Source organism: Anomaloglossus baeobatrachus, chromosome 2, assembly GCF_048569485.1.
Source record: "Anomaloglossus baeobatrachus isolate aAnoBae1 chromosome 2, aAnoBae1.hap1, whole genome shotgun sequence".
In the NCBI taxonomy this organism is placed as follows: Eukaryota; Metazoa; Chordata; class Amphibia; order Anura; family Aromobatidae; genus Anomaloglossus; species Anomaloglossus baeobatrachus.
Window position 1 is genome coordinate 359,908,529 of NC_134354.1, and position 72,089 is coordinate 359,980,617.

Below are 72,089 nucleotides of genomic sequence, written 5' to 3' on the forward strand. Positions count from 1 at the left end.
AAACGTCCGGTGTCCGACGTGTATATTGCTGGTTAGATTTACGATCTCCTTTAATCTAAGCTGCTCCTGCCATGCTTCCCAAATGGGAATAGTTATATGCAAGGAAAAAGAGATGCCTGTCTAATGGAGCGCTATATCTGATTAAAGGAAACCAAGGGATGTTTTTTTAGAAATATTTTAAAAAACAATCCTTTTATTAACAGTCCCTTATAATCACAACGCGTTTCAACAACAATGTTGTCTTCCTCAGATGAATAAGGAGACTTTTAAAGTGAACACATAACAACAGAACAAAGCTTCTACAGCATGGAACTAAAAATATGAATAAACCCCATTGTTGAAGGGGGCATACTGCTTCCAATGCAAAGTTAATTTTCCTCTTAGAAATTCTCTATTTTAATTTATGTTAAATAGGTGGTCATCAGATTGCCTTACTGTGAGTAGGAAATTCAATAATTATATTACATATGTCACCTACAAATATCGAGCGTGAAACACTGAATTTCCCCAATTAGCACCCACAGCCACCGGCGTCTACCTGGTCCATGCTTGTCTCTCCTCGCTCCCGACTTCCATGCTGGCAGGCAATTCTCTCATTATATCTAAGTATTTAAGGAACACTTGCCAGTATACTAAACACTTTCCCCTGAGGAAGCCACACTTTTGCCAGTGGCGATACGCGTGGGGTCACTACCTCACCCCTCTTATTTTCACCTAACCCCGTGTATGATTCTGCTTGTAAGCCTTGACAGGTGGCGGCTGAACCTTCATCTATGCACTAGGTGCTTTACCTGTCTCATGCATTCTCTGTGATACACAGGTTCAGTAGTTGTGAGATCAGCCTCATCCACTTTCGTATTTTTCTTTCACTGATTAGAATTGTCCTGTTTATAGACATTTTTTCTAACCCTGGTAGAAGTTTTACTTCTGGCTATTGGTTTGCACCTTAATCTAGTGCATCATACTGTGCATACGGGGTTTAGGTATGCAGAGGGTGTGAGGTTTTGGAGTCATATACCATTGACATACAACGTGTTTTTTGTAAAGCTTTCTGCTTTTTAAATTGTTTTTAATATGTGTATTTTTCTTGTTTTCCTTGATTATCAATACATTTTGTAAATTATCTACAGATTTGGTGATCCCACTTTTTGCACATTGTCTTCCTCTTTTTTGATTCAATTAGCACCCACTGGCTCATTCACAAATGGTTGCCCACAGGTTCATTCAAAGTTTTTTGTTGTCATTTTCAAAGTTTGTAATCCACTCCAGGGAGGGACAAAGCACGGAGACAGAACAGTGGGGACACAGAGGGATAGAGCGGGGGATACACAGAGAGCGGGGGAGACCGGGAGGGCGAAGGAGACCGGGAGGGCGAAGGAGACCGGGAGGGCGAAGGAGACCGGGAGGGCGAAGGAGACCAGGAGGGCGAAGGAGACCGAAGGAGACCGGGAGAGCGAAGGAGACACGGAGGGCGTGAGAGACACAGAGGGCGTGAGAGACACAGAGGGCGTGAGAGACACAGAGGGCGTGAGAGACACAGAGGGCGTGAGAGACACAGAGGGCGTGAGAGACACAGAGGGCGTGAGAGACACAGAGGGCGTGAGAGACACAGAGGGCGTGAGAGACACAGAGGGCGTGAGAGACACAGAGGGCGTGGGAGACACAGAGGGCGTGGGAGACACGGAGGGCGTGAGAGACACAGAGGGCGTGGGAGACACGGAGGGCGTGGGAGACACGGAGGGCGTGGGAGACACGGAGGGCGTGGGAGACACGGAGGGCAGGGGAGACACGGAGGGCAGGGGAGACACGGAGGGCGTGAGAGACACGGAGGGCGTGAGAGACACGGAGGGCGTGAGAGACACAGAGGGCAGGGGCGACACAGAGGGCAGGGGCGACACAGAGGGCAGGCGGGACACAGAGGGCAGGGGGGACAGAAAGGGCAGGCGGGACAGAGAGGGAAGGGGAGACACACAGAGCTCCAATATTTCAAAAATGTTACCACAAATTCAGAAAATCACAAAAAAAATAAATAAATGAAAAACAATTAAAAAGTGTGACAAAGAACAAAGCACAAATGTGTTGTGTAAAACATGGCCATTTTCGCTGCAATATAATAAGGTGTATGATTTTACCGTGATCATGGTAAAAAAAACAAAACACAAAACGACCATTTAGTATACTGTAAAAGCCCTTAAAAAGAGCAGATACATCCCAAAAAGGGTAACAATGGCAGGAAAAAGGGGGGATTTTAGGACAGGCGATCATTGATTAATTTTTAGGTAAAGTCAGTGTTTGATAAGAAAGCCATGGAACCCATAGGGTGGAGGGGCGACATGACTAGAGGGAAGGGAAGGAGTGATGGGGTTAATGGAAACAGGAATGGTTTGTTTATAAGGCAGAATAGAGGGATTGGTGGGTAGGAGGAGTTCCCTGGAGGAAGAGGTGGGACAGTTGAGGGGTGTAAGTAAAGGACTTTGACTTACCCCCTCTCTCTTGACTTCCGGATATGGAACGATCTGACTGGAGAGGTTCCTATAAGGTGTCAGGACGTCACCTTCTATTTCTCCATGGAGGAGTGGGAGTATTTAGAAGGACACAAAGATCTGTACAAGGACGTCATAATGGAGGTTCCCCAGCCCCTCACATCACCAGACTTCCGGATATGGAACGATCCGGACGTGCGACAGGATGGCTGCTACCCGGGACCAGCGAATTCATCATGGCAGTGCACGGGCCCCTGGCAGCGCGGTCCCACGCCTTGGCTGCTGGGGGTTAACCTGTTGGCACTTTCCCCTCGCTCCCCTGTCAGCTGCGGGCGGCGTCCCCCCTCCCTCATATCTCAGGTACTTGCCGTGTGCGGGGGGAGCGAGGAGGAGATGTGAGAGCCCCTTCGGGGACCCTCCGCGGTAGGACGTGGGCAGGGCAGTACTCAGCTGCTGCTCCGGCCGCGGGAGGAATCTCCGTCCGGGCCGCGGCAGCCGGGAGGGGGGCGTGGCTTGTCTGCGGCCTATTTCCGGTCCGAGCCGCGGCCTGGATTGCTGGATGCGGCGGCTCCCGGACGGGGAGAGTGCCCGGCGGTGACAGAGGCCAGCTTTACCCCTCGCGGACGGTGGGGGGGGCCGCGGAGCTGCAGCCAGTGGTGGGTCCGGCACCAGGGCAGGCGGGCCTGGGGCGACGGGTGCCCAGGAGGCGTCGGTGAGTGGGGGTGACGGCAGGGGCCCTGCGGTTTCTGCTTGGTCACCCAGATCAGGTTGCAGCTCCCGGCCGCGGCGGTCTCCCCCAGGAGGGGGAGGGCCCAGCGGACAGAGGCTTTCATGGGGCCCAGGAGGGCTGGATGCGGCGGCTCCTGGCCAGGAGAGCGCCCGGCGAGGACGGAGGCCAGCGTTACCCCCCTTCCCCCGTGGGTGGAGGGGGGGTGGCCGGGGGGCTGCAGCCAGCAAGGGGTCCGGCACCAGGGCAGGCGAGCCTGGTGCGACGGATGCCCGGGAGGCGTCGGTACGTGGGGGTGACGGCGGGGACCCTGCGGTCCCCGCCTGGTCACCCAGAGCAGGCGTGCAGCTCCCGGCAGCGGCGGTCTCCCCCAGGGGGGCGAGGACCCGGCGGACGGATGCCTTCTGGGCCCAGGTGGGCAGGAGGCTGGCGGCTCTGGATGGGAGTCTGCTGGCAGCAGGTCGGGCCACAGGTACCCCCTGTCCTTGCAGGCAGCAGGGGGGGTCGGGCCAGAAGATGAGGCCCGCGGTGGCAGCCCGTGGGTCAGGATGGTTTCCGGGGTTGTCGCCGCGGGACAGAAGATGGAGCTTGGAGGATGGTGCCCACGCGGCGTACCAGGAGGACGGCCGTGGTGGTGGCAGCGCTTCGGCGGCGTCTGCATTACATGAGCCAGAGGCGGTCGGCTCCAGCGAGGAGGAGGAGGAAGCAGCGACGGAAGAATCAGACGTCTGGATGGCGTGACTTTTATTCCGGGATACGCCGGGTCGCGGTCGGGTGAGACGGCCGTGGATTCGGCAGGGTTGGGGCGCAGTTGGTGGGGGGGGCGGCTGCGGACACGGCAGCGCCAAGTGGGTTTGTGTTTTGACAAGGTATGGGGTTTACTGCAGTGGTGTATACGGTTGTGGAGAGTGCGCATGCACCGCCGGCGGCATGGACGGGAACGGTGGGTAATAGGCGCAGGTGCGGCAGGCAGAGTGAGGGCGCATGAGGCGGCAGGGGAGCATTTTCGGGCAGAGGCGGCAAGGGCTGTGACAGAGTGAGTGGTGAGGAGCGAAGAGGGGGATGAGGTGGTGCATTGGGCTGACAGTGGTCAAGTGTGAGAGTTATGGGTGCTTCAAAGGCCCGCTGGGGGGGGGCTCACTTGCTGGAGGATGTGAGGGATAAGATTTGAATGGGGGAACGTGTAGCAATAGTTTCGCTGCTCCCCCTGGAACAGTTTCACCTGGATTAGGTTAAGCCAAGTGATTCCAGGAAGGATAAGTAGAGGGAGGGGAGCGCCGGTGGAGGCTCACCCCTCGTACATTTGCAACGTGGCTGCGGGCATTTGCGTTTTTGGCAAGGGTATCGGGGGAAGGAATTGGGTAATTGGTTCGGCATGGTTCGGTTATATGGATCCATTTGGGGTGGCTTGTTTAGGTCATATGGCGGTTTAGTCTGGCTTCAGTACGCCGTGTAATTTCAGCAAGGGAAGGTGTTGCGTGCCAGTATGCGGTAGGAGCATACGGGCACATCCTTATGGCTGCAGTGGATGGCGGCTCCTAGTCAGCCCCCCCCCTTTTGGGGGGTAGTTGGCTGTTCGGGGCGTGGAACCCCGGCGACACGGTCGATGAGGGTTTTTTGGGGGGAATAGAATGATGGGTGGTGCAGATTTGGCGCGGACGGTTGTCTTAAGCATACGTGTTGGGTTGTGGTAAGGAACATAGTAATTCTGCGTCTTTCTATTTATATTGGTGGATCTTTGCCTCCTTATTGGAAGTTTGTGCTGGGCGAGGGGACACCTGGTGGTTGTCAGTGGAAAGAGGGGTCAGGACGTGGCTTTGGGCAGGATGGGTGGGCCATTCGGGGCCCTCCTTGTCATGATTGGGTTTCTCTGTTGGTGGGTAGTGCCGGAAATGAGCTGTATATAGATGTATATATTTCGGCTTGTTCAAAACGTATCTTATCTGGAGGAGTCATCGGTGTATGCCTGCTTGGCTCCAGAATTGTCGGCGGTTTATTATGTGTCGTTGGACAGAGGGTGGGATTTGGTAAAGGCGGTGAGCCGTGGAGCATTGATGGCAAAGGTGGATTTGGAGGCGGCATTTAGGTTGTTACTGGTCCACCCTGCTAGCTAGCAGTTCTGGTGCTGCGGTGGGGAGGGGAGTTATTATTATGCTGATCGGTGGGGGCTAATGGGTTTTGTCCCATTTTATGTTCCGTTGGGGGCGGTTATTTCTTTGTGGAGTGGTTTGTGCGTGGTGTGTCCCAGCTTACACCTCTTATTCATTATAGGTTCATTCTCTTTACATCGGGTTGGCGGGTTGATGATTCGTTGAGGTTGTTTGTTTCATTGCAGATGGTGGTGGATACTCTTTTGGGCCTGTTGGCGCAGGCGAAGACTGAGGGTCCAACGCCAGTGATACAGTTTGTGGGGGATAAAGTTTGATGTTATGGTCAGAGAGGTAGGATTCGTGGGTAATGGTGTGGTCCTATGGGCTGCGATAGAGGCAGTTAGGTCAGCTAAGACGGTGCGGTTTCAGGCGGTGCAGTCTTTGCAGGGGCGGTCGAACCACGGGTGCAGAGTTACGCCGCTGGGGGGCGTGTCTGCTGGACGGCTGGCGATGGCTGCGCCAAGGGTGCAGCCATCGGATCATTTGTGTGTGGTCACGAAGGAGATCAATGACGATCTGATGGTGTAGGAGGTTTTTTCTTACGGCGATTTAGTGGCCGCGGATTGTGGCTGGGTAAGGTAGTGCCTGATGGAACGTAGCTGCGGTACTCGGATGCAGCGGGTCCAGTTGGTTTTCTGGTTGGGCATTGTGGGGTAGCGCTTCCAATCGGTGGTAGTAGTCGGGTTGGGGAGGTTGGCAGTTTTTCCAAGAGGAAGGTGTGCTGTCATTCTGACTATCAGTTGGTGGAGAATTCGATTAATAGTTGGTTTGCTAATCCTGGGGCCAAGGGTGGCGTACTTGCGACAGTTGGTTTCGCAATTGTATGCGTTTAAAAAAGAAAAAAAAAAAAAAAAAAATGGTATGCGTGGCGCAACCAGTACTGGGGTTCGCCAAGGGAATAGCAGCTGCTTTGTTTCCTTCCAGTTCTGCAGGTCTCGGGAGTTGAGGCCGCGTAACAGACGAGGTGGGCACGGTGTGTCCTGAGGGCTTGTGGAGTCTGGTGTGGCTGTGTTGGGGAGCGGCTCGGTGCCCAGTGACTGAGGTTATTTGGGGCTGATATCCAGAAGTGTGGGTGGCGCGGATAACGTTGTTTGGGACAATGTGTGAGGAAGGCCCGGTGGAGTATTTGGTGGGGGTGTTGGCAGTGGTGATTAACGGTTTTCAGGCTGCTAGGCCGGCGTCAGCAGTGGAGCAGAGGGTGGCGGCTGTGGCTGTCTTGTTGAGGATTAGATGTGGAGAGATGTTTTCGCAGGATCTTAGTGCGCGGCAGGCCTTGAAGGGTTTGGTCGTAAGGGTGTGAGGCAGCGGGATACAAGGGTTCGTCTCCGTTGTTTTGTGGAAGCGTTTGGTGAGTGATTTGTGGTGGCTATGTTCATCTGAGCACGAGCAGGTTTTGTTTCCCTTGTCCAAAACGGTTTGTGTTAGCCTTTTGGGAGGCTTTGAGATTGTGGGGTTGGTCAGCCCATCTACGGTTAGGAGCGGAGGTTGGATGTTGGAGGATGTGTCCGAGGTGGTGCAGTGGGTTGAGCGCCGGCTTTGTCGCTCACCGAATCAGATTAGGCGGGTGGTGAAGGTTGGTGTTGTTATACGCGGTCCCGGGTGCGGAATTTATGTTGTGAGGACGCCCAGGATCATTATTGTGTCGCGTTTGTTAAGGTACCATTTTGTGGCAGCGCTGCAGACTGGATTGCAGGTGGCGGGGGTGGGCGCCCGGAATACTACGGGTCGTCTTCCTTCTGGATTGGGCTTCCACGGAGGCCCCTCGGTGGGCTCAGAAAAGGGGTGGTGAGAAGTATTGGGAGGTGGGAGTCCTCTTGTTTCGGTGTTACGTTGGCCTCAGTTGTTATCGGGTTAAGGCCAATGGGGGCGTTTGAGTCTTTTGGGAGTGGAATGGGTTGGCGTAACAGGTTGGGGTTATCTGTGGGTTTATAACCTCTGGGTTTTGTGGTGAGGGTGTGCCTCATTTGGATATTTGGGCATTCGTTGGTTCTCGGGGCCTCGACGGTCTGAGGCTCGCCCAAATTTTGCCAGTGGGGTCTGGACGGGTCGATGGTACTGGTCCAGTGAGTGGGAGGCAGCGATTAGGTATCTCGAGAAGTTATTTATGAATGTTTTAAAAAAAAAAAAAAAAAAAAAAAATTTGTTGGTTTGTTGCATTGTGGAAGACATACCCGGGCTTAATCGTGGGGTAGTTTTTGATAGTGTGACCGGTTTGGAATGGCGTGTGGCTTGTGCGGTAGGCAGTATCAATCGAGCCTTTATTGGGGGGCGGCGCCTAAAGTTGGTGGCGCTGAACTGGTGGTTTTGGTGATGCGATGGGGGTGCATCTTAACGTTCTTGGTGCTGTTTGTGGACGCTGGGATTGCGTGGAGGTGTGGTACAAGCTTTTGGTGTGTGGCGGGTCCAGGCCACGTAAGGAGTCACGTGCCCTGTCCTGTGGCGGGGGGTAGGTCTGGTCCAGAGGCGGTTGAAGGCAATGGTAACTGGACAGAGAGACACCATCTTGGTATGGTGGCTCCAGGTTCCGGGATGTTGCAGGCACGGGGTTCTGCAAAGTTGGAGGGTTAATCCGTAGGTGATTAATACCTCATCTCTGGGTCGGTGTGTTGCGGCCAGGGATACTGGGGTGAGAAGTGGTTCCTGGACTGGGCCTACTCAGGGTTGTATATTTACTGTATTGGTTACTGTGTTACCTATTGTTATTTGTTGGGGTCGCCCGTTGGACGGCGCCCCCTTGTGTTAGTATGTAAATAATAGGTAATAAAGGCTGCTGTGGCCAATTTTAAACCAAGTCACATGCAGTTCGTGTATTATTTACAGATGGTATTGGTGGGTAACACACATACAGCACGACTGGAGAATCCTTCCTCAATGGTCAAGAAAGCCATGGAACCCATAGGGTGGAGGGGCGACATGACTAGAGGGAAGGGAAGGAGTGATGGGGTTAATGGAAACAGGAATGGTTTGTTTATAAGGCAGAATAGAGGGATTGGTGGGTAGGAGGAGTTCCCTGGAGGAAGAGGTGGGACAGTTGAGGGGTGTAAGTAAAGGACTTTGACTTACCCCCTCTCTCTTGACTTCCGGATATGGAACGATCCCCGCCCACCCTCCCTTGTGTTTAATACCGAGGGGAATTTTGTCTGGGTTGTTTCTTTGTCACAGCAGCGGGGGGTAGGTCTGGTCCAGAGGCGGTTGAAGGCAATGGTAACTGGACAGAGAGACACCATCTTGGTATGGTGGCTCCAGGTTCCGGGATGTTGCAGGCACGGGGTTCTGCAAAGTTGGAGGGTTAATCCGTAGGTGATTAATACCTCATCTCTGGGTCGGTGTGTTGCGGCCAGGGATACTGGGGTGAGAAGTGGTTCCTGGACTGGGCCTACTCAGGGTTGTATATTTACTGTATTGGTTACTGTGTTACCTATTGTTATTTGTTGGGGTCGCCCGTTGGACGGCGCCCCCTTGTGTTAGTATGTAAATAATAGGTAATAAAGGCTGCTGTGGCCAATTTTAAACCAAGTCACATGCAGTTCGTGTATTATTTACAGATGGTATTGGTGGGTAACACACATACAGCACGACTGGAGAATCCTTCCTCAATGGTCATGAACACCGAAGTTTATAGTTCAGGTCCACTGATCTCTACTCATATTACATGGCATCACTGCTGTCTGCACATCACAAGCAGTGAGTTAGCATAGGTATAATTAGTACAGGTATGATTTAGTATGGTACAGGTATGAAAGCCATTCTGTAATGCATCATTAGCAGCAGATGAGGTAAACTAAGAGATTATGCAGCAGCTCAGATGTGTATTATGAGGTTCTGCAGCAGCTGTGATGTCTATTATAACATTCTGCCGCAGCTGAGGTGTATTATGAAGTTCTGCAGCAGCTGAGGTGTATTATGAAGTTCTGCAGCAGCTGAGATGTGTTTAATGAGGTTCATCAGCAGCTCATTCGTGTATAAGGTTCTGCAGCTGAGGTCTATATGATGACGTTCTGCAGCAGCTGAGGTGTGTATTACAAGGTTCTGCAGCAGCCAATATGTGTATTATGAGGTTCTTCAGCAGATGCGGTGTGTAATGAGGTTCTGCAGCAACTGAGATATGTATGATGAGGTTCTGCAGCAGCTGAGGTATGAATTAAAAGGTTATGCTGCACCTAAGTAGTGTATGAAAAGGTTATGTAGCAGCTGAGGTATGTATTATGAGGTTCAGCAGCAGCTGAGATGTGTATTATCTGGTTCTAAAGCAGCTGAGATGCATATTATGAGGTTCTTCAGCATCTGAGGCGTGTATTATGAGATTCTGCAGCAGCTGACGTGTGCATTATAACGTACTGCAGCGGAGGTGTACTATGAGGTTTTTCAGTAGATGAGATGTGTTTAACAAGGTTCATCAGCATCTCATTTGTGTTTACGGGTCTGCAACAGTTGATGTCTGTATGACGAAGTTCTTCAGCAGCTGACGTCTGTATGAGGTTTCGCAGCAGCTGAGGTGTATATTATAAGGTTATGCATCAGCTGGGTTGTGAAGAATGAGGTTCTGCAGCAGCTGTTTGGCCAGCATAAGGTTCTGCCGCAGCTGAGATGTGTTTTAATGAGGTTCATCAGCAGCTCATTCGTGTATAAGGTTCTGCAGCTGAGGTCTGTATGATGAGGTTCTGCAGCAGCTGAGGTGTGTATTATAAGGTCCCGCAGCAGCTGACATGTGATTAAGGTTCTGCAGCAGCTGACGTGTATACTATAAGGTTATAAGCTGGGTTGTGAAGAATGAGGTTCTGCAGCAGCTGTTTGTGTTGCAGCATGAAGTTCTGCAGCAGATGATGTGTCTATGATGAGGTTCTGCAGCAGCTGAGATGTCTATTATGAGGTTCTGCAGCATCTGACATGCATATTAGAAGATTCTGCAGCAACTGAAGCGTGTCTAATGAGGTTCTGCAGCAGCTGAGGTGTGCATTATAAGGCTTTGCAGCAGTTGAGGTGCATTATGAGGTTCTGTAGCAGAAGAGATATGTTTAACGAGGTTCATCAGCATTTCAGTTGTGTTTAAGGTTCTGCAGCAGTTGATGTCTGTATGACAAAGTTCTACAGCAGCTGACGTGTGTATGAAGTTCCGCAGCAGCTGACGTCTGTATGAGGTTCCGCAGCAGCTGACGTCTGTATGAGGTTTTGCAGCAGCTAAGGTGTATATTATAAAGTAATCCATCAGCTGGGTTGTGTAGGATAAGGTTCTGCAGCAGCTGAGGTGTATATTATAAGGTTATGCATCAGCAGGGTTGTGAAGAATGAGGTTCTGTGCAGCTGTTTGGCCAGCATAAGGTTCTGCAGCAGATGATGTGTCTACGTAGAGGTTCTGCAGCAGCTGAGATGTTTAATGAGGTTCCGCAGCAGCTGACATCTGTATGAGGTTTTGCAGCAGCTGACGTGTATGAGATTCTGCAGCAGTTGACATTGTGTATTGTGAGGTTCTGCAGCAGCTTACATGTGTATAAGGTTCTGCAGCAGCTGAGGTATATTATAAGGCTATGCATCAGCTGGGTTGTGAAGAATGAGGTTCTGCAGCAGCTGAGGTGTATATTATAAGGATATGCATCAGCTGGGTTGTGAAGAATAAGGTTCTGCAGAAGCTGTTTGTGCAGCATGATGTTCTGCAGCAGATGTGTCTATGATGAGGTTCTGCAGCAGCTGTGGTGTCTATTATAACATTCTGCTGCAGCTGAGGTGTATTATGAGGTTCTGCAGCAGCTGAGAAGTCGATTATGAGGTTCTGCAGCATCTTAGATGCATATTAGAAGGTTCTGCAGCAAATGAAGCGTGTATAATGAGGTTCTGCAATAGCTTTGCTAACTATTATTACATTCTGCTGCAGCGCAGGTGTATTATGAGGATCTGCAGCAGCTGAAGTGTGCATTATAAGGCTCTGCAGCAGTTGAGGTGCATTAAGAGGTTCTGCAGCAGCTGAGATGTGTTTAATGAGGTTAATCAGCAGCTGATTTTTTTATATAATTCTGCAGCTGAGGTCTGTATGATGAGGTTCTGCAGCAGCTGAGGTGTGTATTACAAAGTTCTGCAGCAGCCACTATGTGTATTGATGTTCTACAGCAGCTAAGGTGAGGAATATATGGTTCTGCAGCAGCTGAGGTGTATATTATGAGGTTCTTCAGCTGATGTGGTGTGTAAAGAGGTTCTGCAGCAGCTGAGGTGTATATTATGAGGTTATGCATCAGCTTAGTTGTGAAGAATGAGGTTCTGCAGCAGCTGTTTGTGCAGCATGAAGTTCTGCAGTAGATGATGTGTCTATGATGAGGTTCTGCAGCAGCTGAGATGGATTATGAGGTTCTTCAGCAAATGTGGTGTGTAATGAGGTTCTGCAGCAACTGAGGGGTTTATTATAAGATTCTGCAGAAACTAAGGTATGTATGATGAGGTTCTGTAGCAGCTGAGGTATGAATTAAAAGGTTATGCTGCAGCTAACTAGTGTATGAAAATGTTATACTGCAGCTGAGATGTGTATTATGAGGTTCTGCAGCAGCTGAGGTGTGTGTATTATGAGGTTCTCCAGCACCTGAGGTGTGTATTATGAGGTTCTGCAGCATTTGAGAGTCACGTTAAAAAGTTCTGCAGCAACTGAAGCGTATCTAATGAGGTTCTGCAGCAGCTGAGGTGTGCATTATAAGGCTCTGCAGCAGTTAAGGTGCATTATGAGGTTCTGCAGCAGATGTGTTTAACGAGGTTCATTAGCATCTCATTTGTGTTTAAGGTTCTGCAGCAGATGTCTGTATGACGAGGTTCTGCAGCAGCTGAGGTGTGTGTGAAGTTCTGCAGCAGCTGACGTCTGTATGAGGTTCTTCAGCAGCTGAGGTGTATATTATAAGGTTATGCATCAGCTGGAATGTGTAGGATGATGTTCTGCAGCAGATGATGTGTCAATGACGAGGTTCTGCAGCAGCTGTGGTGTCTATTATAACATTCTGCTGCAGCGGAGGTGTACTATGAGGTTCTGCAGCAGATGAGATGTGTTAAATGAGGTTCATCAGCATCTCATTTGTGTTTACGGTTCTGCAGCAGTTGATGTCTGTACGATGAATGTCTGCAGCAGCTGACATCTGTATGAGGTTTTGCAGCAGCTGACGTGTATGAGGTTCTACAGCAGCTTACATGTGTATAAGGTTCTGCAGCAGCTGAGGTGTATATTATGAGGTTATGCATCAGCTGGGTTGTGAAGAATGAGGTTCTGCAGCAGCTGTTTGTGCAGCATGAAGTTCTGCAGTAGATGATGTGTCTATGATGAGGTTCTGCAGCAGCTGAGATGTGTATTATGAGGTTCATCAGCAAATTTTAGTGTGTAATGAGGTTCTGCAGCAGCTGAGGTGTGTATTATAAGATTCTGCAGAAACTAAGGTATGTATGATGAGGTTCTGTAGCAGCTGAGGTGTGAATTAAAAGGTTATGCTGCAGCTAAGTAGTGTATGAAACTGTTATGCTGCAGCTGAGATGTGTATTATGAGGTTCAGCAGCAGCTGAGATGTGTATTATGAGGTTCTGCAGCAGCTGTGGTGTTATTATAACATTCTGCTGCAGCGGAGGTGTACTATGAGGTTCTGCAGCAGATGTGTTTAACGAGGTTTATCAGCATCTCATTTGTGTTTACGGTTCTGCAGCAGTTGATGTCTGTACGACGAAGTTCTGCAGCAGCTGACGTATGTATGAGGCTCAGCAGCAGCTGACATCTGTATGAGGTTCTGCAAAAGCTTACATGTGTATAAGGTTCTGCAGCAGCTGAGGTGTATATTATAAGGTTATGCATCAGCTGGGTTGTGAAGAATGAGGTTCTGCAGCAGCTGTTTGTGCAGCATGAAGTTCTGCAGCAGATGATGTGTCTATGATGAGGTTCTGCAGCAGCTTACGTGTATTATGAGGTTCTTTAGCAAATTTGGTATGTAATGAGGTTCTGCAGCAGCTGAGGTGTGTATTATGAGGTTCTGCAGAAACTAAGGTATGTATGATGAGGTTCTGTAGCAGCTGAGGTACGAATTAAAGTGTTATGTTGCAGCTAACTAGTGTATGAAAATGTTATGCTGCAGCTAAAATGTGTAGTATGAGGTTCAGCAGCAGCTGAGATGCATATTATAAGGTTCAGCAGCAGCTGAGGTGTGTTTTATGAGGTTCTGCAGCAGCTGAGGTGTGTATTATGAGGTTCTGCAGCAGTTAGGTGTGTAATATAAGGGTTTTCAGCAGCCGAGAGGTTTATTATGAGGTTCTGCAGCATTTGAGATGCATATTAGAAGGTTCTGCAGCAACTGAATCGTGTCTAATGAGGTTCTGCAGCAGCTGAGGTGTGCATGAAGTTCCGCAGCAGCTGACCTTTGTATGAGGTTCTGCTGCAGCTGACGTGTGTATAAGGTTCTGCAGCAGTTGTGGTGTCTATTATAACATTCTGCTGAAGCGCTGGTGTATTATGAGGTTCTGCAGCAGCTGAGATGCATATTAGGACCCACTCACACTTGCGCTATTTTGATGCAAACGGAACCCGTCAGTAATGTAGTACAGTTCATTTATTTATAGTGGAAGCGCGACATCGTGTGGACACAAGCGGGTACTGCATGACACACACGCGCCATAGTAACGCGCTTCCACTGTAAATAAATGAACTGTACTACATTACTGACGGGTTCCGTTTGCGTCAAAATAGCGCAAGTGTGAAACTAGCCTAAGGTGTGTATTATGAGGTACTGCAGCAACTGAAGCGTCTCTAAATGAGGTTCTGCAGCAGTTGAAGGGTGCATTATAAGGCTCTGCAGCAGTTGAGGTGCATTATGAGGCTCTGCAGCAGCTGAAATGTGTTTAATGAGGTTATTCAGCAGCTGATTTGTGTATAAGGTTCTGCAGCTGAGGTGTGTATGATGAGGTTCTGCAGCAGCCAATATGTGTATTGATGTTCTACAGCAGCTAAGGTGGATATTATGAGGTTATGCATCAGCTGGGTTGTGAAGAATGAGATTCTGCAGCAGCTGTTTGTGCAGCATGAAGTTCTGCAGTAGATGATGTGTCTATGATGAGGTTCTGCAGCAGCTGAGATGGGTATTATGAGGTTCTTCAGCTAATTTGGTGTGTAATGAGGTTCTGCAGCAACTGAGGGGTTTATTATAAGATTCTGCAGAAACTAAGATATGTATGATGAGGTTCTGTAGCAGCTGAGGTATGAATTAAAAGGTTATGCTGCAGCTAATTAGTGTTTGAAAATGTTATGCTGCAGCTGAGATGTGTATTATGAGGTTCTGCAGCAGCTGAGGTGTGTATTATGAGGTTCTGCAGCCGTTATGTGTGTATTATAAAGGTTTGTAGCAGCTGAGATGTCTATTATGAGGTTATGCAGCATTTGAGATGCATATTAGAAGTTTCTGCAGCAACTGAAGCGTGTCTAATGAGGTTCTGCAGCAGCTGAGGTGTGCATTATAAGGTTGAGGTGCATTATGAGATTCTGCAGCAGATGTGTTTAATGAGGTTCATTAGCATCTCATTTGTGTTTAAGGTTCTGCAGCAGATGTCTGTATGACGAGGTTCTGCAGCAGCTGAGGTGTGTGTGAAGTTCCGCAGCAGCTGACGTCTGTATGAGGTTCTGCAGCAGCTGACGTGTGTATAAGGTTCTACAGCAGCTGAGGTGTATATTATAAGGTTATGCATCAGCTGGAATGTGTAGGATGATGTTCTGCAGCAGATGATGTGTCAATGACAAGGTTCTGCAGCAGCTGTGGTGTTATTATAACATTCTGCTGCAGTGGAGGTGTACTATGAGGTTCTGCAGCAGATGAGATATGTTTAACAAGGTTTATCAGCATCTCATTTGTGTTTCCGGTTCTGCAGCAGCTGAGGTGTATATTATAAGGATATGCATCAGCTGGGTTGTGAAGAATAAGGTTCTGCAGAAGCTGTTTGTGCAGTATGATGTTCTGCAGCAGATGTGTCTATGATGAGGTTCTGCAGCAGCTGTGGTGTCTATTATAACATTCTGCTGCAGCTGAGGTGTATTATGAGGTTCTGCAGCATCTAAGATGTCTATTATGAGGTTCTGCAACATCTGAGATGCATATTAGAAGGTTCTGCAGCAAATGAAGCGTGTATAATGAGGTTCTGCAGCAGTTGAGGTGCATTATAAGACTCTGCAGCAGTTGAGGTGCATTATGAGGTTCTGCAGCAGCTGAGACGTGTTTAATGAGGTTAATCAGCAGCTGATTTGTGTATAAGGTTCTGCAGCTGAGGTCTGTATGATGAGGTTCTGCAGCAGCTGAGGTGTGTATTACAAAGTTCTGCAGCAGCCAATATGTGTATTGATGCTCTACAGCAGCTAAGGTGTGGAATATATGGTTCTGCAGCAGCTGAGGTGGATATTATGAGGTTATGCATCAGCTGGGTTGTGAAGAATGAGGTTCTGCAGCAGCTGTTTGTGCAGCATGAAGTTCTGCAGCAGATGATGTATCTATGATGAGGTTCTGCAGCAGCTGAGATGGGTATTATGAGGTTCTTCAGCAAATTTGGTGTGTAATGAGGTTCTGCAGCAACTGAGGGGTTTATTATAAGATTCTGCAGAAACTAAGATATGTATGATGAGGTTCTGTAGCAGCTGAGGTATGAATTAAAAGGTTATGCTGCAGCTAAGTAGTGTATGAAAATGTTATGCTGCAGCTGAGATGTGTATTATGAGGTTCTGCAGCAGCCGAGATGTCTATTATGAGGTTCTGCAGCATTTGAGATGCATATTAGAAGTTTCTGCAGCAACTGAAGCGTGTCTAATGAGGTTCTGCAGCAGCTGAGGTGTGCATTATAAGGCTCTGCAGCAGTTGAGGTGCATTATGAGGTTCTGCAGCAGCTGACGTCTGTATGAGGTTCTGCAGCAGCTGACGTCTGTATAAGGTTCTACAGCAGCTGAGGTGTATATTACAAGGTTATGCATCAGCTGGAATGTGTAGGATGATGCTCTGCAGCAGATGATGTGTCAATGACGAGGTTCTGCAGCAGCTGTGGTGTCTATTATAACATTCTGCTGCAGCGGAGGTGTACTATGAGGTTCTGCAGCAGATGAGATGTGTTAAATGAGGTTCATCAGCATCTCATTTGAGTTTACGGTTCTGCAGCAGTTGATGTCTGTACGACGTAGTTCTGCAGCAGCTGTTTGTTCAGTATGATGTTCTGCAGCAGATGTGTCTATGATGAGGTTCTGCAGCAGCTGTGATGTCTACTATAACATTCTGCTGCAGCTGAGGTGTATTATGAGGTTCTGCAGCAGCTGAGAAGTCGATTATGAGATTCTGCAGCATCTTAGATGCATATTAGAAGGTTCTGCAGCAAGTGAAGCGTGTATAATGAGGTTCTGCAGTAGCTGTGGTAACTATTATTACACTCTGCTGCAGCGCAGGTGTGTTATGAGGTTCTGCAGCATCTGGAATGTCTATTATGAGGATCTGCAGCAGCTGAGATGTTTGAGGTTCTTCAACATCTGAGATGCATATTAGAAGGTTCTGCAGCAAATGAAGCATGTATAATGATGTTCTGCAGCAGCTGACGTGTGTGTTATAAGGCTCTGCAGCAGTTGAGGTGCATTATGAGGTTCTGCAGCAGCTGAGATGTGTTTAATGAGGTTAATCAGCAGCTCATTTGTGTATAAGGTTTTGCAGCTGAGGTCTGTATGATGAGGTTCTGCAGCAGCCAATATATGTATTGATGTTCTGCAGCAGCTGAGGTGTGCATTATATGGTTCTGCAACAGCTGTGCTGTCTATTATACCATTCTGCTGCAGCGAAGGTATATTATGAGGTTCTACAGCAGCTGAGATGTGTTTAATAAGGTCCATCAACAGCTCATTCGTATATAAGGTTCTGTAGCTGAGGTGTACATTATAAGGTTCTGCAGCAGTTGAGGTGCATTATGAGGTTCTGCAGCAGATGAGGTGTGTTTAGTGAGGTTCATCAGCATCTCATTTGTGTTTAAGGTTCTGCAGCAGTTGATGTCTGTATGACGAAGATCTGCAGCAGCTGAGGTGTGTATTAAAAGGTTATGCTGCAGCTAAGATGTGTATTATGAGGTTCAACAGTAGCTGAAATGTGTATTATAAGTTCTAAAGCAGCTGAGATGTGTATGAGGTTCCGCAGCAGCTGACATCTGTATGAGGTTCTGCAGCAGCTGTGGTGTCTATTATAACATTCTACTGCAGCTGAGGTGTATTATGAGGTTCTGCAGCAGCTGAGAAGTCAATTATGAGATTATGCAGCATCTAACATGTCTATTATGAGGTTCTGCAACATCTGAGATGCATATTAGAAGGTTCTGCAGCAACTGAAGCCTGTCTAATGAGGTTCTGCAGCAGTTGAGGTGCATTATGAGGTTCTGCAGCAGCTGAGATGTGTTTAATGAGGTTAATCAGCATCTTATTTGTGTTTAAGGTTCTGCAGCAGATGTCTGTATGACGAAGTTCTGCAGCAGCTGAGGTGTGTATGAAGTTCCGCAGGAGCTGACGTCTGTATAAGGTTCTTCAGCAGCTGAGGTGTGTATAAGGCTCTACAGCAGCTGAGGTATATATTACAAGGTTATGCATCAGCTGGGTTGTGCAGCATGATATTCTGCAGCAGATGATGTGTCAATGACGAGGTTCTGCAGCAGCTGTGGTGTTAGTACACCTCCGCTGCAGCAGAATGTTATAATAACACCACAGCTGCTGCAGAACCTCGTCATTGACACATCATCTGCTGCAGAATATCATGCTGCACAACCCAGCTGATGCATAACCTTGTAATATATACCTCAGCTGCTGTAGAGCCTTATACACACCTCAGCTGCTGAAGAACCTTATACAGACGTCAGCTCCTGCGGAACTTCATACACACCTCAGCTGCTGCAGAACTTCGTCATACAGACATCTGCTGCAGAACCTTAAACACAAATAAGATGCTGATTAACCTCATTAAACACATCTCAGCTGCTGCAGAACCTCATAATGCACCTCAACTGCTGCAGAACCTCATTAGACAGGCTTCAGTTGCTGCAGAACCTTCTAATATGCATCTCAGATGTTGCAGAACCTCATAATAGACATGTTAGATGCTGCATAATCTCATAATCGACTTCTCAGCTGCTGCAGAACCTCATAATACACCTCCGCTGCAGCAGAATGTTATAATATGAGGTTCTGCAGCAGATGAGATGTGTTTAACAAGGTTTATCAGCATCTCATTTGTGTTTACGGTTCTGCAGCAGTTGATGTCTGTACGACGAAGTTCTGCAGCAGCTGATGTATGTATGAGGCTCAGCAGCAGCTGACATCTGTAAGAGGTTTTGCAGCAGCTGACGTGTATGAGGTTCTGCAGCAGCTGAGGTGTATAGTATAAGGTTATGCATCAGTTGGTTTGTGAAGAATGAGGTTCTGCAGCAGCTGTTTGGCCAGCATAAGGTTCTGCAGCAGATGATGTGTCTATGTAGAGATTCTGCAGTAGCTGTGATGTCTATTATAACATTCTGCCACAGCTGAGGTGTATTATGAAGTTCTGCAGCAGCTGAGATGTGTTTAATGAGGTTCATCAGCAGCTCATTCGTGTATAAGTTTCTGCAGCTGAGGTCTGTATGATGAGATTCTGCAGCAGCTGAGGTGTGTATTATAAGATTATAAGCTGGGTTGTGAAGAATGAGATTCTGCAGCAGCTGTTTGTGCTGCAGCATGAAGTTCTGCAGCAGATGATGTGTCTATGATGAGGTTCTGCAGCAGCTATGGTGTCTATTATAACATTCAGCACAGGTGTGTATGATGAGCTTCTGCAGAAGCTGAGATTTCTATTATGAGGTACTGCAGCATCTGACATGCATATTAGAAGGTTCTGCAGCAACTGAAGCCTATCTAATGAGGTTCTGCAGCAGCTGAGGTATGCATTATAAGGCTCTTCAGCAGTTGAGGTGCATTATGAGGTTCTGCAGCAGCTGAGATGTGTTTAACGAGGTTCATCAGCATCTCATTTGTGTTTAAGGTTCTACAGCAGTTGATGTCTGTATGAGGTTCCGCAGCAGCTTAGGTGTAGATTATAAAGTAATACATCAGCTGGGTTGTGTAAAATGAGTTTCTGCAGCAGCTGTTTGTGCAGCATGAGGTTCTGCAGCAGATGATGTGTCTATGATGAGGTTCCGCAGCAGCTGATGTCTGTATGAGGTTCCGCAGCAGCTTAGGTGTAGATTATAAAGTAATACATCAGCTGGGTTGTGTAGGATGAGTTTCTGCAGCAGCTGTTTGTGCCATGAGGTTCTGCATTAGATGATGTCTCTATGATGAGGTTCTGCAGCAGCTGAGATGTGTATTATGAGGTTCTTCAGCAAATTTGGTGTGTAATGAGGTTCTGCAGCAACTGAAGGGTTTATTATAAGATTCTGCAGAAACTAAGATATGTATGATGAGGTTCTGTAGCAGCTGAGGTATGAATTAAAAGGTTATGCTGCAGCTAAGTAGTGTATGAAAATGTTATGCTGCAACTGAGGTGTGTATTATGAGGTTCTGCAGCAGCTGAGGTGTGTATTATGAGGTTCAGCAGCAGCCGAGATGTTTATTATGAGGTTCTGCAGCATTTGAGATGCATATTAGAAGGTTCTGCAGCAACTGAATCGTGTCTAATGAGGTTCTGCAGCAGCTGAGGTGTGCATGAAGTTCCGCAGCAGCTGACATCTGTATGAGGTTCTGCTGCAGCTGACGTGTGTATAAGGTTCTGCAGCAGTTGTGGTGTCTATTATAACATTCTGCTGCAGCGCTGGTGTATTATGAGGTTCTGCAGCATCTGAAATGTCTATTATGAGGATCTGCAGCAGCTGAGATGCATATTAGAAGGTTCTGCAGCAACTGAAGCGTGTGTAATGAGGTTCTGCCGCAGCTGAAGTGTGTTTAATGAGGTTAATCAGCAGCTGATTTGTGTATAAGGTTCTGCAGCAGATGTCTGTATGACGAGGTTCTGCAGCAGCTGAGGTGTGTGTGAAGTTCCGCAGCAGCTGACGTCTGTATGAGGTTCTGCAGCAGCTGATGTCTGTATAAGGTTCTACAGCAGCTGAGGTGTATATTATAAGGTTATGCATCAGCTGGAATGTGTAGGATGATGTTCTGCAGCAGATCATGTGTCAATGACGAGGTTCTGCAGCAGCTGTGGTGTTATTATAACATTCTGCTGCAGTGGAGGTGTACTATGAGGTTCTGCAGCAGATGAGATATGTTTAACAAGGTTTATCAGCATCTCATTTGTGTTTCCGGTTCTGCAGCAGTTGATGTCTGTATGACGAAGTTCTGCAGCAGCTGACGTATGTATGAGGCTCAGCAGCAGCTGACATCTGTAAGAGGTTTTGCAGCAGCTGACGTGTATGAGGTTCTGCAGCAGCTGAGGTGTATATTATAAGGATATGCATCAGCTGGGTTGTGAAGAATAAGGTTCTGCAGCAGCTGTTTGTGCAGCATGAAGTTCTGCAGCAGATGATGTGTCTATGATGAGGTTCTGCAGCAAATTTGGTGTGTAATAAGATTCTGCAGAAACTAAGGTATGTATGATGAGGTTCTGTAGCAGCTGAGGTATGAATTAAAAGGTTATGCTGCAGCTAACTAGTGTATGAAAATGTTATGCTGCAGCTGAGATGTGTATTATGAGGTTCAGCAGCAGCTGAGGTGTGTATTATGAGGTTCTGCAGCAGCTGAGGTGTGTATTATGAGGTTCTGCAGCAGCTGAGGTGTGTATTATAAAGGTTTGTAGCAGCCGAGATGTCTATTATGAGGTTCTGCAGCATTTGAGATGCACATTAGAAAGTTCTGCAGCAGCTGAAGCGTGTCTAATGAGGTTCTGCAGCAGCTGAGGTGTGCATTATAAGGCTCTGCAGCAGTTGAGGTGCATTATGAGATTCTGCAGCAGATGTGTTTAATGAGGTTCATTAGCATCTCATTTGTGTTTAAGGTTCTGCAGCAGATGTCTGTATGACGAGGTTCTGCAGCAGCTGAGGTGTGTATGAAGTTCCGCAGGAGCTGACGTCTGTATGAGGTTCTTCAGCAGCTGAGGTGTATATTACGGTTATGCATCAGCTGGGTTGTGCAGCATGATGTTCTGCAGCAGATGATGTGTCAATGACGAGGTTCTGCAGCAGCTGTGGTGTCTATTATAACATTCTGCTGCAGCAGAGGTGTACTATGAGGTTCTGCAGCAGATGAGATGTGTATTATGAGGTTCTGCAGCATTTGAGATTCACATTAGAAAGTTCTGCAGCAGCTGAAGCGTGTCTAATGAGGTTCTGCAGCAGCTGAGGTGTGCATTATAAGGCTCTGCAGCAGTTGAGGTGCATTATGAGATTCTGCAGCAGATGTGTTTAATGAGGTTCATTAGCATCTCATTTGTGTTTAAGGTTCTGCAGCAGATGTCTGTATGACGAGGTTCTGCAGCAGCTGAGGTGTGTGTGAAGTTCCGCAGCAGCTGACGTCTGTATGAGGTTCTGCAGCAGCTGATGTCTGTATAAGGTTCTACAGCAGCTGAGGTGTATATTATAAGGTTATTCATCAGCTGGAATGTGTAGGATGATGTTCTGCAGCAGATCATGTGTCAATGACGAGGTTCTGCAGCAGCTGTGGTGTTATTATAACATTCTGCTGCAGTGGAGGTGTACTATGAGGTTCTGCAGCAGATGAGATATGTTTAACGAGGTTTATCAGCATCTCATTTGTGTTTCCGGTTCTGCAGCAGTTGATGTCTGTATGACGAAGTTCTGCAGCAGCTGACGTATGTATGAGGCTCAGCAGCAGCTGACATCTGTAAGAGGTTTTGCAGCAGCTGACGTGTATGAGGTTCTGCAGCAGCTGAGGTGTATATTATAAGGATATGCATCAGCTGGGTTGTGAAGAATAAGGTTCTGCAGCAGCTGTTTGTGCAGCATGAAGTTCTGCAGCAGATGATGTGTCTATGATGAGGTTCTGCAGCAGCTGAGATGTGTATTATGAGGTTCTTTAGCAAATTTGGTGTGTAATAAGATTCTGCAGAAACTAAGGTATGTATGATGAGGTTCTGTAGCAGCTGAGGTATGAATTAAAAGGTTATGCTGCAGCTAACTATTGTATGAAAATGTTATGCTGCAACTGAGATGTGTATTATGAGGTACTGCAGCAACTGAAGCGTCTCTAAATGAGGTTCTGCAGCAGTTGAAGGGTGCATTATAAGGCTCTGCAGCAGTTGAGGTGCATTATAAGGCTCTGCAGCAGTTGAGGTGCATTATGAGGCTCTGCAGCAGCTGATATGTGTTTAATGAGGTTATTCAGCAGCTGATTTGTGTATAAGGTTCTGCAGCTGAGGTGTGTATGATGAGGTTCTGCAGCAGCCAATATGTGTATTGATGTTCTACAGCAGCTAAGGTGGATATTATGAGGTTATGCATCAGCTGGGTTGTAAAGAATGAGGTTCTGCAGCAGCTGTTTGTGCAGCATGAAGTTCTGCAGTAGATGATGTGTCTATGATGAGGTTCTGCAGCAGCTGAGATGGGTATTATGAGGTTCTTCAGCTAATTTGGTGTGTAATGAGGTTCTGCAGCAACTGAGGGGTTTATTATAAGATTTTGCAGAAACTAAGATATGTATGATGAGGTTCTGTAGCAGCTGAGGTATGAATTAAAAGGTTATGCTGCAGCTAATTAGTGTTTGAAAATGTTATACTGCAGCTGAGATGTGTATTATGAGGTTCTGCAGCAGCTGAGGTGTGTATTATGAGGTTCTGCAGCAGTTATGTGTGTATTATAAAGGTTTGTAGCAGCTGAGATGTCTATTATGAGGTTCTGCAGCATTTGAGATGCATATTAGAAGTTTCTGCAGCAACTGAAGCGTGTCTAATGAGGTTCTGCAGCAGCTGAGGTGTGCATTATAAGGCTCTGCAGCAGTTGAGGTGCATTATGAGATTCTGCAGCAGATGTGTTTAATGAGGTTCATTAGCATCTCATTTGTGTTTAAGGTTCTGCAGCAGATGTCTGTATGACGAGGTTCTGCAGCAGCTGAGGTGTGTGTGAAGTTCCGCAGCAGCTGACGTCTGTATGAGGTTCTGCAGCAGCTGACGTGTGTATAAGGTTCTACAGCAGCTGAGGTGTATATTATAAGGTTATGCATCAGCTGGAATGTGTAGGATGATGTTCTGCAGCAGATGATGTGTCAATGACGAGGTTCTGCAGCAGCTGTGGTGTTATTATAACATTCTGCTGCAGTGGAGGTGTACTATGAGGTTCTGCAGCAGATGAGATATGTTTAACAAGGTTTATCAGCATCTCATTTGTGTTTCCGGTTCTGCAGCAGCTGAGGTGTATATTATAAGGATATGCATCAGCTGGGTTGTGAAGAATAAGGTTCTGCAGAAGCTGTTTGTGCAGCATGATGTTCTGCAGCAGATGTGTCTATGATGAGGTTCTGCAGCAGCTGTGGTGTCTATTATAACATTCTGCTGCAGCTGAGGTGTATTATGAGGTTCTGCAGCATCTAAGATGTCTATTATGAGGTTCTGCAACATCTGAGATGCATATTAGAAGGTTCTGCAGCAAATGAAGCGTGTATAATGAGGTTCTGCAGCAGTTGAGGTGCATTATAAGACTCTGCAGCAGTTGAGGTGCATTATGAGGTTCTGCAGCAGCTGAGACGTGTTTAATGAGGTTAATCAGCAGCTGATTTGTGTATAAGGTTCTGCAGCTGAGGTCTGTATGATGAGGTTCTGCAGCAGCTGAGGTGTGTATTACAAAGTTCTGCAGCAGCCAATATGTGTATTGATGCTCTACAGCAGTTAAGGTGTGGAATATATGGTTCTGCAGCAGCTGAGGTGTATATTATGAGGTTATCCATCAGCTGGGTTGTGAAGAATGAGGTTCTGCAGCAGCTGTTTGTGCAGCATGAAGTTCTGCAGTAGATGATGTCTCTATGATGAGGTTCAGCAGCAGCTTACGTGTATCATGAGGTTCTTCAGCAAATTTGGTGTGTAATGAGGTTCTGCAGCAACTGAAGGGTTTATTATAAGATTCTACAGAAACTAAGATATGTATGATGAGGTTCTGTAGCAGCTGAGGTATGAATTAAAAGGTTATGCTGCAGCTAACTAGTGTATGAAAATGTTATGCTGCAGCTGAGATGTGTATTATGAGGTTCAGCAGCAGCTGAGGTGTGTATTATGAGGTTCTGCAGCAGCTGAGGTGTGTATTATGAGGTTCTGCAGCAGCTGAGGTGTGTATTATAAAGGTTTGTAGCAGCCGAGATGTCTATTATGAGGTTCTGCAGCATTTGAGATGCACATTAGAAAGTTCTGCAGCAACTGAAGCATGTCTAATGAGGTTCTGCAGCAGCTGAGGTGTGCATTATGAGATTCTGCAGCAGATGTGTTTAATGAGGTTCATTAGCATCTCATTTGTGTTTAAGGTTCTGCAGCAGATGTCTGTATGACGAGGTTCTGCAGCAGCTGAGGTGTGTATGAAGTTCCGCAGGAGCTGACGTCTGTATGAGGTTCTTCAGCAGCTGAGGTGTATATTACGGTTATGCATCAGCTGGGTTGTGCAGCATGATGTTCTGCAGCAGATGATGTGTCAATGACGAGGTTCTGCAGCAGCTGTGGTGTCTATTATAACATTCTGCTGCAGCAGAGGTGTACTATGAGGTTCTGCAGCAGATGAGATGTGTATTATGAGGTTCTGCAGCAGCTGAGGTGTGTATTATGAGGTTCTGCAGCAGTTAGGTGTGTTTTATCAGGTTTGTAGCAGCTGAGATGTCTATTACGAGGTTCTGCAGCATTTGAGATTCACATTAGAAAGTTCTGCAGCAGCTGAAGCGTGTCTAATGAGGTTCTGCAGCAGCTGAGGTGTGCATTATAAGGCTCTGCAGCAATTGAGGTGCATTATGAGGTTCTGCAGCAGATGAGATGTGTTTAACGAGGTTTATCAGCATCTCATTTGTGTTTATGGTTCTGCAGCAGTTGATGTATGTACGACGAAGTTCTGCAGCAGCTGACGTATGTATGAGGTTCTGCACCAGCTTACATGTGTATAAGGTTCTGCAGTAGCTGAGGTGTATATTATAAGGTTATGCATCAGCTGGGTTGTGAAGAATGAGGTTCTGCAGCAGCTGTTTGTGCAGCATGAAGTTCTGCAGCAGATGATGTATCTATGATGAGGTTCTGCAGCAGCCTACGTGTATTATGAGGTTCTTTAGCAAATTTGGTGTGTAATGAGGATCTGCAGCAGATGAGGTGTGTATTATAAGATTCTGCAGAAACTAAGGTATGTATGATGAGGTTCTGTAGCAGCTGAGGTGTGAATTAAAAGGTTATGCTGCAGCTAACTAGTGTATGAAAATGTTATGCTGCAGCTAAGATGTGTAGTATGAGGTTCAGCAGCAGCTGAGATGCATATTATGAGGTTTTTCAGCAGCTGAGGTGTGTATTATGAGGTTCTGCAGCAGTTAGGTGTGTAATATAAGGGTTTTCAGCAGCCGAGATGTTTATTATGAGGTTCTGCAGCATTTGAGATGCATATTAGAAGGTTCTGCAGCAACTGAATCGTGTCTAATGAGGTTCTGCAGCAGCTGAGGTGTGCATGAAGTTCCGCAGCAGCTGACATCTGTATGAGGGCTGCTGCAGCTGACGTGTGTATAAGGTTCTGCAGCAGTTGTGGTGTCTATTATAACATTCTGCTGCAGCGCTGGTGTATTATGAGGTTCTGCAGCAGCTGAAATTTCTATTATGAGGATCTGCAGCAGCTGAGATGCATATTAGAAGGTTCTACAGCAACTGAAGTGTGCATTATAAGGCTCTGCAGCAGTTGAGGTGCATTATAAGGCTCTGCAGCAGTTGAGGTGCATTATGAGGTTCTGCAGCAGCTGAGATGTGTTTAATGAGGTTAATCAGCAGCTGATTTGTGTATAAGGTTCTGCAGCTGAGGTCTGTATGATGAGGTTCTGCAGCAGATGAGATGTGTATTACAAAGTTCTACAGCAGCCAGTATGTGTATTGATGTTCTACAGCAGCTAAGGTGTGGAATATATGGTTCTGCAGCAGCTGAGGTGGATATTATGAGGTTATGCATCAGCTGGGTTGTGAAGAATGAGGTTCTGCAGCAGCTGTTTGTGCAGCATGAAGTTCTGCAGTAGATGATGTGTCTATGATGAGGTTCTGCAGCAGCTGAGATGGGTATTATGAGTTTCTTCAGCAAATTTGGTGTGTAATGAGGTTCTGCAGCAACTGAGGGGTTTATTATAAGATTCTGCAGAAACTAAGATATGTATGATGAGGTTCTGTAGCAGCTGAGGTATGAATTAAAAGGTTATGCTGCAGCTAAGTAGTGTATGAAAATGTTATGCTGCAGCTGAGATGTGTATTATGAGGTTCTGCAGCAGCCGAGATGTCTATTATGAGGTTCTGCAGCATTTGAGATGCATATTAGAAGTTTCTGCAGTAACTGAAGCGTGTCTAATGAGGTTCTGCAGCAGCTGATGTGTGCATTATAAGGCTCTGCAGCAGTTGAGGTGCATTATGAGGTTCTGCAGCAGCTGTCTGTATGAGGTTCTGCAGCAGCTGACGTCTGTATAAGGTTCTACAGCAGCTGAGGTGTATATTACAAGGTTATGCATCAGCTGGAATGTGTAGGATGATGCTCTGCAGCAGATGATGTGTCAATGACGAGGTTCTGCAGCAGCTGTGGTGTCTATTATAACATTCTGCTGCAGCGGAGGTGTACTATGAGGTTCTGCAGCAGATGAGATGTGTTTAACAAGGTTTATCAGCATCTCATTTGTGTTTACGGTTCTGCAGCAGTTGATGTCTGTACGACGAAGTTCTGCAGCAGCTGTTTGTTCAGTATGATGTTCTGCAGCAGATGTGTCTATGATGAGGTTCTGCAGCAGCTGAGAAGTCGATTATGAGATTCTGCAGCATCTTAGTTGCATATTAGAAGGTTCTGCAGCAAGTGAAGCGTGTATAATGAGGTTCTGCAGTAGCTGTGGTAACTATTATTACACTCTGCTGCAGCGCAGGTGTGTTATGAGGTTCTGCAGCATCTGGAATGTCTATTATGAGGATCTGCAGCAGCTGAGATGTTTGAGGTTCTTCAACATCTGAGATGCATATTAGAAGGTTCTGCAGCAAATGAAGCATGTATAATGAGGTTCTGCAGCAGCTGAGATGTGTTTAATGAGGTTAATCAGCAGCTCATTTGTGTATAAGGTTTTGCAGCTGAGGTCTGTATGATGAGGTTCTGCAGCAGCCAATATGTGTATTGATGTTCTGCAGCAGCTGAGGTGTGCATTATATGGTTCTGCAACAGCTGTGCTGTCTATTATACCATTCTGCTGCAGCGAAGGTATATTATGAGGTTCTACAGCAGCTGAGATGTGTTTAATAAGGTCCATCAACAGCTCATTCGTATATAAGGTTCTGTAGCTGAGGTGTACATTATAAGGTTCTGCAGCAGTTGAGGTGCATTATGAGGTTCTGCAGCAGATGAGGTGTGTTTAGTGAGGTTCATCAGCATCTCATTTGTGTTTAAGGTTCTGCAGCAGTTGATGTCTGTATGACGAAGATCTGCAGCAGCTGAGGTGTGTATTAAAAGGTTATGCTGCAGCTAAGATGTGTATTATGAGGTTCAACAGTAGCTGAAATGTGTATTATAAGTTCTAAAGCAGCTGAGATGTGTATGAGGTTCCGCAGCAGCTGACATCTGTATGAGGTTCTGCAGCAGCTGTGGTGTCTATTATAACATTCTACTGCAGCTGAGGTGTATTATGAGGTTCTGCAGCAGCTGAGAAGTCGATTATGAGATTATGCAGCATCTAACATGTCTATTATGAGGTTCTGCAACATCTGAGATGCATATTAGAAGGTTCTGCAGCAACTGAAGCCTGTCTAATGAGGTTCTGCAGCAGTTGAGGTGCATTATGAGGTTCTGCAGCAGCTGAGATGTGTTTAATGAGGTTAATCAGCATCTTATTTGTGTTTAAGGTTCTGCAGCAGATGTCTGTATGACGAAGTTCTGCAGCAGCTGAGGTGTGTATGAAGTTCCGCAGGAGCTGACGTCTGTATGAGGTTCTGCAGCAGCTGAGGTGTATATTATAAGGTTATGCATCAGCTGGAATGTGTAGGATGATGTTCTGCAGCAGATCATGTGTCAATGACTAGGTTCTGCAGCAGCTGTGGTGTTATTATAACATTCTGCTGCAGTGGAGGTGTACTATGAGGTTCTGCAGCAGATGAGATATGTTTAACAAGGTTTATCAGCATCTCATTTGTGTTTCCGGTTCTGCAGCAGTTGATGTCTGTATGACGAAGTTCTGCAGCAGCTGACGTATGTATGAGGCTCAGCAGCAGCTGACATCTGTAAGAGGTTTTGCAGCAGCTGACGTGTATGAGGTTCTGCAGCAGCTGAGGTGTATATTATAAGGATATGCATCAGCTGGGTTGTGAAGAATAAGGTTCTGCAGCAGCTGTTTGTGCAGCATGAAGTTCTGCAGCAGATGATGTGTCTATGATGAGGTTCTGCAGCAGCTGAGATGTGTATTATGAGGTTCTTTAGCAAATTTGGTGTGTAATAAGATTCTGCAGAAACTAAGGTATGTATGATGAGGTTCTGTAGCAGCTGAGGTATGAATTAAAAGGTTATGCTGCAGCTAACTAGTGTATGAAAATGTTATGCTGCAACTGAGATGTGTATTATGAGGTTCAGCAGCAGCTGAGATGTGTATTATGAGGTTCTGCAGCAGCTGAGGTGTGTATTATGAAGTTCTAAAGCAGATGAAATGCATATTATGAGGTTTTTCAGCAGCTGAGATGTGTATTATGAGGTTCTGCAGTATTTGAGATGCATATTAGAAGTTTCTGCAGCAACTGAAGCGTGTCTAATGAGGTTCTGCAGCAGCTGAGGTGTGCATTATAAGGCTCTGCAGCAGATGAGGTGCATTATGAGGTTCTGCAGCAGATGTCTGTATGACGAAGTTCTGCAGCAGCTGAGGTGTGTATAAGGTTCTACAGTAGGTGAGGTGTATATTATAAGATTATGCATCAGCTGGGTTGTGCAGCATGATGTTCTGCAGCAGATGATGTGTCAATGACGAGGTTCTGCAGCAGCTGTGGTGTTATTATAACATTCTGCTGCAGCGGAGGTGTACTATGAGGCTCTGCAGCAGATGAGATGTGTTTAACAAGGTTTATCAGCATCTCATTTGTGTTTACGGTTCTGCAGCAGTTGATGTCTGTATGACGAAGATCTGCAGCAGCTGAGGTGTGAATTATAAGGTTCTGCAGCAGCTGAGGTATGAATTAAAAGGTTATGCTGCAGCTAAGATGTGTATTATGAGGTTCAACAGTAGATGAAATGTGGATTATAAGTTCTAAAGCAGCTGAGGTGTGTGAGGTTCCGCAGCAGCTGACGTCTGTATGAGGTTCTGCAGCAGCTGTGTGTGTGTAAGGTTCTCCAGCAGCTGGGGTGTATATTATTATAACGTTATGCATCAGCTGGGTTGTGCAGCATAAGGTTCTGCAGCAGATGATGTGTCTATGATGAGGTTTTGCAGCAGCTGTGGTGTCTCTTATAACATTCTGCAGCAACTGAGGTGTATTATGAGGTTCTGCAGCAGCTGAGATATGAATTAAAAGGTTATGCTGCAGCTGAGATGTGTATTATGAGGTTCATCAGCAGCTGAGATGTGTATTGTAAGGTTCTAAAGCAGATGAGATGCATATTATGAGGTTCTGCAGGAGCTGAGGTGCGTATTATGAGGTTCTGCAGCAGTTGAGGTGCATTAGTAAGTTCTGCAGCAGATGAAATGTTTTTAATGAGGTTCATTAGCATCTTATTTGTGTTTTAGGTTCTGCAGCAGTTGATGTCTTTATGACGAAGTTCTGCAGCAGCTGAGGTGTGTATTAAAAGGTCATGCTGCAGCTAAGTAGTGTATGAAAAGGGATGTATCTGCTCTTTTTAAGGGATTTTAGGCCATGTGCGCCTGTTGCGTAATTCCATGCTTTTACGCTGCGTCCTGCACTGCAGCATAAAAGCATGCGTCCTGCGTCCCGCGCACAATCTATATAGAGTGTGCAAATTCCATCCATACGTTGCTTTTTAGAACGCAGTGATTTGCATGCTGTCAAAACGCTGCGTTCTAAAATTGTTTTGTGCGCTCTGGATGCTTTCTCCATTCTGTCTAGAAGGCAGCATCCAGAACACACGAACTCTGCAGACACCAAACTTTTCAGCTGTGATCAGAATCACACAAGCAGTGACTTTACGCTGCGGTGCAGAACGCACTTACATGCGCACATAGCCTTTACAGTATACTAAATGGTCGTTTTGTGTTTTGTTTTTTTTACCATGATCACGGTAAAATCATACACCTTATTATATTGCAGCGAAAATGGCCATGTTTCACACAACACATTTGTGCTTTGTTCCTTGTCACACTTTTTAATTGCTTTTCGTTTGTTTGCTTTTTTGTGATTTTCTGAATTCGTGGTAACATTTTTGAAAGATTGCAGCTCTGTGTCTCCCCTGCCGTCTGTGTCTCCCCTGCCGTCTGTGTCTCCCCTGCCGTCTGTGTCTCCCCTGCCGTCTGTGTCTCCCCTGCCCTCTGTGTCTCCCCTGCCCTCTGTGTCTCCCCTGCCCTCTGTGTCTCCCCTGCCCTCTGTGTCTCCCCTGCCCTCTGTGTCTCCCCTGCCCTCTGTGTCTCCCCTGCCCTCTGTGTCTCCCCTGCCCTCTGTGTCTCCCCTGCCCTCTGTGTCTCCCCTGCCCTCTGTGTCTCCCCTGCCCTCTGTGTCTCCCCTGCCGTCTGTGTCTCCCCTGCCCTCTGTGTCTCCCCTGCCGTCTGTGTCTCCCCTGCCGTCTGTGTCTCCCCTGCCGTCTGTGGCTCCCCTGCCGTCTGTGGCTCCCCTGCCGTCTGTGGCTCCCCTGCCGTCTGTGGCTCCCCTGCCGTCTGTGGCTCCCCTGCCGTCTGTGTCTCCCCTGCCGTCTGTGTCTCCCCTGCCGTCTGTGGCTCCCCTGCCGTCTGTGGCTCCCCTGCCCTCTGTGGCTCCCCTGCCCTCTGTGGCTCCCCTGCCCTCTGTGGCTCCCCTGCCCTCTGTGGCTCCCCTGCCCTCTGTGGCTCCCCTGCCCTCTGTGGCTCCCCTGCCCTCTGTGGCTCCCCTGCCCTCTGTGGCTCCCCTGCCCTCCGTGTCTCCTTCACCTGTAGCGCCCTGGAAAACCAGGTAGATGTACATATAGGCCCCGGCAAAACACCAATCCCACGCAGGGTTAAATCAGCCGACCTGAAACCCTAGTCACCCCCCTCAGGGAAGGACGGACACACCAGTGGGCGGGACCAGGCGGTTGGGACACGCCCACTTAGGGGTCTGGAGAGCCCGGGGCGGGAAAACGGTCAGATAAGATTAGTTCAAGATTAAGTGAGGAGTGGAGGTCCTAAGCTGACAGGTGCAGGGTCGGAAACCTGACACCTTGGCTAGGTGGTAGACGGTAGCCAGAGTCTGCAGGAGACGGGAAGACGGCTAGGTGGATCCGAGGTGGACCGGGACAGGGCTAGAGCCCGCTGGTACCGACACCAGAGAACCGACCCGGAAACTGTGTGCACAGAGGGGGTACTTGGACCCTGAAGCCAGGATCGGCACCGACGGCCTAGCTAATTAACCAATTGAGGGTAGGATTTTAGGTCCTGTCCCAACTTAAGTCCCGAAAAGTAGACAACCACCCACCGAGAGGGATAGGGCAACCGCCAGGGCCCGTAGATCCCAAGGGTCAGTATCAGACGGGCACGGCTCCCAACCAAAGGACCGGGAGCGGACTCCCGTGTTTCAAACCGGGAAGTCCTACCTACAGAACACTGAGTGCAGAGGAGACTTTGACTACCAGCCCGGGTATGGGATCAGATACACCCGTCTGCGGCAGCCGGCCACCATCACCTTGGTTTACCACAAGACTTGTGTGCTTTATTTGACCGTGAGTAACATCCCCAGCCTGGCCGGGAGCGCCGGCCCCTGCAATCACCCTCCTCAGCATAGAGACACTGGGCCCCGGGGCATCCATCCCTACCCACGGAGGGGTTAACATCCAGCTGCCAGTCCATCACCGTGGGAGTTCCACAAACTGCAGCGATGGTGCTACATCTCACCACACACCGTGGCTGGCATCACAGATATTTTCCAACCAATCCCGTATAAATACGTCCCCTTTTATTCGGAGTGCCAGCACAACCCCCGGGTCCGGAGAACCCCTCGGGCCGCGCCGTACATCCGGATCCGAGCAGCACCGGCTACTGGCACAGGGGCGGCACACACCCTCTGTGTCTCCTTCGCCCTCTGTGTCTCCTTTGCACTCTGTGTATCCCCCGCTCTATCCCTGTGTCCCCACTGTTCTGTCTCCGTGCTTTGTCCCTCCCTGGAGTGGATTACAAACTTTGAAAATAACAACAAAAAACTTTGAATGAACCTGTGGGCAACCATTTGTCAAGGAGTCAGTGGGTGCCAATTGGGGAAATTCAGTGTTTCCCGCTCGATATTTGTAGGTGACATATGTAATATAATTATTGAATTTCCCACTCACAGTAAGGCAATCTGATGACCACCTATTTAATATAAATTAAAATAGAGAATTTCTAAGAGGAAAATGAACTCTGCATTGGAAGCAGTATGCCCCCCTTCAACAATGGAGTTTATTAATATTTTTAGTTCCATGCTGTAGAAGCTTTGTTCTGTTGTTATGTGTTCATATAAGGTGTATGTTAAATAGCAACTAGACAATCTGGATCCCTTGGCTCAACAACCTGGGTTTTCCATCCCAAGTTTTGTTATTAGAGAACCTGTTTCCCATGCTCCATCCCTTCCTCTGTTTGTTAAGGGGCCTTTTTCCTCCTCCCATTCTTCCTGTTAATTCATAAACATTAAGTATAGAAATGAAAAATGATTGGAAATGAAGAGTTAAAAAAAAAAAAAAAATTCTTGACCTTCTGTTGATTTATTTACTCTGCCTCCCAAAGATTGGAGTAACTGTAGCATAACATATTTATCCTTTAACATTAGAAGTCCCAGAGAAGGGTCATTTAACATTTCTACCTTTGGAACCCAGAGATAGCTAAAATCCTTCAGGTCATTCGACCTAACATCGTATAATCACTGTCTTTTGTTCTGTAATTAAGGCCATTACTGTCACACCACAGGAGGTTGTTGTTCTTTCCTTAAGTTTAGCCATTCGGCCTGAAAAAGAAAGAGGTTGCAATAAATTAAATACTCCTGACTTTTACAATCAAATCTTTACAAGTCTGGTATTCTTAAGGTGGCTTTACACACTGCAACATCGCAAACGACATCGCTGTAACGTCACCGTTTTTGTGACGTTATAGCGACCTCCCCAGCGACATTGCAGTGTGTGAAACACATCAGCGACCTGGCCCCTGCTGTGAGGTTGCTGATCACTACACATCTCTCAGGACCATTCTTTGGTCCTTTGTTTCCCGCTGTGCAGCATGATCGCTAGAAAGTCTGTGTGTAAAGGGGCCTTTACAGCGACTTCGTTAGCGACTTCCCTTTCAAAAATCTGCTTTACAACGTCCCCAATGACTAGCTAGGTCGTTTTGCAGGTCCGTATCACAGTTGCGTCGTTGGCCAGGTTTGCCTGTTTGACAGCTCACCAGCGACTCACCAGAGACTTTGTAGCGATCCCGGCCAGATTGGGATCGCTGGTGGGATCGCTGAAAGTCTCAGTGTGTAAAGGGGCCTTTACACATATACTGTATTTTGAAAAGAATTAGGTGAGTTCAAAAGGCTTTTCTTGCTACACTCCTTAAATGCTAATGACGCTGTGAGGGGACAAGCCACAGGTAAACTCAATACAACATGTTAAAAAAAACCAAACAAACAGCATTTTATGCCAACTTCTTGCTTTCTTAACACCTTAACGGTTACCGTGCTATTGTAAAATGGCGGTAAGTAATAAGTAAATAGTGCCCCCCAGCAGGCCAAAATCCTGAAGGTGATAGCTGTATATGACAACTACAACGTGCGGCATGGCATTGGTCCCGACCGATCGAAGCTGATTAACCCCTCGAAAATATGACAACAGAATCCAAGTGATTAAAAAAGGGCTAAAGACCCCATTTTGACTCCAACGGCCTCCAGCAATCATAATGGTACTAGAGTTTGCTATGGTACCCCAGGGTACAGTGGCCTGTTAGAACCTGCTATAAGTAGCGTCTAAGAGGCTGTGTCAACGAACAACTGACAGGTCTCATGCACTGCAGTACTCAAGTATTGCAATGCAAGAGACCAGCAACCAAAGTAAAAAATATTTATGTCCCACAGTGGGACTAAGTCAAAAAGGAAAACGGTTTCCTAAAATGTGCAAAAAAATAAAGTAAAAAAAATGAAAAATAAAACTCAAATCACAAAATCCCATCACCATTGTCAATAAAAATGCAGCATTTGCATTAAAACAAAACTAAGTACACAATTAAAATCGCAGCATCCAGAACAACCCAAACTGTAAAACAGTCACATCATTTATTGCATGATTTAGCATTTCACAGTGCACCTGTCTTTTTTTGTCAACATGTGGGATAGTGCCACGTTCAAGAGAAATGGTGTAACATATTAGGAGGGCTTTTGTGTACCTATTCCCATTGAGAAAATTGGAAATCTGAGGTTAAAACAACATTTTAGTGATAAAAATGCAATTATTCTTTGTTCACCGTTCAATAGTATACAACTTTGGGACACACCTGTAGTGTCAATATACTCACTGCACTCCTACATGAATTCATTGAGGGGTGCAATTTGTAAAATGAGGTCACTTGTGGGGGATTTCTGCTGTTCTGGCACCTCAGGGGCTCTGTCAATGTGTCATGGCACCGCCAAATAATTCCAACTAAATCTGAACTCAAATATGGCATTCTTTCCCTTTTTCACTTTGTGCTGTCCTTCAAAAATAGTTTTTGACCACATATTAGCGAACTCAGGAAAAATTGCGCAAGAAATTGTATGGTGCATTTTCTTCTGTAACGCTTGTGAAAATGAAAGATTAGGGTTTAACATAACATTTTTGTGATAAAAATATATATTTTTTCATTTTCACAGCTCAACATTATAAAATACTGTGAAGGACCTGGGGGTTCAAGGTGCTAACCAAACAAAATCTTGTTAAAGTCCTTCAAGAGTCTAGGTTCCAAAATGAGGTCACTTGTGAGGGCACAACAGGGGTTTTCCAAATACGATATGGCATCTGCTGACTTTTTCAGACAATTTTGTGCTCGAAAATTCAAATGGCACTCCTTTCCTTATGAGCCCTGCCGGGAGGTGTATGAGACCCTTCACATTACTAATATGTAAGTGAAAAGAAATAAACACAAACACCGAAAACATCCTATATTTAAAATAAAATACAAAAAACGACCCTTTCACCAATTTATTAACCCCCAATACACCCAGGTCCAATGTAATCCACACGAGATCCCACGACGATTCCAGCTCTGCTACATCTGAAGTGACAGCAGGTGGCCATAGAACAATGACTGCCTGCAGTGAGCTTCAGGCAGAGACTGAGCTGCAGCGATGTGCGGATATCACTCAGGTGATTTGCAGTCACAGATGAAGGTTCTCATGGTCCTCCATCTGTGACTGCTAATCACCTGAGTGACGTCACCGCTGATTGCACTGCTCACTCAGTCTCTGCCTGTAGCTCACAGCAGGCAGCCATTGCTCTATAGACACCTGTTAACAATTCAGATGCTTGGACTTCGTGTCGTGTCTAAGTCCTATGTTGTACCTACTGAGCATGCTCAGGCAGATACTCTGTTTTCTGAGACTGTTGTTCAGGCTACTGAGATTGCTCAGGCACTTAGTGCACCAGAGACTAGATCCGGTAAGGACCTCACTGGACATGTTCATGAGCTGGCAGGCCCTGATAGGCCGACACGCATCAGGTGTCCTGATGATGTGGCCACTCCGGACTGGCTCGCGGAGGCCCGCCCCTATGACGTGGCACCCCAGCATTGGTCATAAGACGATGACTGGTAGGGTGTTTAGGGTGGTGCTGCCCATGTGTCATCGGTGACGTGGCGGTGTCGGATAGGCCGCTGGTGACGTCACTGATGATGTGGCACTCCGCTATTGGCTCCTGGAGGTGCCATTGTGGCTCACCATGGGTTTGGGGCGGACCCTAGGTGATAAAAGGGGGTGGAGACAGCATGGAGGTGCGCAGTCTTCATATGCCATTAGCTTTGTGCACACCTCCATGCACTGAGCCTCTGCGGCCATAACCACTAGCTCTGTAAGTGGTAGGTAGAGTTAGGCGAGCAGTGACTATCACTCCAAGATTCGTGGCTCAGCACATCAGGGTCAAGCGACGCGCTTCCCTCCTGCCGTTCCAGTCCTGCTGCAGCAGCCCAATGGCATTAACTGGCCTGCGTCTGCTGCACCCCCAGTCCAGTGTTTCCCCCTACGCGCACAGACAATGTACACAAGGACTCCCTGTGGAGTTAACAAACAGGTGTAGTCCTGGTTGTGGTGTAATTGACTCTGTGGGGTTAATAGGGTTTACATTAGTCCTGATCAAAGTGAACCGTTTTAACTTGGATCAGGCTTCTATTATTTCAGAGCCACCTAGCTCTGTATTATCCACCTGATCTACGGGTTACCAGCAGCTCCTTTACCATCTGGGAGCACGGTGGACACCGACTGGAGATTGGGATATAAACCACCTTATCCTAATCTGCCAGTCGCCCCGTAACACCTATGAAGTACCTAAAAGGTTAATAAACTTCATGGATGTGATTTTGAGCAGTTCAGTTTGAGGGGTGCAGTTTTTAAAATGTTGTCACTTTGGGGTATTTTCTGTCACCTAAACCTCTCAAAGGCACTTCAAATGTGATGTAGTCTCGAAAAAAATGATTTTGTAAATTTTGTTGAAAAAATTGCCGATTTAATCTTTTAATCCTTCTAACCAAAAAAAAAAATGTTGTTCTAAAATTGCGCTGACTTAAAGTAGACATGCGGGAAATGTTAATTAACTTTTTTCTGTGACAGAACACTCTGGTTTAAGAGAAGAAAATTCAAAGTTTAAAAGTTGCCAAATTTTCAACATTTTCTTCAAATTTCCGATTATTTTCACAAATGAAGGCAAAAAATATAATTCACAATGTTCCAATTATTAGTTAATTCTGAGAATCACTGAGATCCGTTGAAGTTTTCAAGAGTGACAGTGGTCAGAATTTTAAAACTTGGAAGGTCATTAAGGTCAAAATTGGCTTTGCTTTAAGGGGTTCATTTTACCACACCACTATGAATGGCATTAAAAAAAAAATCAATTCCTTAATAGCCATTTTATGCTCATTCTGACTCCCAAACACTGGATAAAAAGACACCAAGATACATTATGTGACCAAAAATGGTACCAAGAAAAACATCAACTCCTGCAAAACACAAGCCCTCACATGATTCTGTAGGCAGAAATACAGAAACATTCTCTCAAAACACGGAGATGCAAAACATTTTTGGGGAAAAGAAAGTGTTCTTTAGTGCATGTATTAGCCAACCATAAAAAGACTATAAAAATCTGGTACTGCTTTAACCCCTACTGACATTGGATGTACTGGGTACATCCTATAAGCACATACCAAGTATGTCCTAGCAATTGTGGATGAACAAGGGTTGTGCCTCTGTGATTGATGCAGAAAGCTCGGATTATTTATAGGGAACCTGTCAGCAGAAATTTTGCCCTAAACCTAAAAGTTTCCCCTTCTGCGGCTCCTGGGCTGCATTGTAGCAAGGTTCCTATAGTTATTCTGCCCCCTTTTAGGTCAAAATAAATAGTTTATAAAGTGGTACCTTTCAGTTTGAAAATCTTGTTAATGGTACACGGGGGCGGGCTGTCTGTTGTCCGTTACTGTCCCTCCTGCCGCTTTAGGCCGTCCCCCAACGCTCATTTACATACCTCAGGACGCCTCCCAGTGCGTCCGATGTCTCGCGCATGCGCCGTGCCACTGTAGCGGGACTGTGCACAGTGGGATCGCTGGTGATGTTGCGCAGGCACGAGATTATGGGCGGTGCTGTGATTTTCATCAGCAAGCTCCCGCCCATAATCTCGTGCCCGCGCTTTCCCCTCTGCCTCCACCGTTCTGCGCATGCCCTGGCCAGATGACCCAACGTCACCTCTTTCCCATCTAGCCCTGGAGCAGGAAATAGATGGGAGGAGCGGAGCAGGACACCACCGATCATCTGGCCAGGGCATGCGCGGAACGGTGGAGGCAGAGGGGAAAGCGTGGGCACAAGATTATGGGCAGGAGCTTGCTGATGAAAATCACAGCACCGCCCATAATCTCGTGCCTGCGCAACATCACCAGCAGTCACACTGTGCACAGTCCCGCTACAGTGGCACGGCGCATGCGCGAGACATCGGATGCACTGGGCGGCGACCTGAGGTATGTAAATGAGCGTTGGGGGACTGCCTAAAGCGGCAGGAGGGACAGTAACGGACAACAGACAGCCCGCCCCCGTGTACCATTAACGAGATTTTCAAACTGAAAGGTACCACTTTATAAACTATTTATTTTGATCTAAAAGGGGGCAGAATAACTATAGGAACCTTGCCAGAATGCAGCCCAGGAGCTGCAGAAGGGGAAACTTTTATGTTTAGGGCAAAATTTCTGCTGACAGGTTCCCTTTAATAGCTGAGCCCCGGCTGTTTAACCCCTTAAATGCCGCAATCTATATGATTGTGGCATTTAGGGGATTGGGAGAGAGATTGCGCTCCCTCTCCTCTCCGATCTGTGTAATCGTGAGAGCCTGATCGTTGTAATTGTGATTTGAGGTGTCATGACGACCTTCGGGTCTCCCAGCAATGGGAAGCCTCAGGGATCATAATAAGAGCATGATTCCTGATGTTTCTCTCAGTGTAGGAGTATGTGCCTACACTGCGTTTTTGGTTTGACAACAAAACTGTACCCTCTGGTAGACTTTGACAAAAAAAAACCCCAAAAAAACGTGGTAAAAACACATGCATTCCTGCCGCGTTTTTGTTAATGCGTTTTTTAAAGGAGAAAAAAAAAATTGTAGGATAGGATATTTGATAGCTAGAATAGACAGAAAAAATAGGTAGAGCATATAGAATGGATAATAAGAAATAATAGAGAGAAATATCAGAATACCTCGATGGAGGGATAGCTAGCTTTGCCAGCTGTATTTTTAAATTATTTTTTTTTGGAAAACAAAATGACATGGGGTCCCCACATTTTTCATATCCAGCACAGGAACAGCAGCAGTTGTCTGCTTTACCTTGCCTGGTTATGAAAAAATAAAGGGGAGCCCACACGTTTTTTTTTTTTGTTTGTTTTTTAAATGATTTGATTTATTTTTTTTAATAAATGACGTGGGGGTCCCACCAATTTTTCTAAAACCAGCCAAGGAACAGCAGACAAATGGGGGCTGATATTATTAGGGTGGGAAGGGCCATCGTTATTTGGCCCTTTCCAGCCTAACAATAGCAGCTCACAGCCACCCAAAAAGTGGTGCATCCATAGGATGTGCCAATTCTGGCATTGGGACGGCTCTTTCCATTGCCCTAGTGTGGTGGCAAACGGAGTAATAAGGAGTTAGTCCCAGCCTACAGCTGCTACTAAGCCCTCATTGCTGGCAGGCATCTATGAGACACCGCTCGTCACTAATCTGTAATCTGTAAGTGATAGTAAATAAACACAAACACCCAAAAAATCCTTTATTTGAAATAAAGGACAAAAAAGCATCCTCTTTCACCACTTTATTAACCCCCCAAATACCCCTGCAGGTCTGAGATAGAGAATGCATTTTATCCTGGAACAAGGTGGGTGACCTGCATTTTTGTTCACAACAACAGATCCTAAACGCAAAAAGAAGGGAATTTTGTTACTTACCGTAAATTCCTTTTCTTCTAGCTCTTATTGGGAGACCCAGACGATTGGGTGTATAGCACTGCCTCCGGAGGCCACACAAAGCAATTACACTAAAAAGTGTAAGGCCCCTCCCCTTCTGGCTATACACCCCCAGTGGGATCACTGGCTCACCAGTTTTAGTGCAAAAGCAAGAAGGAGGAAAGCCAATAACTGGTTTAAACAAATTCACTCCGAGAAACATCGGAGAACTGAAAACCGTTCAACATGAACAACATGTGTACCCGCAAACAAACCAAAAATCCCGAAGGACAACAGGGCGGGTGCTGGGTCTCCCAATAAGAGCTAGAAGAAAAGGAATTTACGGTAAGTAACAAAATTCCCTTCTTCTTCGGCGCTCTATTGGGAGACCCAGACGATTGGGACGTCCAAAAGCTGTCCCAGGGTGGGTAAAGAAATACCTCATGTTAGAGCTGCAAGACAGCCCTCCCCTACGGGGAGGTAACTGCCGCCTGCAGGACTCTTCTACCTAGGCTGGCGTCCGCCGAAGCATAGGTATGCACCTGATAATGTTTGGTGAAAGTGTGCAGACTCGACCAGGTAGCTGCCTGGCACACCTGTTGAGCCGTAGCCTGGTGTCGCAATGCCCAGGACGCACCCACGGCTCTGGTAGAATGGGCCTTTAGCCCTGATGGAACCTGAAGCCCCGCAGAACGGTAGGCTTCAAGAATTGGTTCCTTGATCCATCGAGCCAGGGTGGCTTTAGAAGCCTGCGACCCCTTGCGCTTACCAGCGACAAGGACAAAGAGTGCATCCGAACGGCGCAGGGGCGCTGTGCGGGAAATGTAGATTCTGAGTGCTCTCACCAGATCTAACAAATGTAAATCCTTCTCATACCGATGAACTGCATGAGGACAAAACGAAGGCAAAAAGATATCCTGATTAAGATGAAAAGAGGATACCACCTTCGGGAGAAACTCCTGAATGGGGCGCAGAACTACCTTGTCCTGGTGGAAGACCAGGAAGGGAGCCTTGGAAGACAACGCTGCTAGCTCAGACACTCTCCGAAGAGATGTGATCGCTACCAGAAAAGCCACTTTCTGTGATAGTCTAGAAAGTGAAACCTCCTTCAGAGGCTCGAAGGGCGGCTTCTGGAGGGCAACTAGTACCCTGTTCAGATCCCATGGATCTAACGGCCGCTTGTACGGGGGAACTATATGGCAAACCCCCTGTAGGAACGTGCGCACCTTAGGAAGTCGTGCTAGACGCTTCTGAAAAAAGACGGATAGCGCCGAGACTTGCCCTTTAAGGGAGCCGAGCGACAAACCTTTTTCTAACCCAGATTGGAGGAAAGAAAGAAGGGTAGGTAATGCAAATGGCCAGGGAGACACTCTCTGAGCAGAGCACCAGGATAAGAATATCCTCCACGTTCTGTGGTAGATCTTAGCAGACGTGGGCTTCCTAGCCTGTCTCATGGTGGCAACGACCCCTTGGGATAAGCCTGAAGACGCTAGGATCCAGGACTCAATGGCCACGCAGTCAGGTTGAGGGCCGCAGAATTCCGATGGAAAAACGGCCCTTGGGACAGTAAGTCTGGTCGGTCTGGTAGTGCCCACGGTTGGCCGACCGTGAGATGCCACAGATCCGGATACCACGCCCTCCTCGGCCAGTCTGGAGCGACGAGTATGACGCGGCTGCATTCGGATCTGATCTTGCGTAGCACTCTGGGCAAGAGTGCCAGAGGTGGAAACACATAAGGGAGCCGGAACTGCGACCAATCTTGCACTAGGGCGTCTGCCGCCAGCGCTCTTTGATCGCGAGACCGTGCCATGAATGTTGGGACCTTGTTGTTGTGCCGGGACGCCATTAGATCGACGTCCGGCCTTCCCCATCGGCGACAGATTTCCTGAAACACGTCCGGGTGAAGGGACCATTCCCCTGCGTCCATGCCCTGGCGACTGAGGAAGTCTGCTTCCCAGTTTTCTACGCCGGGGATGTGAACTGCGGATATGGTGGAGGCCGTGGCTTCCACCCACATCATAATGCGCCGGACTTCCTGGAAGGCTTGCCGACTGCGAGTCCCTCCTTGGTGATTGATGTATGCCACCGCTGTGGAGTTGTCCGATTGAATTCGGATCTGCTTCCCTTCCAGCCACTGCTGGAAGGCTAGTAGGGCAAGAAACACTGCTCTGATTTCCAGAACATTGATCTGAAGGCTGGACTCCTGCTGAGTCCACGTACCCTGAGCCCTGTGGTGGAGAAACACTGCTCCCCACCCTGACAGACTCGCGTCTGTCGTGACCACCGCCCAGGACGGTGGTAGGAAGGATCTTCCCTGTGATAACGAGGTGGAAAGGAGCCACCACTGCAGAGAGTCCTTGGCCGTCTGGGAAAGGGAGACTTTCCTGTCCAGGGATGTCGACTTCCCGTCCCATTGGCGGAGAATGTCCCATTGAAGTGGACGCAGATGAAACTGCGCAAACGGAACCGCCTCTATTGCCGCCACCATCTTCCCGAGGAAGTGCATGAGGCGTCTTAAGGAGTGCGACTGACCTTGAAGGAGAGCCTGCACCCCTGTCTGTAGTGACCGCTGCTTGCTCAGCGGAAGCTTCACTATCGCTGAGAGAGTATGAAACTCCATGCCAAGATACGTTAGTGATTGGGTCGGTGACAGATTTGACTTTGGGAAGTTGATGATCCACCCGAACGCCTGGAGAGTCTCCAGTGCAAAATTCAGGCTGAGTTGGCATGCCTCCTGAGAGGGTGCCTTGACCAGTAGATCGTCCAAGTAAGGGATCACAGAGTGTCCGTGAGAGTGCAAGACTGCTACCACTGCTGCCATGATCTTGGTGAACACCCGGGGGGCTGTCGCCAGACCAAATGGCAGAGCCACGAACTGAAGATGTTCGTCTCCTATCACGAAGCGCAGAAAGCGTTGGTGCTCCGTAGCAATCGGCACGTGGAGATAAGCATCTTTGATGTCTATTGATGCTAGGAAATCTCCTTGGGACATTGAGGCAATGACTGAGCGGAGGGATTCCATCCGGAACCGCCTGGCGTTCACATGCTTGTTGAGCAGTTTTAGGTCCAGAACAGGACGGAAGGAGCCGTCCTTTTTTGGAACCACAAAGAGATTGGAGTAAAATCCTCGCCCCCGTTCCAGAGGGGGAACAGGGATCACGACTCCTTCTGCTCTTAGAGAGTCCACCGCCTGCAGCAGGGCATCTGCTCGGTTGGGGTGTGGGGAGGTTCTGAAGAACCGAAGTGGAGGCCGAGAACTGAACTCGATTCTGTACCCGCGAGACAAAATGTCTGTTACCCACCGGTCTTTGACCTGTGACAGCCAAATGTCGCAAAAGCGGGAGAGCCTGCCACCGACCGAGGATGCGGAGGGAGGAGGCCGAAAGTCATGAGGTAGCCGCCTTGGAAGCGGTTCCTCCATTTGCTTTCCTGGGGCGTGAGTGAGCCCGCCAGGAATCTGAGCTCCCTTGTCCTTTCTGAGTCCCTTTGGACGAGGAGAATTGGGGCTTGCCCGAGCCTCGAAAGGACCGAAACCTCGACTGCCACTTTTTCTGTTGAGGTTTACTTGCTCTGGGCTGTGGCAAGGAAGAGTCCTTACCCTTGGACTGTTTTATGATTTCAGCCAATGGCTCACCAAACAGTCTGTCCCTAGATAATGGCAAGCTGGTTAAGCATTTTTTGGAACCAGCATCTGCTTTCCAGTCCTTTAACCATAAGGCTCTGCGCAAAACCACAGAATTGGCGGCCGCCATAGAGGTACGGCTCGTAGATTCTAGGACAGCATTGATAGCATAGGTCGCAAACGCAGACATTTGCGAGGTTAGGGACGCCACCTGCGGCACTGCTGGATGCACGATAGCATCCACCTGTGCTAAACCAGCTGAAATAGCTTGTAGTGCCCACACGGCCGCGAATGCTGGAGCAAAGGACGCGCCGATAGCTTCATAGACAGATTTCAACCAAAGGTCCATCTGTCTGTCGTTGGCATCTTTAAGTGAAGCGCCATCCTCTACTGCGACTATGGATCTAGCCGCAAGCTTGGAAATTGGGGGATCCACCTTTGGGCACTGGGTCCAGCGTTTGGCCACTTCAGCGGGAAAAGGATAACGGGTATCCTTAGAACGCTTAGAGAAACGCTTGTCTGGATGAGCGTCGTGCTTCTGGATTGATTCTCTGAAGTCAGAGTGGTCCAAAAAGGCACTTAATTTACGCTTGGGATATAGGAAATGGAACTTCTCCTGCTGTGCAGCTGCCTCCTCTGCAGAAGGGGCTGGGGGAGAAATATCCAACAGCCTATTAATCGCCGATATAAGGTCATTAACCATGGGGTCACCATCAGGGGCATCCAGATTGAGAGGGGCCTCAGGATTAGAATCCTGATCACCGTCCTCAGTCTCATCACAGAGAGATTCTTCTCGCTGAGACCCTGAGCAGTGTGAGGACGTGGAGGGTCTTTCCCAGCGAGCTCGCTTAGGCTGCCTGGGACTGTCATCTGAGTCAGAGACGTCAGCTTGTGATGCTTGAGACCCCCGTGAAGTACGGACTAGTTCCAACTGAGGGGGACCAGAGAGCATAGCCACAGCAGTGTCCATGGTCTGAGGAACTGGCCTGGCCTGCAAGGTCTCCAGGATTTTTGTCATAGCCTCAGACATTTTATCAGCAAACACTGCAAAGTCTGTCCCCGTCACCGGGGCAGGGTTCACAGGCGTCTCTGCCTGGGCTACCACCACCATAGGCTCTGGCTGACGAAGTGCCACTGGGACTGAACATTGCATACAATGTGAGTCTTTGGAGCCTGCCGGTAGATCAGCCCCACATGCAGTACAAACAGTGTACACAGCCCGTGCCTTGGCAGCCTTGCGTTTTGCGGATGACATGTTGCTGCCTCCTCAGAGCAGTACAGGGTGTCCAGCCAAGAAGCGACCTTACAGTGCAACTATATATATATATATGGTACCAAGAAAAAAGTACACTAATATATCACTGAGGCACTAGTGGGGCCAGCACTACTGTGCAGCTTACCGCCCGCTTTGGAGCGGTGTGTGGTCGCCAGAAATCCCTCTAGTCTGGGTCTCCCAGAGCCTGCTGCCTCTCCCCAGCCAGATCGCATGTGTAATGGCTGCCGGCGTCCTTGTGGAGAGGGGGGGCGGGCCCTGGGCGTACACCGACGAAGAGCGGGAAGTCTGCTTCCCCTTGTGCCTAGTGAGAGGGCTGGAGCATGTAAATAAGGCTCCAGCCCTCGGCGCTGCCATTGAGCAGCGTCTCTCCCCTACCCTGATTGACAGGGTGGGGGCGGGAACGAAGCGGCGCTAGGCCGCAGAAGCCGGGGGCTAAAGTTAAAAGCGCCGCCGCCGTAAAAGCGCGGTCGGCGCAAAGCCCCCGGCGCACCACAAGTCGCAGCTGCGCCGCCGCTCCAGGAGCGGTCGGCGCAGTAGTTCCCAACACACAACGTCACTCAGCAAAGCTGCAGTGACCTAACCCCCAGCGTACAGCGCCACTGTCCCCGGCGCACTACAACGCTCAGCAAGCCCTGAGAGTGTCCGTGCCTGCCGGGGACACAGAGTACCTGAAAGTTGCAGGGCCTTGTCCCTGAACGGCACTCCCGCTCCCAATCCAGCAGGTTCTATGGGTCTGTGGATGGAGCCCGGCCCCAGGGCTTGGGGGCCGGCAAGATCCCACTTCCACAGAGCCCTCCAGGGGATGTGGAAGGAAAACAGCATGTGGGCTCCAGCCTCTGTACCAGCAATAGGTACCTCAACCTTACAAGCACCAACCGCGGGTGAGAAGGGAGCATGCTGGGGGCCCCATATGGGCCCTCTTTTCTTCCATCCGATAGAGCCAGCAGCTACTGCTGACTACAAACAGTGGAGCTATGCGTGGATGTCTGACCTCCTTCGCACAAAGCCGAAAACTGGTGAGCCAGTGATCCCACTGGGGGTGTATAGCCAGAAGGGGAGGGGCCTTACACTTTTTAGTGTAATTGCTTTGTGTGGCCTCCGGAGGCAGTGCTATACACCCAATCGTCTGGGTCTCCCAATAGAGCGCCGAAGAAAAACATGGTGCAAATGCAGAGCTAACATTTTGCTTGTGTTTTGACACATTTCATTGCTTTCAATGGGTGACAAAACATGACAAAAACGCAAAAAGAATGAATATGCTGCTTTTTTTTTGTCAAAGATTTGACAAATATTTGTGAAATAAAACGCTGGCAAAAAACTGCAACGTGTGCATGGAAACTCAGATTTCTCAGACTTTGCTAGGGAAGCAGAAAGCATGCATTTGCAGTTTAAAAGGCGACAAAAACGTGAAAAAAAAAATCGCAACATGCCCACATAGTCTTAAAACTGAAAGTATAATGCATTGATATGATCGAACATTGCAATACATTATATCTGCAATTAGAGGATAAAAAGTTATGTCACATAGGATCTAAGTAAAAAAAAACTATATATAAATTGTGATGCAGTATAGGGAATGGTGGAAGATAGGAGATATATTCCACCTAGCAAATGCCTTTTTGGTGATCAGCAGGGAAGAGGTTAGTCCTGGCCTGGATCTTTTCTGCTATGTCAAGTTTTGTGGTGCACAGGTGCGTAATCAGGACTGCATAAAAGGCAGCCAGAACTCCTCAGTGTGTGAGTGGTGGGGCTGGGGAGATGAAGGAAACGGCGCTGGGAAACTTGCGATTATGTGGACTAGTATGTCCTGGACTTTCTTTTATTTTTCACATTCCAAGCTTTGAAGTAAGACTGTTTTATTATCGTTTGTTTCATATGTGAACAAAAACCCTGGTTTGTGAACTGTGAACCTCTCTAAGCCTCTGGTCTTCATCCCTGCCTATACCTACCAGAGCTAAATCCCTAGAATATATATATATATATATATATATATATATATATATATATATATATATATATATATATATATATATATATATATATATATATATACTGTATTTTTCGGGCTATAAGACGCACTCCCCCCCCCCCCCCCCACATGTTGGGGGTGTGTCTTATGTTCTGAATATAGGGCTGCGGGGAATGAGGGTGCTGCGGTGGAGCGGGTCACCGGGGGCACGAGCAGGCTGTAACAGTATTACATATGCACGCACATCCTCCTGCCCATCATCCCTCAGCGCTGAAGCCGGCGCTGACAGGTGGGTGTGATGATGGGCGGGGAGTGTGCGCATAATTAACAGCCGGCTGTTATCACCCCTGGCAACTACAGCCTGGAGTGATCATGTGCGGCTGTATTCACTGCCCCCCGCGCATCATCATCAGCGTGGGGGGCAGTGAATAAGTACGGTACACTCACCGGCCACTTCCGTGCAGCATCGCAATGTCTTCCTGTCTGTCGGTCAGCTGATCTGTGAAGAGAGCAGTGAGCACAGCGATGACGTCATGCTGTGTGCGCCGCTAGTCTCCACGCAAGTCAGCTGGCCGGCAGACAGGAGGAGATTGCGATGCTGCAGGGAAGTGACCACAGACAGGAGGAGGAGCGATGCTGCATGGAGTGAGGAAAGGTGAGTATAAACGTTTATTGTTTGTTGTGTGATACAGGATACATGCCATATACCAGGATGAGGGTATATAGCAGGATGAGGGTATATAGCAGCATGGGGCACGAACAGCTCCTCTACGCAGCACCGCAAATGTTTTAATTGTAGTAAAGTCCTGCAGGCGCTGGTCCCGGGCATAGAGCTGTGATCGTCACGGGGTATGCGGGCTGCAACAAGCAGCCTCAGGGGCCACATGTGGCCTGTGCGTTTGAGACCTCTGATGTAGAGGCTTAATTCCAGTGGGATAAAGGATCTTTGGTGACATCATGCCCATGTGACCAATAGGGCGAGGCTTCTGCCAACATAGCTGATATCAAGAAGATACTTTAATGTGGTAATGGAGTTGTTTATAATAGAAGCGGGGGTCTGGGGATAAGACCCCCCCCAGAAGTAGGAGGTGCAGGGGAGAAGCGAACTCCTCTTTGCATAAATATAGTAAATGGGAGTAAACATCGCCACGCCTACCAAGCAAGTCATGGCCACTTACCAGAAAAGTCCTTCTAGCAGTGGGATTTAGCAACAACCCAAAGATAGCTGCACACAGGGGATTGGGGAGAGACTACAGAATATGGGGAGGGTGCAAGGGAAGAGGGAAGCACGGACTGCGTAGCATTGTTCCTAGTTGGCAGCAGGGAGCCAAAATGACGATGACTGTGATACCCGTCAACAAGCTTTTGCCCCTGTCGACTTGACATCATAGGAAGCAACAAAATCCCGGCAGGAGCAGTCACATGACCACTATGAGCCTGGGGAGAGGGGCTGACAGCAGGGCATGTAGGATATTTGGTATCTACCTACATGCCCCTATGTAGCCCAATAGTGAAGAAAAAAACCCAAAACAAAATAAGCCGGATAACGCCTTAAGTTAACTTCAATTAAACTTTAATCTTTTATTTCAATTATTGCATGCCAGCTAAACTACTTACTATGGTCTCCTGTATCATCACTCGCAGGCACGCAGCATCTCTGTTCGTAGCTGTTCTTTCATAAGTTCGTATAGGTCTGTAGAAACATACAATTCAAGAGTTTTAGTGTTAAAGGTGGAAAAAAATGCAATTTTAAATGATAAAAACATCAATTTGGGGAGTGGATTGTCCAGCAAATGTGGAGTGAAGACCTGTTGTTTGTTCTCCTGCTCTTTGGCCCTAATCCGCCAGCAATGGCTATTCTGAGATTGACAGGGGTCCCTATATATCTATGGCAGACCTGGGCAAGAGGCGGCCCACGGGCCACATCCGGCCCGCCTACTCTCTGTGACCGGCCCGCCTGGCTCAGGGCGTCCTTGCTGGCCAGTCACTGATGAGAGCAATCTGACCTGTTGTGCGGAGCTCCAGGCTCCGGGAGGCGCGTGGTCAGATTGCCCTCATCAGTGCCCGGGCAAATGCCGGGGCCCTGGAGAGCCGGGGGGGCCCACTCGGCCTCGTCAGTTCTGGTGACCCTTGGCCAGGACCCACTCGCCTTAGTTCTGCTGCCCCCCGGGCCGAGTAGGAATCTGCAGCGCCGTCCCTTTAAGGAGCAAAGACTTCCTGGCTGAACTTAATCTGTGGGCGGAGCTACCGGCCGGCGTCCTGCTCATCCCACAGATGAGAGTTGCAGTGCCAGCCAGCGACCCCCAGCACAGTGCTTCTTTCCGGCTCTGTGTGGGCCCCCTCTCCACCGTGACCTGAGCGGTATGTGCCCTCCCCACCGCCCGATTTATGGGCCCTGGTGAGCTGTATGGGCTCTTCTCCCCCTAGGTGTATTCCCTGCAAACAATAGCAGAGCTATGTGTGTATGTATGTAGCAGAGCTATGTATGTAGCAGAGCTATGTGTGTATGTATGTAGCAGAGCTATGTATGTAGCAGAGCTATGTGTGTATGTATGTAGCTGTGCTATGTGTGTATGTAGCAGTGCTATGTGTGTATGTATGTAGCAGTGCTATGTGTGTATGTAGCAGTGCTATGTGTGTATGTATGTAGCAGAGCTATGTATGTAGCAGAGCTGTGTGTGTATGTATGTAGCAGAGCTATGTGTGTATGTATATAGCAGAGCTATGTGTGTATGTATATAGCAGAGCTATGTGTGTATGTATATAGCAGCGCTATGTGTGTCTGTATGTAGCAGAGCTATGTGTGTATGTAGCAGAGCAATGTGTATGTATGTATATATGTAGCAGAGCTATGTGTGTCTGTATGTAGCAGTGCTATGTGTGTATGTAGCAGTGCTATGTGTGTATGTATGTAGCAGAGCTATGTGTGTATGTATATAGCAGAGCTATGTGTGTATGTATGTAGCAGAGCTATGTGTGTATGTATATAGCAGAGCTATGTGTGTATGTATATAGCAGAGCTATGTGTGTATGTAGCAGAGCAATGTGTATGTATGTATATATGTAGCAGAGCTATGTGTGTCTGTATGTAGCAGTGCTATGTGTGTATGTAGCAGTGCTATGTGTGTATGTATGTAGCAGAGCTATGTGTGTATGTATATAGCAGTGCTATGTGTGTATGTAGCAGTGCTATGTGTGTATGTATGTAGCAGTGCTATGTGTGTATGTAGCAGAGCTATGTGTGTATGTATGTAGCAGAGCTATGTATGTAGCAGAGCTATGTGTGTATGTATGTAGCAGAGCTATGTGTGTATGTATGTAGCAGAGCTATGTGTGCCTGTAGCAGAGCTATGTGTGTCTGTAGCAGAGCTATGTGTTTCTGTAGCAGAGCTATGTGTGTCTGTATGTATGCAGCAGAGCTGTGTGTCTGTAGGCATGTATAATGTGTATCTATGTATGTCAGTGTATATGGCTGTATAGATGTGTCCGTTCTATATGTATTTTTGTGAGTTTGTCTTTAAATATGTATGTGTACGTATGTGTGTCTGCGTGTTGATGGGGCCCACTGGGACTCTTCCGCCCGGGGCCCACAAAAACCTGGAGCCGGCCCTGACCCTCATCACAATAACGAATAACGTTTGGAACACCATTCTAAGTCTGAACTGGGTGCAAAAACCTAAAAAAAATCACTATGGGGAGATAAGGTATGCGCACCAGTGACTATGTAAGGGGAATACATGAAATAGCAGAATCTGCTGTGTGAATACTGACTTGGAAAATCCAATAGCTATATGTAAGAGTGAAAATGTGAAAAATGGAATCTGCATTGCTGCCATGAATATATAAATCAAGAGAAATTTAGCTACTGAATTGATCAATGCAATAGAGCCCCAACACTACGCCAAAGTATTTCTCTACGTTGGGGTCCCTAGCTTGTGTGTGTCCTCTCATGCAGTTAAAAAAAATCACTATGGGGCTCTATTGCATTGATCAATTCAGTAGCTAAATTTCTCTTGATTCATATATTCATGGCAGTAATGCAGATTCCATTTTTCACATTTTCACTTTACATATAGCTATTGGATTTTTCAAGTCAGTATTCACACAGCAGATTCTGCTATTTCATGTATTCCCCTTACATAGTCACTGGTGTGCATACCTTATCTCCCCATAGTGATGTTTTTTTAGGTTTTTTGCACCCAGTTCAGACTTAGAATGGTGTTCCAAACGTTATTCCTTATTGTTAGTAGTTTTTCGTTTGTGAACCCTCCCCACCACACCTATTGCCAATCCATATAATATGCATAAATAGCCTGGGTCTCAGCTTCCCATACACGGTAAGTTTTTTAACTGCATGAGAGGACACACACAAGCTAGGGACCCCAACGTAGAGAAATACTTTGGCGTAGTGTTGGGGCTCTATTGCATTGATCAATTCAGTAGCTAAATTTCTCTTGATTCATATGTTCATGGCAGTAATGCAGATTCCATTTTTCACATTTTCACTCTTACATATAGCTATTGGATTTTTCAAGTCAGTATTCACACAGCAGTTTCTGCTATTCCATGTATTCCCCTTACATAGTCACTGGTGTGCATACCTTATCTCCCCATACTGACCCTCATCACACGCTGCGTGTCGGGCAGGAAACAGAGGACAGATCCAGAAGCTCCGCACAGTGTAGGCAGCGGAACGCAGGAATCTCTCCTCTGTTTCTTGCCCGACACTTTTCTCTGTGACACACGCGCGCCCTGATATCGTCAGTACGGCGCGCGTGTGTCATTTGAAAAGTTCCTGCCCGGAAGGAGAAGCTGCAGAGGCGGGGGCCGTATGGAGAGAGGCAGCGGCGGGGGCTCCTAGGAATACAGCGTCGGCGCAGCCTGGCCATGTGAAGGAGAAGCAGCTCAGCGGGGAGCTCGTACGGAGGTGTCTGAGGACGGGAACGATAAAAAGAGAGGTGAGTGGTTACTAGTAACCTGCGGGGACAATGGGGGCGGGCAGGCGGGGGGCTGGGGGAGAGGGGTAACTTTTGACAAATATTTGGGGTGTAGTGGTTTAGTATATGGGAATGTAGTTTTACAGGTGTGGTATATTGGGGGGGTGTAGTGGTGTAGTGTTATAGGTGTGTAGTGGTGTAGTATAATACAGGTGTATATAGGAGTGTAGTATAATACTACACCCCTATATACACCTGTATTATACTACACCACTACACCCCTATATACACCTGTAATATACTACACCTCTTTATACACCTGTATTATACTACACCCCTATATACACCTGTATTATACTACACAACTACACCCCTATATACACCTGTAATATACTACACCCCTATATACACCTGTATTATACTACACCACTACACCCCTATATACACCTGTATTATACTACACCACTACACACCTATATACACCTGTATTATACTACACCCCTATATACACCTGTATTATACTACACCCCTATATACACCTGTATTATACTACACCCCTATATACACCTGTATTATACTACACCCCTATATACACCTGTATTATACTACACCCCTATATACACCTGTATTATACTACACCACTATATACACCTGTATTATACAGGTGTATATAGGGGTGTAGTAGTGTAGTATATTACAGGTGTATATAAGGGTGTAGTGGTGTAGTATATTACAGGTGTATATGGGGTGTAGTGGTGTAGTATATTACAGGTGTAGTGGTGTAGTGGTGTAGTATATTACAGGTGTAGTGGTGTAGTATAATACAGGTGTAGTATATTGGAGTAGTATAATACAAGTGTAGTATATAGGGGTGTAGTGATGTAGTATAATACAAGTGTAGTATATAGGGGTGTAGTGATGTAGTATAATACAAGTGTAGTATATAGGGGTGTAGTGATGTAGTATAATACAAGTGTAGTATATAGGGGTGTAGTAATGTAGGTTATCACAGGTGTAGTATATAGTGATGTGCTGCAGTTTATTACAGGTGTAGTATATAGTGATGTAGCATATTACAGGTGTATATAGGGGTGTAGTGATGTAATATATAGTGGTATAGTATATAGAGGTGTAGTTTATTACAGGTGTAGTGTATACTGATGTATATTACAGGTGTAGTATGTGGCGGGTGTAGTGATGTAGTATATGGGGATTGTGTGTGTATGTATACATTGTGTGTATGTGTATATATATTATACACGCACAGTATATATGCGTAATTGTGTGTGTATATATATATATATATATATATATATATATATATATATATATATATATATATATATATATATATATATATATATATATATATATATATATATATATATGTGTAGAACCGAGTTAATTATATTAGTCCGGCCCTCAAAAACCATCCCAATTTCTCATGCGGCCCCATGGGAAAATTAATTGCCCACCCCTGATCTATGGCATGGGGAACACATGGCATCGACAGTGAGAAAGTTGAGAGTAGCGATGCAAAAAAGCTTTGAAAATCCGAAGCGACAGAAAAAGCGCCAGAACATCTACTCACCGCCACTGCCCGAAAAATCTGCCATCAAGTAGGAAGTCACATGAGGCAATGTTTTCTCAACCTCTGTCACATGTCAGCCGACGTCATTATCAATCGCATGCCACTAAGGGAAACCATAATTGTGATGGCGATTAATCTAGCCGTTGCTGTCAGAAAAGCACAGCAGCGGCCCAGGAAGTGAAAGACCGCAAGGGCAGGAGAGGTGCTTCACCACGGAGGGATCAATAAAGAAATGAAGCACAGGCAGCGTCGGTCTGGCGTGCCGGGGTAGCGGGGAACCCCCCTGTAGCCCTCGACCTTGTCTTCAATCTACGCTGTCCCCGGCAGCCTGCAGGGGCCCTGCCGGCTGTATTAAAATGACCTGCGGCCGCAGCTACTTTGACTGTTGGAATGCTGCCGCAGGTGATGATACTGTATGTAACGTGACTTCACACACAACCCGACGGGAGCCCTGCAGGCTGCCGGAGCTACAGGGGGGGCAGAAGGGGCAGTCCTGACCTGGAGATCTGATGAGCGGCAGGGGCAGAACAGAAACCTCCTTCCGAGAAGAAGAAAATGCATGCCGTGGTTTAGCAGCCAGGACCTGCGATGATGTCATGCCCATGTGACCGTGTGGGAGGAGCCGGGCAGGAGCTGCCGAAGGAGATGTGCCCGCCGGTAATGACACTAAGGAAATATTGTGATCTTCAGTTTGTGAAAAATCTTGCCTTTCGGCGATAATGAGATGAAGGGTGCTGGGGTGCAGGGTGAGTGGCATATGGGGGGCCAGACTGTGACAGAGGGGTGTTAAGTGATAGTGTGTGTCTGTGGAAAATGGAGTTTCAGTGTGTTTGAGAGAGGGGTAATTTGGGGTCCAGCCAGTCTGACTGAGAATACAGGGCATGAGGGAGCAGGGTGTGTGTGTGTGTGTGTGTAAATTAGTCCCTGCTGCGTGACGTGGGTGAAGTCCACACAGTAACCATATATCAATAGGGATTGGGGAAAGAGGGATAGCAGCAGTCAGGGGATGGGATTGGGAAAGCTGGGTGCTGAGCTCATCACCCAGCTTTCCTATGCTCTGATCTCCGTCTTGTCCTCAGCTCCCAGCTTTCCCATTCTCTGAAGCGCTGCAGAATGTTAGCACTATATAAAAATACAGTTTAATTTAAATAAAATTCGATTTGATCATGGGAAAGCTGGGTACTGAGGACAAGCTGGCTATCAGAACATAGAAAAGCTAGGTGCTGAGGGAAAGAGCCGAGTGTCACAGTAATTATCCTGTACCCCAGAGTCAGTGTCATTATCACATACCCGCAGTGTCAGTGTCATTATCCTGTACCCACAGTGTCCTAAACCCCTAGTGTCAGCATCATTATCTTGTACCCCAGTGTCTGCCTCATTATCTTGTACGCTCAGTGTCAGTGTCCTATACCCCCAGTGTCAGCGTCATTATCCTGTACCCCCAGTGCCAGTGTTATTATCTTAGGCTATATATAAATACTCATCAGGGAGCCTCTATGTGATGATAGTACAGAAGGGGCCTCTATATGTGATGATAGTATACATATACGGGGCCTCAATCAAAATATATGTAAAAAAAAAAAATCCTGATCTGCCTATAGAGCAGTATTGTCAGAATACACAGGACTAGTTAAAGGGTTTATCCAACATGTAACACTAATGTGGAAACCATAGTGCGGCTTATAAATGAACTCTGTCCCCACAGAATGACTGATCACATCCAGTACAGACACTGGGGGCCGATCATTACCTGATAATTATGTAATGTGTGAAGGTGGAAAGAGAAGAAAAATATTCCCCAGAGTCTCCACATGGAAGAGTGCATGGAGGGTAAGGCTATGTGCGCACGTTGCGTACTACCGTGACAAATATTCTGTAGTGATTTAGCAGTGCATGTGCGCTTCAAATCGCTGCAGAAACACTGCGTAATGGATGCAGTGTGTCTGCAGAATAGCTGCCGATCTCTGGATGAGTGGGAGCAACATCCAAAGCGCACGAAATAAGTGACATGCTGTATTTTTTAGCGCAGCAATTTGGATCAAAATTTCAGCATCCAAATTACTGTGCTCTCAAATGCAACGTGCAGATGGATTATGCACAATCTTCATAGATTGTGCTGGGGACGCAGGAAGCATGCATTTACGCTGCGTTTAGCGTAACGTTTTTATTTTTCCATCAATCTTTCCATATGAGAGCTTTTTTGTGGGACGAGTTGTACTATTAAATGAAACCATAAGTTTTACCATATAGTGAACTTGAAAACGGCAAAAAAATTGTGTGGAAAGTGTGGAAAAACTGCAAAAAAAAAGTGTGGTCGCATGACAGCTTTTGAGATATTTTAATCACCGTTTTTAATATATGGTAAAACTGATGTGTCGGAGTGCTGCCTCAGGTTGGTATGAGTTTGTAGACACCAAACATGTATAGGCTTAATTAAAATCTAAGGGGTTAAAGAAAAAAAATCAGAAGTTTGTCCAAAAAAAAAAATGGCGCACGTTTTGCGCTATTTTCCGCAACTTGTAGTGTTGTCATTTTTCAGGGCTTTGAGCTGATGTTTTTAATGGTACCATTTTTAAGCAGATGCTACGATTTGATCACTTGTTATTGCATTTTACGCAAAATTTGTGGCGACCAAACAATGTAATTATGGCGTTTGGATTTTTTTTTTGCAGCTACGCCATTAACCGATCAGATTAATTGATTTTATACTTTGATAGATCAGGCATTTTTGTCATTTATGTCAGCTGATTTGTTCAGCTGGTATGTGTGCCTCCCACGCACAAGTGGAACCGTATTCTACTTGTGCGTGTTAACTTCTTGAATGGCACAGCGCCATTTAGTTGCCGGTCACGGAAAAACTTCTCTTTCTCGACCCCATCAGTGGCACTGTAAGCCGATCATTGTCATGGTACTACAGGGTCATGTGATGACTCATGCAGCTCACATGACTCACTTACTCTGTTTCACCCGGCCGTGGACTGCAGGTTACGAGAGGTCAGTTTTTTTTTTTGTCGTTTTCCAGTTCACTACAGTGCTGGCCAAAAGTATTGGCACCCCTGCAATTCTGTCAGATAATACTCAGTTTCTTCTTGAAAATGATTGCAATCACAAATTCTTTGGTATTATCTTTATTTTGCTTGCAATGAAAAAAACACAAAAGAGAATGGAAAAAAAAAATCAAATCATTGATCATTTCACACAAAACTCCAAAAATGGGCCAGACAAAAGTATTGGCACCGTTAGCCTAATACTTGATTGTACAACCTTTAGCCAAAATAACTGTGAACAACCGCTTCCGGTAACCATCAATGAGTTTCTTACAATGCTCTGCTGGACTTTTAGACCATTCTTCTTTGGAAAACTGCTCCAGGTCCCTGAGATTTGATGGGTGCCTTCTCCAAACTGCCATTTTGAGATCTCTCCACAGGTGTTCTATGGGATTCAGGTCTGGACTCATTGCTGGCCACTTTAGTAGTCTCCAGTGCTTTCTATCAAACCATTTTCTAGTGCTTTTTGAAGTGTGTTTTGGGTCATTGTCCTGCTGGAAGACCCATGACCTCTGAGGAAGACCCAGCTTTCTCACACTGGGCCCTACATTATGCTGCAAAATTTGTTGGTAGTCTTCAGACTTCACAATGCCATGCACACGGTCAAGCAGTCCAGTGCCAGAGGCAGCAAAGCAACCCCAAAACATCAGGGAACCTCCGCCATGTTTGACTGTAGGGACTGTGTTCTTTTCTTTGAATGCCTCTTCTTCTTTTTTTTTTTTTTTTCCCCTGTAAACTCTGTTGATGGCTTTTCCCAAAAAGCTCTACTTTTGTCTCATCTGACCAGAGAACATTCTTCCAAAACGTTTTAGGCTTTCTCAGGTAACTTTTGGCAAACTCCAGCCTGACTTTTCTGTCTCTGGGTAAGAAGTGGGGTCTTCCTGGGTATCCTACCATACAGTCCCTTTTCTTTCAGACGCCGACGGATAGTACGGGTTGACACTGTTGTAGCCTCGTACTGCAAGGCAGTTTGAACGTGTTTGGATGTTAGTCGAGGTTATTTATCCACCATCCGCACAATCTTGCGTCGCAATCTCTTGTCAATTTTTCTTTTCCTTCCACATCTTGAGAGGTTAGCCACAGTGCCATGGGCTTTAAACTTCTTGATGACACTGCGCACCGTAGACACAGGAACTTTCAGGTCTTTGGAGATTGCACATACTTCCTCACAATTTGGATTCTCAAGTCCTCAGACAGTTCTTTGGCCTTCTTTCTTTTCTCCATGCTCAATGTGGTACACACAAGGACACAGGACAGAGGTTGAGTCAACTTTAATCCATGTCAACTGGCTGCAAGGTTGATTTAGTTATTGCCAACACCTGTTAGGTGCCACAGGTAAGTTACAGGTGCTGTTAATTACACAAATTAGAGAAGCATTACATGAGTTTTCAAACAGTGTCAATACTTTTGTCCACCCCCTTTTTTATGTTTGGTGTGGAATTATATCCAATTTGGCTTTATGACAAAATTTTTTTTTTTTCATTGAAGACAAATTAAATGAAGATAATAATACCAAAGAATTTGTGATTGCAATCATTTTCAAGAATAAACTGAGTATTATCTGACAGAATTGCAGGGGTGCCAATACTTTTGTCCAGCACTGTATATGGTAAAACTTATGGTTTCATTTAAAAGTACAACTCGTCCCACAAAAAAGAAGCCCTCATATGGAAAGATTGATGGAAAAATAAAAATGTTACGGCTCACGGAAAAGGGAAGCAAAAAACAATAAATACAGAAAATCGTCTGGGGGTGAAGGATTAATAGGTTGTGAACCTGATGTAGAGCATCATAGGTCTTTGTGGACATTAATTTCAGCCACAGTAGGATGTACTGACCATTTTTGACTAAAACCTTCATCATAATTGTACTAGGCCATACTGCCAAAGTTGTGGTATGCCTCTAGTATAGCATCTATATGTTGGAACAAGTCACTGAAATGCCCAGGAAATCGTTCCCTAACACAGCTGCATAATTGGAAAATGCCTGCAGCCAATTATTAAATGACATGGAGACTTTCCACAAAGAGAAAAGCTCAATACATTCATTCCTCCACATGCAATCTTTTATGGATGCATTCAGAAAAAACCGAAGCTGAGACAATTCACATGATAATGCCTCGAGACAAACCAAAGGCTAAGTTCACACTTCCGTTGTTTTGCATCAGTCACATGCGTCACTTGACGCATGTGACTGATGCGCTGTACAACGGATGACAAAGAACAGAATTCTTTTGCCGGATTCCGTTGTGTGTGGGGGGCGGAGTTCGGGGTGGGTGGAGCAGAGCGGGGCCGTGGCATTGAGTACGTCAGTGCCGCGGGGACTGCAGGACAGGTGTGTGTGTGTGTAGACATGCTGTGTGCGGGAGGGCGGAGCGCGAGGAGGCGGAGCTCAGGGTGGGTGGAGCCGAGCGGGGTGGCATTGCCACGGGGACTGCAGGACAAGTGAGTGTCTGAGTGTGTGTGTGTGTATACATGCTGAGTGCGTGAGGGGGCGGAGCCGAGCGGTGATGTGTCTGGCTACGTGTACAGCCAGGGTAAATATCGGGTAAAAGCAAAGCACTTTTTGCTTGGTTAACCGATATTTATCTTGGTTACCAGCATACACCGCTCAGCGCTGGCTCCCTGCACCCGTAACCAGTGTAAATACCGGGTAACTAACCAAAGCGCGTTGCTTAGTAACCCGATGTTTATCCTGGTTACCTGTGCGGCGAGCCAGAGAGCGCATGTGCAGCAAAATCCAAGGGATTCCACTGCACAAAAAACGCTACATGCTGCGTTGCTCCCGCCCGGCGGTCAGTCAAAAAACGACTGACCGCGACGCAGCGGGTGCAACGCAGCATCATCAGTCACAATCCGTCGCCAATAGAAGTCTATGGGGAAAAACTGGAATCCTGCAAAATATTTTGCAGGATACCCGAATTCCTCAAGGCGACGGATTGTGACTGATACAAAACAACGGAAGTGTGAACTTGGCCTAAGACACACCTATCGACTTATTCATCACAGACATATCCAAAATCTTATCTAAGGCCTCTTTCACACGTCAGTGTCTCAGGTACGTGTTTGGTCAGTTACATACCGGAGACACGGTCACACGTAGACCCATTAAAATCAATGCGTCTGCGCTCACGTGCGTATTCTGCCATGGACCGTGTGTATGTGTGAAGCATACGTGTGTCCGTGTGCTCCACATGTCAACATGTCAGTTTTTCTCCAGCATCACGGGTGTCACACAGAACGCAAACGGACCACACGGTGTTCCATGTGACACGTGCCGGAGAAAACACATGTGTCTGAGAAAATAAAAAAACTTTACTCACCTTTTCCAGCCCTGCACTTGCTTCCGACCGCCGCTCATTGCACATTCACTTCACTGCGGGCGGAAGCTGCAGCAGTGGGGAGTCGGCAGGACTGGAGACCGAAGATCAGCACCACGGACAGAGACGCCACGGACAGGTGAGCAGAAAGTTCCCATTCTCTGTGTGTTATCACGGATAACACACGGAGAACACACGTGTGCCATAAACACGGCTCACGCAGTTCAATACGCACCTTTGACACGTCCGTGAAAAACGTGCGTGATTTTCACGAACGTGTGAAAGAGGCCTTAGGTATAGTCCTCAAAAAGAAAGCAGGGGTTAATTCATGATCTGTCTTTCGCAGAGGGGGCATCATTGAATGACGAGACTGACAATTCAGTGGAGTCAGTAAAGTATGCCTCATTTCACCAGGCTGTGGATTTACTGCAATTTTATGGTAAAAATGCTTTTTTAGCCCAAGCTGATGTTAAAAAACCATTTAGGCTACTTCCTGTGAATTCTGAAGGGTTTTATTCCTTGGGATTCCAATTTGAAGGTAATTTTTATTTTGATAGGTGTCTACCCATGGGATTCTTGTTATCTTGTTTCTATTTTGAAGCACTGTCCTCTTTTATTTACTGGGTATTACAATCAGAGAGTGTATTTGGAGAAGAACTACACTATTTAGATGGTTTGTTGTTCATCAGTGGTTCTGCTAATGATGATTGTTTGAATTTATTGAATAATTTTAAAGATTTAGCAAAGTTATTTGGTATTCCTTTAGCTGAGGAAAAAATGGTTGTTCCATGCGATGTTTAGAATTTTTGCGACTTAAGGGTGCTTTACACGCTGCGACATCGCTAACGATATATCGACGGGGTCACGTCGTTGGTGACGCACATCTGGCGCCGTTAGTGACATCGCAGCGTGTGACACCAAGGAGCGACGATCAACGATTGCAAAAGCGTCAAAAATCGTTGATCGTTGACACGTCGCTCCTTTTCATAATATCGTTGCTGCTGCAGGTATTATTGTTGTTCGTCGTTCCTGCGGCATCACACGTCGCTATGTGTGACACTGCAGGAACGACAAACATCTCCTTACCTGTGTCCACCGGCAATGAGGAAGGAAGGAGGTGGGCGGGATGTTACATCCCGCTCATCTCCGCTTCTATTGGCCGGCCGCTTAGTGACGCTGCAGTGACGTCACTATGACGCCGAACGCAAATCCCCCTTAAAGGAGGGATTGTTCGGCGGTCACAGCGACGTCTCTGAAAAGGTATGTGCGTGTGACGCTGCCGTAGCGATAATGTTCGCTACGGCAGCGATCACCAAATGTTGCACGAACAACGGGGGCGGGTTCTATCGCGCACGACATCGCTAGCTATCACTAGCAATGTCGCAGCATGTAAAGCACCCTTTATATCCATATCTTATTTGCAGAAAAAAAGAACATATATCTTAAAGAGCTTAGCCACTTCTTTAACATTGGTAGCCTCTTTTTACAATAGGTCATCAATATCTGATCAGCCAATCAGCTGTTGTTGGTGCTGGTGGTGGCAGTAGGAGACTGGAAATGCTCAGTTTTGGAGCTGCACCGCCTTCTGATAGCGGTCGTAGTCAGGTACTGAATATTCAATCAATAGGAGGTGGATATGCAGTACTTGGCAGTGGCTGCTATCAGTTAACTGGGCTGATCCGGAGCTGAGTAATTCCAGCCACAGGCTGCCGGTGGTGGCACTGACAGCAGCTGATCAGCAGGAGTGCTGAGTATTGGACCCCGGTTGATCAGACATTGATGACTTATCCTAAGGGCGACTTTGCACACTACGACATCGCAGGTGCGATGTCGGTGGGGTCAAATTGAAAGTGACGCACATCCGGCATCGCATGCGACATCGTAGTGTGTAAAGCCAAGATGATACGATTTACGAGCGCAAAATCGTCGTAATCGTATCATCGCTGCAGCGTCGGCGTAATCCATAATTACGCTGATGCGACGGTCCGATGTGGTTCCTCGTTCCTGCGGCAGCACACATCGCTGTGTGTGAAGCCGCAGGAGCGAGGAACATCTCCTACCGGCATCACCGCGGCTTCCGTAGGATATGCGGAAGGAAGGAGGTGGGCAGGATGTTTACATCCTGCTCATCTACGCCCCTCCGCCGCTATTGGTCGCCTGCCGTGTGACGTCGCTATGACGCCGCACGACCCGCCCCCTTAGGAAGGAGGCGGGGCGACGGCCAGAGCAACGGTCGCAGGGCGGGTGAGTGCGTGTGAAGCTGGCGTAGCAATTTTCGCTACGCCAGCTATCACACGATATCGTACCTGCGACGGGGGCGGGGACTATCGCGTGCGACATCGCAGCATCGGCTTGCGATGTCGCAACGTGCAAAGCCCGCCTAAGAATAGACCATCAATGTTAAAGTTGTGGTCAAGCTCTTTAATTGAAAAGACATTTTTCTCTTCCATTTGAAAAAAAAAATTAGAAATTCATGTCAGCAACACATCTTGAAAAAGTTGGGACAGGGCCATGTCTACTTTTGTCTTTCACCCCATCTTTTTTTACAACAGTCTATAAACATCTGGGAAGTGAGGAGACCAATTGCTCGAGTTTTGGGAGAGTAATGTTGTCCCATTCTTCTCTAATGTAGGATTCTAGCTGGTCAACAGTCCATGCACCACCTAAAGTGCATCTTACAACTGCTATGCAGATCTGCCACAAATTGTACTTCAGGTGGGAATGATATATTTTGTGTATAATTATGCCACATTTGTGGTGCAAATTTTGCTGAATTTGTCATTAAGGGGGCTTTGCACGCTGCGACATCGCTAGCCGATGATAGCGATGCCGAGCGCAATAGTCTCCGCCCCGGTCGCACATGCGATAACTTGTGATAGCTGCCGTAGCGAACATTATCACTACGGCAGCTTCACACGCACTTACCTGCCCTGCGACCCGCCTCCTTTCTAAGGGGGCGGGTCGTGCGGCGTCACAGCGACGTCACACGGCAGGTGGCCAATAGAAGCGGAGGGGCGGAGATGAGCGGGACGTAAACATCCCGCCCACCTCCTTCCTTCCGCATAGCTGCTGGACGCAGGTAGGAGAAGGAGGTGTTCCTCGCTCCTGCGGCTTCATACACAGCGATGTGTGCTGCCGCAGGAACGAGGAACAACATCGTACCTGTCGCTGCAGCGAAATTATGGAAATGACCGACACTACACAGATCACCGATTTTCGACGCTTTTCCGATCGTTTATCGGTGCATCTAGGCTTTACACGTTGCGACGTCGTTACTGGCGTCGGATGTGCGTCACTTTCGATTTGACCCCAACGATATCGCAGTAGCGATGTCGCAACGTGCAAAGTACCCATAAGTCTTTGCTATTTGGTACCCCATCACAATTCTACCTGCTTTGGTTGGCAAAAACTGGTGTAAAAACTCAAAGTGAAACATTTTTTGCCATACATGGCATTGCACAAAGATTTTGCAACTTTTCAAGGTGTTTTATTACAGACTTATGGCATAAGCATCTTAATTAATTTGGTCTTTGGCACCAGTGCCAGAGTTGTATTTGGTTACAAGGCTGCTTACTAATTTATAAAACTACATCACACTCAATGTGTGCAGGAAAAGCAACATAAATGGTGTATATACACCCCTAACTGCTTTTTAGTATTACTCTTTTTATGAATTGTCTCATAACAAATGTTTTAATGTTTTGTTTTTGTTTTGTTTGTTCTTTTCCTTAGAACAATCAAAATGTTGAATACTTTATGTCCTTCCTGGAACAAGTTGACAATATCCTGGTAAGAAAATGTTATCTGCAAAATTAATAATAGGTGGTCCAGAGGCAGACTTTATACTGTATACCAGCCCTGGTGCCAGAGGGAACCCAGTTCCTCTGCCACATAATAGTACTGAGCAGCAGGGCTGTGGAGTCGGAGTCGGAGTCGGAGTCGTGGAGTCGGAGTCGGAGCTCATTTTGGTGGAGTCGGAGTCGGAGTCGGTATAAAATGCACCGACTCCGACTCCTAAAATATATAATAAATTGGGGACAGGAGTGCAATGCAGAATGTGCTGAATATTTTACTAAATAACAATATTTAGCATAATGCTTATATTTAAGTGAAAAATTTATTGTAGTACAATGTGAACATCAGACATTTAATTGTTTTTATGATACAATAATCAAGATATTTGGATAGAACATAAAATATTTATTGGAATACAACTTTAGAACACAAAAAAACTAATAAATTGTAAATATGTAATATATATAATATATATATATATATACAGTGTATATACACACACACAAGATATATATGTAATCTACTGTATATTACATAGTGTATTACATATTTACAATTTATTACAGTTTTTTGTGTTCTAAAGTTGTATTCCAATAAATATATTTTATGTTCTATCCAAATATCTTGATTATCGTATCATAAAAATTATTAAATGTCTGATGTTCACATACACATATTCATGTACTACAATAAATTTTTCACCTAACTATAAGCAATATATGTAGGAGTAGGAGTCGGAGCCGGAGTCGGAGTCGGTGCAAGAGAATTTGAGGAGTCGGAGTCGGAGTCGGAGTCGAAGGTTTGGCTTACCGACTCCACAGCCCTGCTGAGCAGCTGCAGCAAAATAAAAAATAGCTGCAGTGTGGTTACCTAGCTGGTGTGGATGTGGTCCATCGTATGGTTAGTAGTCAATCTATATGGACACAGAATTTCCTAGAGCATCCATTATAGGCATCCCATATAGTATGTGCACTTACATCAGTTTCCTTATAACTTTTAGAAGCCACTAACACAGGATTACTTTAGGCCCCAATGGGATCATTGTGATTAATGAACAAGAGACTCTGTGGTACTCATTCTTTATGTGCATATCTGAGATGAGAAGTAAGTGGCGAATTGTTATAGTATCTAACAGAGAAAGTGATTGGTTCAAACTCCATAAATAGGACCTCAACAATCTAGCATTTATTACTTAACCAGGTGAGGCCTTAAGGGGGCTTTACACGCTGCGACATCGCTAACGATATATCGTCGGGGGTCACGGTGTTTGTGACGCACATCCGGAGTCGTTAGTGACGATGCAGCGTGTGACAGGCTGGAGTGACCTAAAACGATCGCAAAACAGACAAAAATCGTTTGTTTTGGAGAGGTTGTTTAATTACAAAAAAAATCATTGTCAGGTAAGTAGCGATATTGTTCCCCGTTCCTGCGGCATCACACATCGCTATGTGTGACACCGCAGGAACGACGAACATCTCCTTACCTCCGTCCCACTGGCAATGAGGAAGGAAGGAGGTGGGCGGGAGGTTCGGCCCGCTCATCTCCACCCCTCCGCTTCTATTGGCCGGCCGCTTAGTGACACCGCAGTGATGTCGCTATGACGCCGAACGCACCTCCCCCCTTGAAGGAGGGATTGTTTGGCGGTCACAGCGATGTCACTGAAAAGGTATGTGCGTGTGACGCTGCCATAGTGATAATGGTTGCTACGGCAGCGATCACCAAATGTCGCACGAATAACGGGGGCGGGTGCTATCGCGCATGACATCGCTAACTATCGCTAGTGATGTCGCAGCGTGTAAAGCACCCTTAACTCTAAACTCAGGAAAAATAGAATGCATGTTTCCCGATGCAGAATTAGTTAGGCTTAGGTTAGTACTAGTAGAAATGCTGGCCAAGGAATAAACCCTTTTCGGCCCGTTTCACACGTCAGTGAAAAACAGACGTTTTTCACTGGCGTGTAAAACACGCACATGTCCCTGCGTGTGCCAAAAATCACTGCACACGTGGGTTGTCTAAGTGCAATCCGGGCTCCGTTCTCCGTGGCCCGTGATTGCACTTAGAGATTCCCTCACCTGCGCCCGCTCCCGCTGTCCATGGTGCTGATCGCTCCCGCGACGCAGCATCCGGCCGGCGGTGACCCCTGCAGGAGCTGCTTCCGGGTCGGCTGTGTCGCGCATAATGAATATGCGCGACAGTAATCAGCCGGCACAGAAGGAGCAGGGAGAACGGGCTGCAGAGGACATCGCTGGACGCCGGGTGAGTTAAAATGTTTTTTATTTTAAAAGCACGTTTTTTTCTGGCACGTGTTTCACGGACCACACCACTGCGTGGTCCGTGGAACATCAGTGATGCCAGAAAAAAATGGACATGTCTCCGTGCAGCAATCACGCACACGCGGGTACGCTGCACGGAGATACGTGCAGTGACAAATCACTGACGTGTGAGCAGACCCATTCATTATAATGGGTCTGCGTATGTCAATGATTCTGGTACAAACACAAGCACAAACGTACCAGAATCACTGACGTGTGAAAGGGGCCTAAAAGAGTGTCAGTCTTTGATAGGTTCATTACATTTTACTTTTCAGATTATCCCAATAGGAAGGGTTTTTTCAAGACGGCTATATGACACTACTAAAGTCTTTCAGTCGCAAAGGGTGGAAAGGATGATTTATCTATTTGGCTTGATTTTTTTGAATAATTTTAATGGTCGCAGCTATTGGCAGCAGAAATTTGTCATCAGATTATCTACAGTTATTTACTGATGCAGCTGCTAGTCATGGTTATGGGGCCTTTCTAATGGTAGCGGGTCTGCTGAAGTGTGGTCTTTGTTTGGCTCCAAAATAAAGTTGTTAATAATAGTTTAGTTTTGGAACTATTCCCAATAATTGTATCTGTTGTTATTTGGGAAGTTGAACTCAAGAATAGGAGGATTTTATTCCATTCGGATTACCAGGGCTAGTGTTTGCTTTAACAACCTTGTCCTCAAAATGTAATTGGTCGCTAAAGTTAATAAAATATTTGTTGTTATACTGTTTAAAAATTAATATTTGGTTAAAAGTTCGTTATATAGGAGGAAAAAAGAACTGTATGGTGACCTCTCTCTTACCGCCAGTGGGAAAAGCTCCGGTCTCTAGCCCCAGACGCGGACTTAAAAGGGAAGTCTTGTCCAGCGCATCTGTGGAGCTTAATTTTTGACTAACGCAATTTTTTCTAGCGAGGTCATTAGCTGAGAGAATATGAACCGATTATTCGGCTGCATGGTTAGAATGGAAAAGACTTTGTGATGTGGTAAAAATTGATTATTTTAATAATCATGTACAATATGCATTGCTGTTTGTGGAAGACTTAATGGCCAGGAAGCTGTCCTTTTCATCAGTAGCAAAATTTATAGCAGGAGTGTCATTTCTTTCTAAAATTAGCGGGTAAGGCTCCGTTAAGTAAAAATTCAGATGTATGAATGTGAGCCTTTTAAACAACTGAGGGACCGTGATACATCCTGTATATGTCACACTCTGATAATCCAACCAGTAAATTTATGTTAGTGTTGCTGGGCATTTGGATGAGGCTTTAGCCCAAGGAATAAATCACCCAAAAAAGTATGAGACTCTCTACACTAAATTTCCAGTGACACCTACTTTCTATCTGCTGCCAAAAATTCACAAAAACCCACGTTGTTCCCCAGGGTGTCCGATTGTCTGTGGCATTGGAGGGCTATGTGATCCTTTATGCAAATTTATAGAATAATACTTGCACTTTTTAGTGGAGACACTGCCCTCCTATATCAGGGACACCTCGGACATCCGGTGGACGATTGACCGTCTTTCTTTGGAGCATGGTGTTTTGTTGGTGGCCGTGGATGTTGAGACCCTCTACTTATGTATTCAGCATCGTGATGGCCTTGCTGCTGTGAAATTCTTTCTCTGTATGAGTAATTGTGAAATTCTCTTACAGGACCTAGTTCTGGAGCTTCTGGCGTTTATTTTGACGCAGAATTTTTCTCTATTCAAAGATCGGTTCTTTCTCCAGAAATGCGGTGCTGCGATGGGTGCGGAGTGCACACCGTCGAACGCAAACCTCTTTCTCGGGTACTAAGAGAGGGAGGTTTTTGGCGTCGGCGCCTGAGCTGCTACACAGGCGCAGTACTGGCCACATTACATCAATGCTGTTCTCATCATCTGGAGGGGGACCGATCCAGAATTACAGACTTTCATGGCTGCCCTTAATTGCAATGCCAGCAATATAAGGCTTATCTTCAAAAGAAATCCAGATGAGATTGACTTTCTTGAAATAAAGCTGTTAATTATGCCAGTCAGATCAATTCAAACTGAAGTCTTTAGAAAGGAGACATCAGTGAATAGTCTGTTACATGCCACATCATCTCATTTAGCTTCTGCTATCAGAGCTGTACCAATTGTGTAATTTTTAAGAATCTGGAGGGTATGTTCATCAGCTTCTTTCTTTAAGAGGCAGGTAAAGGATCTGAGCGTTATAAAGATAGGGGTTATAGTTCTAGAAACCTCAAGAAAAGCTATTCCAGGGCCAGAGCTACCCCCTGAAAAATACCCCTCTCAACATCTGGGAAGAAGATGGAATCTAAAATCCCAATTATTTGATTATTTTCTATATTCAACAACCATTGGAATGAAATCAGAAAGATCCTGACAAGACATTGGCCCATTCTAACCACAGAATTTACTCTTAAAATATGCCCTCCCGGATCATCCCCTCTTAACAGCTAGGAAAAAGAAAAATCTTAAGGACCACCTTGTGCATAGTCAGTATACATTTAATAGTACCCTTCCATTTAATGAAAGTAAACGAAAGTGGGGTTGCTTCTCTTGTGGCTCATGTTTGGCGTACAAAAACATTGAAAGCGCCACCTCTTTTGTGTCGGCGGGTGATCAGAGGGAATTCAAAATCAGGCGATACATTTCTTGTTGTAGTGATCACGTCATATATTTTACTAAGTGTGGCTGCAATTTGATCTATGTAGGCCTGACTCTGAGGCAACTTTGTGTCCGCATATGAGAGCACGTAAGGGACATCATAGCAGCCAAGGATGTGACTGATCTTGATTCCCTGAAAACCATCCCCCGACACTTTAGAGCAGAGGTCTCAAACATGCGGCCCCTCAGGCTGCTTCGTGCGGCCCCCAGCCCATGCCCCCGTTGACTATCGCAGCTGGCGCAGGAGTTGCTTGCAGCCACTGTCTTTGTTTTATGTCAGATGAATGTTTTGTCAGCGCTGAGCGCTCAAAGTCCAGCGCTCTATGCACAACTATTCCTCCAGTGGAAAGCGCCTGACCTCAGCTGCTTACCTCTGATTGGCGGATGGCTACAGCTGCATTGAAAACGTTGTCCACAGAGCGCATGACTCTGTTTTGCCGGCGCTGCGCACACAATCATCTGACAAATCACTGACAGGGGCTGCGGCCCCTGCCGCGATAGTCAACGGGGGGCACTGGCCTGCAGACAGCAAAGAAGCAGAGATGAGGCAGCCGAGGGAACGCGGGACAGGTGAGAAGAATGGTGGCGTTTTTTTGTGTGTTTGAAGGACGGCACATTAACTCCTTAGCGACCTATGACGTACTGGGTATGTCATGGCTCCCTGGTACTTAAGGACCTATGACGTACCCAGTATGTCATGGCGAAATCGCTGTCCTGGAGCCCCGGTGGCTGCGATCGCTTTGCAAATACCTTAGGTTCGGGGAGGAGGGGACTTTTGCCAGACCTCAGGAGGGGTGGTGTCTCTTCCCCAGACCTACGGAGGCTGTGATTGGCTGACGAACGTCGCTCAGCCAATCACAGCCTCTGTAATGTTTCAGCCTTGGAAAATGCCTGAAACATTGAAATCCAGCCATGATCAGTGCACCTATAGCACTCATCATTGGCTGGAGCTGGGTGACCTGTGTTTCACTCACCCCCAGCTCTGATTGGAGAGACCGGCCTTGTGACCGATCTATCCAATCACTGTGGATCTGGGGCCGGAGACCGCTCCCCTCAGCTTCACTCCGGCGTCTGTGGAAGCTGAGAAGAGCGATTGGTAAGTTATAGCCCCCACTGCCCCCTTTCATCCGCCGCCGCTGCACCCCCCACCATTACTACAGGATGGGCACATTACTATAGGATGGGGACAAGGTGGGCACATTACTATGGGATGGGAATAAGTCTAGGGACATTACTATAGGATTGGGACATTATTATAGGATGGGGACATTACAAGAATGGGCACAATACTAGTGGATGGGGACAAGGTGGGCACATTACTATAGAATAGGGACATTACTATAGGATGGAAAGTACTATAGGATGGGGACAGTACTATAGGATAAAGAACATTACTATATGATGAGGACAAGGATGGACACATTACTATAGGTTCAGGACATTACTATAGGATGGGGACAAGGTGATCACATTACTATACGATGGGGACAAGGCTGGGGACATTGCTAAAGGATGGGGACATTACAAGGATGGACACCATACTATAAGATGGGAACATTACTATAGGATAGGGACAAGGTGGGCACATTACTATAGGGTAGGGACAAGGTGGGCACATTACTATAGGATGGAGACTAGGATGGGCACAGTACTACAGGATAGGGACATTACTACAAGGGGACAAGGATGGGAAACATTACTATAGGATGGGGATAAGGCTGGGGACATTACTATAGGATAGGGACATTACTACAGGATAAGGCTGGGGACTAGGTGGGCACATTACTATAGGATGGGGACAAGGATGAACACATTACTACAGTATGGGACATTACGATAAGATGGGGACAAGGCTGGGGACATTACTATAGGATGGGGAGAAGGATTGGCACATTACTACAAGATGGGGACAAGGATGGGGAACATTATTATACGATGGGGACAAGGATGAACACATTACTGTAGGATGGGGCACAATACTACAAGGGGACAAGGATGGGCACATTACTAAAAGATGTTGGTCAAAATGTGTATATATAGTGCTAATTGTAAGACTATTAGTTAAAAAAAGGAATAAAATGTAAAAAAAACCCCTCAAAATAAGGCAAGAAATTTTTTTTTTAAACCATCACTTTTTTTTTTCTATATTTAAACAAAGAATGTGCACATAACAAACAAGTGGAAAATGTTCAAAATCAGTGATCCAAAGGTGTGTAAAAAAATAAATAAATAAAAATATATATTTATTAGTGAGTGTGTGTGTGTGTATATAATATATATGGTACCAATAAAAATGTCACTTTGTCCTGCAAAAAATGCGGCCACCCCACATTATTTAATTACTGACAGTGGGCACTATGGCGCCCCATAGCCTGAATGAAAAGCTTTCATTTCCTCCTTTTCTGTAATTTGACATCTTACTTGATGAATTGCTTCTGTCATTTATATTGTATCACATTTTAAATATCTGTTATTATTTCTTCTCTATTTTTATTTTTCTCATTTGTTTAGTTCACTTGATCATGTCTAGTTTGTATGGACCTAGGATTAGTGACCTGTGAATGGTGACTCCATATATCATATGTAGCACCCCTGCAGTATCAAGTGCCACAAAATGTGAACGTGGAAACCCAAACACTGGAATATCCATGCCAGTCAACATACCAGCGCCTTCAAGCCACATACAGAACCCCAATTCCAGACTGGAAGACTGCCTAGCAACAGGTAAAAGGGATGGGCACTGATTGGATAGTTGCCACCCAATCTGTAGGGAGAGACCCAGCAAGGGGAGGGGCCAGTGGTCAGTTGAGAAGTAGTCGGTGGAAGAAGGAAGAAGAGAGTAGTGGTCGGAAAGAGTGAGGAGTGAAGTAAAGAAAGGAAAAGTGTAAAAACCTGAAGTAACAATGGAACGCTGTAACAGGAGTGAGGGACTGTGGAGTAAGGAACCAGGACTCCAGGAACCGTGGGTTACCTGTGGAAGTGTAATACTCCAGGAACCGCGGTGCACCTGTGGAAGGCTGGAACCTAGGCTCACAGGACTCAGCACGAGGCGGGGTGTAGACCCTAGGACAGCGGGACACTTCATGGTTAACTGTTAAATTTGCCAGGTGAGGGGATATCCAGGGTCCCTCACCACCCAAAGAGTCTGAAGCATCAGCAGCAAAGAGGGGACCAGGGATTAAACCGCTTAAATAGTCCAGGCTGCCTGCAATAGGACCAAGACTAAAACATAGGGACTCCCCCAGAAGTTCTAAGCCACGGGAGCCCAATATCAACGACACTGCACGGAGGACAGCCATCTCCGGTCACAGCTGGCTCGGAGAAC

General features: G+C 46.7%; 1 long non-coding RNA gene across 1 annotated transcript; it reads right to left on the minus strand.

The window, feature by feature from the left end:
• Positions 1-33,494: 33,494 nt before the first annotated feature.
• LOC142290062 (uncharacterized) lies at positions 33,495-53,816 on the minus strand. The gene is made up of 3 exons (XR_012750209.1): positions 53,656-53,816; positions 48,745-48,820; positions 33,495-33,580 (listed from the first exon to the last, which is right to left on the minus strand). It is a non-coding gene; the product is annotated as an uncharacterized LOC142290062 (long non-coding RNA).
• Positions 53,817-72,089: the final 18,273 nt, after the last annotated feature.